This window comes from Zingiber officinale, chromosome 9A (assembly GCF_018446385.1).
Source record: "Zingiber officinale cultivar Zhangliang chromosome 9A, Zo_v1.1, whole genome shotgun sequence".
In the NCBI taxonomy this organism is placed as follows: domain Eukaryota; kingdom Viridiplantae; phylum Streptophyta; class Magnoliopsida; order Zingiberales; family Zingiberaceae; genus Zingiber; species Zingiber officinale.
In genome coordinates this window covers 54,803,386-54,875,474 of record NC_056002.1, presented here as the reverse complement: position 1 = coordinate 54,875,474, position 72,089 = coordinate 54,803,386, and the positions used below count along the sequence as shown (strand labels likewise).

General features: G+C 37.9%; 3 protein-coding genes and 1 non-coding gene across 4 annotated transcripts; 1 reads left to right on the top strand and 3 right to left on the bottom strand.

Moving 5' to 3' along the window:
• Positions 1-3,260: 3,260 nt before the first annotated feature.
• On the bottom strand, positions 3,261-3,366 carry LOC122022097. The gene has a single exon (XR_006122837.1). It is a non-coding gene; the product is annotated as a small nucleolar RNA R71 (small nucleolar RNA).
• A 12,430-nt stretch (positions 3,367-15,796) lies between these two features.
• Positions 15,797-16,589, bottom strand: LOC122021416 (probable histone H2A.4). The gene is made up of 2 exons (XM_042579537.1): positions 16,309-16,589; positions 15,797-16,226 (listed from the first exon to the last, which is right to left on the bottom strand). The coding sequence occupies exons 1-2, from the start codon at positions 16,519-16,521 to the stop codon at positions 15,990-15,992; spliced, it is 450 nt and encodes a 149-aa protein (XP_042435471.1). The 5' UTR covers positions 16,522-16,589; the 3' UTR covers positions 15,797-15,989.
• Positions 16,590-23,942: 7,353 nt separating this feature from the next.
• LOC122019217 (glycerol-3-phosphate acyltransferase 1-like) lies at positions 23,943-41,413 on the bottom strand. The gene is made up of 3 exons (XM_042576710.1): positions 41,063-41,413; positions 40,429-40,986; positions 23,943-23,993 (listed from the first exon to the last, which is right to left on the bottom strand). Exons 1-3 carry the CDS (start codon positions 41,411-41,413, stop codon positions 23,943-23,945), a joined length of 960 nt encoding a protein of 319 aa, XP_042432644.1.
• Positions 41,414-41,613: 200 nt separating this feature from the next.
• LOC122020353 (pyruvate dehydrogenase (acetyl-transferring) kinase, mitochondrial-like) lies at positions 41,614-42,918 on the top strand. The gene is made up of 2 exons (XM_042578253.1): positions 41,614-41,779; positions 42,570-42,918. Exons 1-2 carry the CDS (start codon positions 41,657-41,659, stop codon positions 42,837-42,839), a joined length of 393 nt encoding a protein of 130 aa, XP_042434187.1. The 5' UTR covers positions 41,614-41,656; the 3' UTR covers positions 42,840-42,918.
• The last annotated feature ends 29,171 nt before the right edge of the window (positions 42,919-72,089 follow it).

The following is a 72,089-nucleotide window of genomic DNA, read 5'->3' as shown; positions in this document are numbered from 1 at the left end:
GGAGCCAAGCAAGTGGGCATTGGAACCAATTGTATCGTTATCAAAACCAATCAATACAATTTCTAGGTCTTCCCCCTCAACAATTTTGGATTTAAATTTACCTAAGATTCCCTTTTCGGAGCCTGCGAAGCGTCCCAGTCTTGTTCTAAATCAACTGGACTACAATCGGCCAGTATTGCACTTGCTCCTAGTCATACTAAGCAGTCCTCTAAACTAATCGAGAAGTTCCCCCAAGCGTTCTTGCACTCTTTCCTTGAGGCCAACTTCTCCAACCAAATCCCAATATCTTTTCAAGTAATCCTATGGGTTACTATCCCAACAAGGACTCGATACCACTTCTTCTCCACCCTATAGGATATTTAAGTTGAAAGATTCATTAGTCGAATCATAAGTGCAAGCACATGGACAAATATAAAGGATCACAATATCAGAGTGTGTTGATGAGTGCATGATGTGCGTAGATTATATATACTTTTATACATACTTTGACGCACATCTACTTGTACTTCATGCGCATAATCTATGTTTATTGCATCCTATTTCATTATAATGTCATACTTCCATTATATTTTGTTCAAAGATCTACTCTTTGCTTGTTTTGATTGATAGGACATGACTTGGAGCAAAACGGAGTTTAAATGAAGTCGAGAGCTTCCATAGTGACACGTGTATGCAAAACTAAGTTTTCTTTATGTTCTGGCCGTGTGGCACCCACACGGCCGTGTGCAGGCCGTGTGAGATTTCTAACACTGCAGACCAAAAGTAAAATGGTCATAACTTTGTGCTCGGTTGGAGTTTTAGGCTGTTCTTTATACCAATTTGTAGATAACTTCAAGATATAAAACTTTGATGAAAACTTCAATTAGAGAAAACCCCATCTTGATGGTGTAAAAGATGCTGAAATGAAACATTGTCATTTAGAGCTATGACAAGGTCCATGACAAGGGGTGTGCAAGGCCCAAGACAAGGGGTGTACAAGGGCCATGCAAGGGGGTGTGAGCTCCACACAATCGTGTGAGCTACATGACCCATGGTCGTGTGAGCCACACGACCATGTAATGTTTCTAGAGGAGAAGAATGGCATGACCGTGTGAACCCACACGGTCGTGTAACCTTGACAGAGCTGGAGAAGAACATGGTCGTGTCCCAGACACACCCGTGTAAGCCATCCAGAGACTAAACCAGCCATGGTCGTGTCCCAGACACGGTCGTGCAGGAGTATCAGAACTGGAGGTAGTGTAGATTTACACGGTCGTGCAAGGGGGCAGTGGCAGAGCATGCCAAGGTCATGTGAGCTTCACACGACCGTGTCACCTTGGCAGAGAGGGGAGTAGTGTAGGTCGTGTGAGCCTAACACGACCGTGTCACAGGGTCGTGTGGCGCCCAAACCCCTTCTTTATAAAGGGTGTCTTCATCATTTGAAAGGGGATCTTCTCCCTTTTGGGGGGAATCAAGATTTGGGACGATTCTTCTTCATCTTGGAGGGATTCTGCAACAATTCAAGGGGAAATCTTCAAGGTTTCGACTCCAAGATTATGGATTGGATCCAAAAACGGTTCTTCATCGTAAATAAGCTTTCTTTCTTCCTTTTCTTGGATTTAGGATCAAGAATGCTTGTAATTCCCTTCAATTCGGATTTCTTTCCTCATTTCATGGAGTAGATTTCTTTGTTCTAAGATGGAGGGAGTAATTGTAAGGATGATTTGATGTAAAACTCTTGTGGATTTGTCAATTTCCTATTTCTATGATTTTACCCTGTTTGTATCAATTTGATCTTGTATGGATTGTTGTGATTGTGCCTAGTTACCATGCTTGATTGAATGTTTGAATATCTTGTAGATCTTGTATGGATTGTTTCCCATTCGATTTTCCGAGAGGCGTTCGTGACAAGAGCATACCCGTGTAAGGACGTTTGAAGGATGATCTTGATGGTGAAATAGGGTTATTCAAGGGGGTAGGATAGATTGTATGTGTTCATATATTATATCTTGATGCGGTTGAGGAGTGATGAATTCTATGTTGATTATCCGAGGGACGCACGTGACAGACAAGCTCGTATAAGGACAACATAGATTCATTCCTAATTGATCATGTTTAGGTATAGATTTCAGTCCTACGTCGGTTGTTTATTACAAGAGGGAGCCGGCAATCTTCTACAAATGATGGGCAATTAAGGAATAAGATTTAGTAGATCATTTACATTGAAGATCATTACAAAGAAACTAAAACTCCTAGAACATACCTTTATCATAGTTTTTTTTTCTTGATTCTTATTCTTTCATTTCTATATTTTTGTTTTCCATACTTGCACTTAGTTTGTGTAAATCAATTGATTAGTTGTTTAGCTAACTCGTGTTGAAACATCTTTAGTGGTTATTCCAGCCCATGTGGATACGATATCCTTTATTATTACTTACGACATTTCCATACACTTGCGAAACGTCAATAAGTTTTTAGCGTCGTTGCCGGGGACTACGCTATAACATTAGAGATTATCAATTGAGTTAGACTAAACATAACTTTGCTTTTCTTTTCAATAGCATAGTTGAAACTAATATTTAGAATTTTATTTTTCTTGTATATCTTTTACTTCTTGGCAATTCTTTTTGTTGCAATTCTAATTCTGCATTTTTAATTTCTAATATTCTAGTCTAATTTTTCTCTCTTTTGATTTAGTTTCTTTCTTCTTTTCTTTTGTAAACATATCTTGCAATCTTGTTCTTGGCATATGAATTATTCTAGATATTTTTCTTTTTCCTTTTGTCTTTTCTTTCTTGTTTTCATTATGCACTTTCTTTCTTCCAATTTAAATTTCGCATTTTCTTTCTTGCTTTTCATATTACATTTTATTTCTTGTTTTTTATTCTTGAATATCCATGAGCATTAACATGTCAAGCAGGCTCATGGTAAATTTTTCTACACCTTTTTTGTAAGATTTTTATCTCCCATTGTGCAACCTCAAATTGAAGCAGAAAGTTTCCAACTAGACTCAGAGTTAATTTTCATGATACAAGGTCACAAATTTGAAGGAGAAATATCAAAAAGTCCTTATCTGCCTCTTGAAATATTTTTAGAGATTTGTGATATGGTGAAATGTGAAGGAGTGTCATTAGATGCAGTTCGATTGATGGCATTTCCTTTCAGTATCAAGGATAAAGCAAGGACTTGGTTATATTCTCTCCGTCCTCAAAGCATCACAAGTTGGGAACAATTGGAGAAGCAATTTCTGAATCATTTTTTCCCTCCAAGCAGAACAGTGTATATGAGGAATTGTATAACAAATTTTGCTTAGACATACGGAGAATCATTATTTTAACCATGGGATAGATTTAAGAGTCTTCAAAGACAGTGTCCTCATCATGGTTTTGAAAAATGGTTGATTTTGTACATATTCTATCGGGGAATTTCTTTCTCGGACAAGAGTTTATTAGATTCATCAGCTGGAGGTTCTTTTATGGACAAAAGTGTAGATGAAGCATATATATTAATTGATTAAGTGACATTGAACCTCCATGAATGGTCAAACATAAGTTGGATGAAATCTCCCTCAAACATTCAAGAAGTGCAAGCCATAAATACTATAGAGCCTGCCAAACAAATTGTAACTCAACCATCTATGGGTTTTGAAAATCACAAGTCATAAAACGGAAAGTTCAAATATTTGGAGGCAAAGATTGAAAGTATTGTTTCAAAATGGTTTAAAAAAGATCTCCCCCCCCCCCCCCCCCCTTCGCAGACAAGATCTAATGAAAAGTGTGATGATGTTGGGTTGAGAATTGAAAAAAATCATGAAGAACTTCTGCAGAAAGACATGCTTAAAATTGAGGAGAAGAATAATAGAAGATCACAAGAACTCAGTTCCATTTCTCCAGAAAATTCCCAAAGGTCACAAGTATTTTTCCCTCAACGATTGATCACATCAACACTAGATAAGTAAGTTAGACCTCCTCCAAAAGCTCAAAAGGAATTTGGGAAAAAGGAAGTTCACTATAGTGATTTCTATCTTCACTTCACTATACTTGAACTTAGATTGTTGATATCATTGAAATAGTCATTATTCATCTTGTTTGTTTAGTACTTGATTTTCATGGTGATTTCTCAAACTTCATTTTAATTACTGGATGAGGCTCAAATCATGTAAGCTCATTTGGAAAAATCAAAATATTCCAACATTTGTACTAAAAGTACATTTATGAATAAAATTTACACAATGCAAATACTTATGAAAAAAATAGGGAAAAAAGTGAAAAAAAAAAATGAATAAGGGATATAAAAAATAGTTATCATGAGTGGAATCTAGCAAGTTACCCCTTTGAGATCGAGTTAGGTTACTGGGGAAATGACTGCTTAGTTTCTCTTAAGATTGAGCACGCCTTTGAAACCTTGGGTTGATTGAAAAATATGAACCAAGTGTATGGCATGTAAGTGTCTATCACCGGTTACGTGTCTATCACCGGAAACATTAGGAACTCAAATTTGATGACAACTTGACTAAGACGAAAATTGAAACTTGAAAAGTTTTGAGTTATTTATTACACTATGCACAAGATACTTATGCTTGAGTCATACTTAACTTGTTTCCATGATCATGCTTGTTAATGAAACTTTTTGATAGAGTTATGAAAATGCATTATGGATATGAGTACATTGTAGAACATATGAATTTATATTGCAGCATTTTGCTTAAGGACAAGCAAAGATTTAAGTATGGGGTGTGATGTAGGTAGATTGTATACACTTGTTTAACATGTTTTAACGCACATTCACATGTTTTGAGCATGTTTTACCTATGCATTTTCATACTTCCAGCTTTGCTTTTAGCATATTTACTCTTTTTGTTTGGAGATCTATTTTTTTATATTTTCTGTACACAGGAGTCATATTTGGTGAAGGATTTATGATCGTGGCTAGATTTACAAGCAAACCAAAAGAGAAAAGCACCATCCTTGTGTGTCACACGGCCCTGTCATGGGGGGTTGCCCAGGGCGTGTGAGCATCACCACCCGTGTGACTACAACAGGAAAGGGAGTGGCCATGATCGTGTGAGTTTCACACGACTGTGCCCAGTTTTGAAACCAACAGAGCCAGGTCGTGTACACCACACGGCCTTACAAGCCCTCCAAAGATGAAGCAGTGCACGGCCGTGTAGATTTACACGGCCATACAACATTTCCAGAGGCCAAGAACGTCCTGGTCGTGTGCACCACACGGTCGTGCAAGAGCTCCAGAGCCGAGGCAGTGCAGGCCATGTAGATCTACACGGTCGTGCAAGAGGAGCAGTGGCAGAGCAAGTCGCGACCGTGTTTCACACACGGCCATGTGAGACAGGCAGAGAAGGGAGTAGCACAGGCCGTGTGAGCTTTCACACGACCGTGTCTCGGGGTCGTGTGGCACCCAAACCCCTCCTCTATATAAAGCCTTTTTCAAGATTTGAAAGGGGATCTTCTCCCCTTTGGGAGAGAGGAAGATTTGGGGCGTTCCTCCACCTTCTTGAAGGGATTTTCCAGTGATTTAAGGGAAGATCTTCAACGTATTAACTTCGGAATCGAGGATTGGATCTGAAGACCGTTCTTCATCATAGATAAGCTTTTTTTCTCTCATTTTTTGGATTTGGGGATCAAGAATGCTTGTAATATTTATCTTTTCGGATTTCCTTCCTCGTTCTATGGATTAGATCTCTTTGTTTTAGGATGATGAGAGTATTTGTAATGTGAAATTGATGTAAAACTCTTATGGATTTGTCAATTTCCTATTTCTATGATTTTGTCTTATTTGTACCTATTCAATCTTGTGTGGATTGTTATGATTTGGACCTAATTCCTATTTTTGATTGAATGTTTAAATATCTTGTGGATCTTGCAGAGATAATCTCTCATTCGATTTTTCGAGGGGCGTTCGTGATAGACAAACCCGTGTAAGGACATTTGAGGGATGATCTTGAAGGTGAAATAGGGTCATTCAAGGAGGTAGGATAGATTGTATGCGTTCATATTTTATATCTTAATGCGGTTGAGGAGTGATGAATTCTTATATTGATTATCCGAGGAGCGCACGTGACAGGCAAGCCCGTGTAAGGACAACATAGATTTTAATTGATCACATTTAGATATAGATTTCCATCCTAGGCTGGTTGTCTATTACAAGAGAGACCCGACAACCTTCTACAAATGATAGGCAATCGAGAAATAAAATTTGGTAGATCATTTATATTGATTAACTTTACAAAGAAACCAAAACTCCTAGAATATTAATTTATCATAGCACTTATTCTTGTTTCTATTTCTTTTACATTGTTTGTTTTTCATTAGTTGCACTTAGTTTCTGAAAACCAATTGACAAGTTGTTTAGCTAATTCGCGCTAAGAAATCTTTAGTGGTTATTACAGTGTCTGTGGATACGATATCTTTTATTATTATTTACGATATTTTCGTACACTTGCGGAACGTCAATAATGACGGACCAAACTCCATAGATCGATCGAGCATTGGAGATATGCGGAGCATATGAGACCGGCAAACGGAGCCCGTTCGAATATATAAGACCGATCGAGTATATATGACCGATCGAGTATAAAGGATCGACTTAGTATAAAGAAAGTTTAACCTTAGGCGGTCCGAGACATGGTAGGGTCATTTGAACATAAGAGTTTGGTAAACAAAGATCGATCAAACATGAATGCTCGGTCGTGCATAAATAACCAACCGAGCATGAGAATCGGTCGAACATAGAAGTTCTTAACCTTGTGCACAACAGACAGAGATCGGACGAACATAATAGACCAACCAAACATATGAGTTTGGTAGGCAAAGACTGATCGAGTGTAAGGGACCGATCGAACGTAGAAGAACTTAGCATTAAGTTGTCCTGAAGGCCTATGCATAGGGATGGCAATGGGGCGGGGCAGGGGCGGGTTTGCCATTCCCATCCCCGCCCCGTTTTCATTTTTTCGGGTTCGGGGATTCCCCATCCCCGCCCCATCTCCATGATCTATCGGCAGCAACAATGTCAACCTGGAGATAATTTTTGTATGTCTCAAAGAAAAGGTAAGGCTTAAACAGTACATTCCAGCTAGTCTTATTCAGCTCGATTTCCTGCAAGGATGGCAAACATGGAAATACAGAAGACATGGTTCCGAATAATAGCTCAGGTAAATCATGAAGTACATACAGACCTCACAGATCTTGTTGCCTATTTGAAGCCAATAGATTAATGTTAACACTATTATTAATATTTTTTAAAAAAATCATATTATTATTTATTAATATTAATAATAATAATATTCGGGGCGGGTTCAGGGATGGGGATAGTATTCCCATACCCGCCCCAAACCCGCCCCATCCCCGAAAAATCGGGGATCCCCATCCCCATTTCGGGTTTTCCCCGCGGGGCCCCAAACCCGCGGGGAAAATTGCCATCCCTACCTATGCATGCTCGATTGGTTAATCTCGGTCGATAATCTAAAATCAGTCGTGCTCAATAGACCGGCCGAGCACAGAGGCATTTAATTACCTACGATCGACTGAAGAAAAGGTCATCGGGCAATAGTGTTTTTATACACCCAACTGGATAATCTTGGCTGATAAGGTGTACCCGGCCAGGCTCAGCAGACCGGTCGAGTATGAAAAGTAGATCAAGCATAAAGGTCTTCAATCTTTCATGATTTCTGACATATTTATAATAGTAAAGTCCTAATCGGGTATAAATAACCAATCGAGTATAGAGTACCGACCGAGACTAGTGCAAACAGAAGACATTCCTCATATATACAGAATGGATTTATGTGACTAACTAATTGTGTGTAACAGGTGAACCATAGCAAGATGTGATCATATGACAGTTTAATTAATTTGGCGACAAATAGCTTCTAGAAATCTCCACAGGTATGCTAAACGATAAAAAAGGTACATCTGGAGTAAGAAAAAGATTCCTTAAACTATTATTGCAGTTCTAGCTTACATTATCTCTTAACAAACTTTAACAAATCGAAATCCACCTCATGACTGTGGAGATTAAATGAGGTGGAATAAAAAGGGGAATCCTCTCCACTGACAAGGTACGCATACATACACATTGCATCAGAATCAAACTCTAATTTTCATCTTCTTCCACGCTACTTCTCGTCAGAGACTAACTTGAACATCGGAAGGCCTAGCCAGGGATTCCCACCCCGATCTTAGGTCACTAATGCTTTGTTGGTTGGTCTCATTGTGCGCAAAAAAAGGAGATCATCTATTAGGTTGCTAAGTCTCCACAGATTCACGAAGGCACCTTGCCGAAGTTCATTTTTGTGAGGGTCATTATTCGCCATCACTCATCGTCGCCCAACGCTTCATCCCGCAAGCTCTTAGATAGGATCAAATTTGGCGACATATGTGGAAACTCTCACTTAAAACTGAGACAGCATGATGGAGGACGTTGGAAAGCCTAACACTATTACTCTGGCCCAAGAAGACTTGGAGTTGCTCATCAACTCCAGGATTCAAAAGGCATTGCAACAGCAACAGCAAATAAACACTAGAGGTATTGAGGAGGATGATGTGGCTTATATAATTCCTGCTCTCGTTTATCCCACTCAACATCCTCGAATATTCTTTCGCACCCCTGCGGAACAAGGAGGGAGAAAATCGATGCTACAAGAATCCACTGATGAAACACCAATGAAAGAAAAAGGCAAAGGAAAAATAGTAACTAGTGATAATTCTCCTGAGAGAATTGTTACTTCATTCTCTCAGAGGGTTCTTGATGATCCCTTACCGAAGCATTATCAGAATCTAAATATCGGAGAATACTCTGGAACCACTGATCCAGAAGATCACCTCGCTAAATTTGAAAACGCTGCTCTATTACAGTAATTTTTTGATGGGGTTAAATGTCGAATGTTCCTTACTACCCTTGGGGGAGCAGCCCAAAGATGGTTTAAGCAATTACCAGAAGGCTCTATTCGGCGTTTCAAGGATTTTCGAAAAGTATTTCTGCATCATTTCTCTAGCAACTGAAGGTATCATAAAATTCCTTGGAGTCTTTTCTCTATCAAACAAGGACCCAAGACAAGCATCCGGGCATATATTAAAAGATTTAATCAGGTCTCTATTGATGTCCCTAATACTACTACAGAAATCCTGATAAGTGTCTTCTTTCAAGGACTCAACGATAACAATTTCTTCAAAGACTTAGTGCGTAATCCCCCAATCAATTTTGATTTATTGATTGAGCGAGCTACTAAATTCATTAATATTGAAGAAGCTCAAGCAACTCACAAGAAGGAAAATATAATGTCTGTCTCAACCACAGTTCACGATGGAGCTGTAGCTCCTATTCATCCGCCAAGGGGACCTTGCGGAACTCGCCCTCTACACCGTCAGCCTGAGCGAAGACCTCAAGCAATCCAACATGTGAAGATGCCACAAGAACCCCGAAAATGGTGTACCTATCATATGTCGGGTACTCATTACACTGAAGATTGCTTTACCTTAAGGAACCAAAGGACAAATAACAATCGTTATCGCCGGCAATCTCCGAACTGACAACCCTGCCAAAGGCAGAATAGTCCGCCCAAGCGGGAATATCAGACGACTGAGACACAACAAGGGACATTGCAATTACCGGGCGGGTCATCCCGGGCACACGAACCAGCACAGCCCGAGATAGCGATTGCTCAACAGGAAGAAAACCGGGGCAATGCCGCCCAAGGAAATATTAATATGATAACGGGCGGACCCACTGATGGTGATTTTAATCGGACAAGAAAGGCACACGCTATAGATTACTTCTCAAAATGGATGGAAGCTGAACCATTAGTAAGAATTATTGAGAATACAGTTATCAAATTCTTGTGGCAACACATTATTTGAAGATTCAATATTCCCCATAAGTTAATCTCTACTAATGTGAGACAATTCCAAGGACAGAGAATTAGAAAATAGTGTGCAGGATATGGCATTATACAGGCATTCACCTCTATGACATATCCACATAATAATAGGCAAGCAGAAGTGACCAATAGAGAAATCATCAAGGGACTTAAGACTAAGTTAGATCATGTTGGTGGTAGTTGGGTGGATGAGTTACCCAATGTGCTATGGGCTTACCATACCACCCCTCGAGAAGCTACAGGGATAACTCCATTTCAACTAGTATACAAGGAAGAAGCAATAATCCCCATTGAGGTTGGGATGGAGTCTGATCGGAGACGATTTTATGATGAAGACAATGACGATCGACGTCTTATGGAACTCGATCTTATCGAAGAAGCTCGGGACAAGGCATCAACTCGTCTTATATCTTATCGACAATGAATGAGATAGAACTACAACAAAAGAGTTATCCCTCGATTCTTTCAAGTAAGAGATTTAGTATGAAAGCGTGTTAAACTTGTGGGATATGTTACTAAATTAGCACTCCAATGGGGAGGACCATACAAAGTTATACAAAAGCTTGCTTCTGGTTCTTATTACCTCCAAGACTTGGAAGAGAGAAATCTCGAGAAGTCTTGGAGTACAAATCACATACAACCATACAAAACCTAACAAGTACGCCTATAATTCATCTATGTATTTCATTTAATTTTTTAGAATATAATGAAAAAATGCAAGCACCTACTCTCTAATCAATACATATATTCGCTAGAATAGACAGGTCAATTCTCTTTACGAGCGTGCTTCCTCCACTCGACAGCAGTCGATCGGGGACCTTAAAAATTAACCGATCTAACTTCCTTAAGGGGAGCCGAAGACTTTAAACCCTTGATAATCGAGTGTGCTTCCTCCGCTCGGCAACAGTCGATCGGGGACCTTAAGGAGTAATTGATCTGAGTTCCTTAAGGGGAACCAGAGATTTTAAACCCTTGATAATCGAGCGTGCCTCCTCCACTCATTGTCATTCGAACATGCTTCCTCCGCTCAGCAACAGTCGATCGAGGACCTTAAGGAGTGTCCAGTCTGGCTTCCTTAAGAGAATCGGAGACTTTAAACCTTTGATAATCGAGCGTGCCTCCTCCGCTCATTGCCATTCGAGTGTGCTTCCTCCGCTCGACAACAATCGATCGGAGACCTTAAGAAATGATCGACCTAACTTCCTTAAGGAGAACCAGAGACTCTAACCCCTCAAAGTTCGAGCAAACTTCCTCCGCTCGACGCCAATCAATCAAGAAATCCTAAGGATATGTCCGACCGAAATGTGACAATATCTTTGCCTTCTTATATTAATGCAAATTCATTTGGAAATGCATTCCCCACTGAAATGTGATAATACTCTAGCTTTCTCATATTAATATAAACTCGCTCAGAATTACATACCCGACTGAAATATATTAATACTTTGACCTCCTTATATCATTTCAGATTCACTCGAGAACATAGTCCCGACCAAAATATATCAGTCTTCAAAATTTCAAGTATTATGTCAAATTCGTTCGGGAGTATTTTCTCGATCAAAATATATTAATTCAGATTTGATTGGGAGGACTTGCCCGATCAAAATATATCAATTTTCTAACCTTCATATATTAATATAAACTCGCTCTGGATTACATGCTCGACCGAAATACATCGATACTTTGGCCTTCTTACATCAATACAAATTCATTCGAGAGTATATACCCGATCGAAATATATCAATTTTCTAACCTCCATATATTAATGTAAATTCATTCGAAGGTATATATGCCCAACTGAAATATATTGATATTCTAGCATTCTTACATCAATGTAAATTCATTCGGGAGTATATTCCTGATCAAAAAAGATCAATGTGATGGTTCTCTTACATCCGCCCAAGAGTACATTTACCGTTGAAACAACCCCAAGTTCTAGCAAAGTTCATCCTTGGGCATGAAACCTAACCAGAATACTAATGGCTTACTCTAAATGTAGGGGTAAAATAAGGATAGTTCCGAAGACAAGCTGGTATGTCTTAACTTTCGATTAGGCATTCATAATTCAGAAACATATTATGTGCATCAACTACTTCACAAGTTTTTCTTTTCATGCTTTAATTAACATATGTGCATTTTGAAAATTCATTTACAAGTATACTTGAAGTAGTAAGTAAGTTGCACAAATATAGTCTCAAAAGAATTCAACACAAATAGTTTCACCTATCCATCAGAGTTCTACTTAAAACTACTAATAAGGTTCTTAGGTAGCTCCTTGTTAAGTCGCCGACGGTCTATGAATCAAGGATGAAATTCTTGAGGTAAGAACCCTCCTCGTAATTATATCAAGACTCTATCGTCTGAATAAGTTAAGGTCCCCACAATACAACTGGCAAACTCATTCGTGAACTTAGGAAAAGTTAAGTACTCTCGACGATGATTTTCTTATTTTTCTTCTTCACCCGTCTTATATGTCTATAACTCTAACTAAAGGCATTCCGCTTTCTCTTGGAAACTGACCTTTTCAGTTTTGAGACGTTCTAACTCTTTAATGAGGCAATCTACTTCTGAGTCTTAAGCTTTTAATTTCTCCTGTAGATGTAATAGCTCGAAATTCTAAGAAGTCAATTCTTAAGCTAAATCTAGAGATCTAGGGATGGAGGTCTAAACCGTTCTAGGATAGAAGATCCAAGGACAGTATCTGAGATAGCTTTATCTTTCTTAGCTACTTCAACGCTTAACTGAGAAGATAGACTTTATATGTGCAGCTCTAGAGTCTTCTTCTCTTCTCCTGTAACCCCTAACATTTGATGATGCTGATGCAAATCCTTCTCTAAAAGGGGCATCTAATTGGCTTGAGAGTTTATCTTCTCTTGGAGTTGGGCAACCTCATTGCTTAGAGTAAAGGAGGCTACCTTTAGGGCCTTTAATTGATCTTTCAACTCCTTATTCTCCCTCTCTAAGTCAGTAGCCAAGTTACCCATGTAAAAGCTTGAGGCAAAAAACTGAATGAATATAATAACATAATTAAAATCTATAGACAAATTAGAGAGATATATCTAGAATACTTACGACGAAAGCTTGTCGATTGTAAGCATCAACTTGATCAGAAACATTTTTGCCTCTCAGACAGTTTTGACCTTGTACCCAAGATTCGGCCATGAAATCCTTTACTTGAAGGATGTCAATAGAAGAAGGAAAAAGGGCATGCCTCAACAAAGAGGGAAGACCTTAGGCCAGCTTGAAAAGCACTCAAGAGGAAGGCCGGAGGGCAGATCCTCTAGACTGTTTTTTGCGATCCAAGGGATGATCCCTAAACATCCATTGGTAAAATACATGACCCTCATTTATAAAATAAATAGAAACCATTCATCCTCACCAATGCATGTCTAAGGATCATCTCCTGGACCACAGAAAGCGGTCTAAAGGATCTGAGCTCGAGAGCCCGAAGCTGAAGGTCCCATAAAAGGAGCAGGTAGTGACCCCGAAAGAAAAAAAAAAAAGAATGCCTAATACTGGAAGCGGTAAAGGGGATTGGTACAGAGATAGAAATACTAGGTGATGTAATAAGAGGCAAAGAACCAATAGTGGGTTCATCATCAGCACTTTGTGAGGCAGAGTCCAAAGATCTTTTACAAAAGATCCTTCTAGCCCTCACTACTAGAAGAGAGGGGAAGAAAACCAAGGGAGACGAGGAGGACACCGGTGCGCCCAGACTTACCCCGGAAGCAAGAACGACTGGGAGAATGAGCGGAATCAATAAACCTAGTCACATCATGTTAAAAGCAATATTGGGACGGATACGAATATAAAACATAGGTTCCTTACCTCTCTCACGAGACATCTCAGAAGTAACGATGAGAATTTACTTCAATTCAATGATAGTGATCGAAGCCAAGTTATTATTTGGAACAAATGTGTTCTCTCACCGAGCAGTGAAGGGACTATCTTCCTCATAAGATTCAAGTACCTCAACAAGGACCTCTTGAGGGAAGGGGGAAGCAAGTCGAGAGACAACGATTCTCTAATAACTTTTCTCTTAGTCTAACCAAAACTAGTTTAGTTAACCCTATGTTCTTGTACATTAGAGTTGGAAGAATGGTATCAACTGAAAAGGACAACAACCATAGATTTTTAAACGAAAATAAATTAAAGATAGCAAATGAACACAACAAGAAATATGCAATTCATCAAAAGGAGACTCTAATTCTGTATCTGCAGAACTTATTACGAAGATAAAATGCAAAACAATTAGTACAAGTAAATAAAATTTAACCCCTTTCAATTTCGACATGGTCGCATAAAAGGTTAAGTCGATAGTATCATCTTGAGGATTTAGAAGAGTGAGAAGAATCCGTTGCCAGGTAATAGGATATGGAGGAGAAGAAGAAAGACGTAAAAAGAAAAACTTTTGTCTCCATTCTATTTATGTTAGAATTTTGTTGAATAAGATAATCTTGAGACGACTATGAAACTTTAAAAAACTATCTTCTACTTGACGAAGAAAAAAAAAGATTGAACAAACAAAGAGAAGGAAGAAAGTCAAGAAACTATGACTAACCAATTGTGTGTAACCAATGAACCATAATAATATATGATCATATGACAACTTAATTAATTTGACGACAAATAGCTATTAGAAGTCTCCACAAGTATATTAAACGATAAAAAAAATACATCTAGGATAAGAAAAAGATTCCTTAAATTATTATTACAGTTCTAACTTACATCATCTCTTAACAGACTTTAACAAACCAAAATCCACCTCATAACTGTGGAAGTTAAATGAGATGGAATAAAAAAGAAAATCTTCTCCACTGACAAAGTACACAAACATACACATTACATCAAAATCAAAACCTAATTTTCATCTTCTTCCACGCAACTTCTTCTTTTTGTCAAAAACTAACTTGAACATCAAAAAACCTAACCAAGAATTTTCACCCCGATCTTAAATCACTAACGCTTTATTGATTAATCTCATTATGCGTAGGAAAAGAAGACCATCTATTAGGTTGCAGAGTCTCCAGAAATTCACAGAGACACCTCACCAAAGTTCATTTTTGTGAAGATCATTATTCACCATCACTCATCGTCACCCAATGCTTTATCCCGCAAGCTCCCAAACAACATCAATAACCATATCACTTACCATTTCCCGCTTATAAACAAATTAATTAACTCATCAAATTAACTAATTTTATATTGAGTCACTCTATCCAATTTTAATAATAAAATCGATCAATTTGATTTGTTAAAAAAATTATTAATACTATTTAATCAGTTAAATTTTTAATTGAAAATTTACGCCATGTATACAGAAGACCACCTTCAACATATTTATCCAAATAAATCATAAATAAATAAATAAATAAATAAATAACTCCTCCCAGGCCCTAGCTGTCCACTTATATTTACCTCCCTCGTACCTCCCTTTACCTATCACGGGGGCAAACCTTCACATAACATACCACCCTTTACATATCGTGAGGGCAAACCGTGAGATGCGTATGTGAGCACAATCACCGTCACAGAACATAACACTGTTGGAATTCCAATATCTTTTAAATATAACCCAAAAATAAATGTATAAGAATTTAAGTTTAAAAGGACAATAACATACTACTAAAATGGTACCCTACACCCTGGCCCAACTCATTTGTTCTCTAAAGATTTTAGCTATCCACCCCACCCATTTCATTTAACTTCCAAAAAAACATAACATCAACTATAATCTATAATCTATAGTTTAAAAATATAAAATTCTAAAATAGAAATAAAATTTTTATTTCCAATTTTGCATCATTATCTAAAAGAGAGAATCACGGACAAACTCACCATTTCAAACAAGTGAAGAAACATTCAAACAATTCACAAACGCAAGCAATGTAGAGATTAGCATGAGTGTTGAAGATTCAACGCAAGTAACAGCAACTAGATTCATGCTAAATTCCCAGAAAATGAAGAAGATCACAGCAGGAATCCCTTGAATTCATCGATAACATCGGCGTTGCACTCCGCCACAATTCCATAAAAAAAAAAAGGAAGAGGCTAATTTTAGATAGAAATCACATACCGAGGAAGTAATTAAGACAAGTGGTGCTGCAGAAGAACCAAATTAAGGCTTTTTCGGTGACTTGGCGGCGGATTTAGCCGGCGATTTGGGCTCCTTGCCGGCGGCTTTCTTCGGCAACAGTACCGGGTTGATGTTGGGCAGCACCCCTCCGTGGGCGATCGTGACGCCGGCGAGGAGCTTCCCTAGCTCCTCGTCGTTCCTGATGGCCAACAGCACGTGCCGCGGTATGATCCGGTTCTTCTTGTTGTCCCTTGCGGCGTTCCCCGCCAGCTCCAACACCTGCAGATCAAGCAACAGCTGCCGTGAGCACTAAAAAGGGCGAATCGGACTGCAGATCTGGTGCGAGGAGAGGTCGCAGTGCCTCGGCGGCGAGGTACTCGAGCACGGCGGCGAGGTAGACCGGAGCGCCGGTGCCGACGCGCTTCGCGTAGCGGCCGTTCTTAAGATAGCGCCCGATGCGACCGACTGGGAACTGGAGCCCGGCCTTGACGGAGCGAGAGACCGGCTTCTTCTTAGGCCCGCCACCACCCCTCCGGCCGCCGGCGCCCTTCCTCGCCTTGCCACCTAGCTCCATCTCCGCCGTCGAGCGTAAAATGCGCACCGAGCTCTAACCGATCTGATAGTTGATAACTGGCGCCGATCCAGTTGAGAATTATGAGTTTATGTCCTTGTGTTTCGCGTAATTTGTTTGGACCGTTCGATACGTCTATATGACGGCTGGATTTTGCTAGGATGGCAATCCGTGGTATTCGCTGTTGGGCGAATTGGAAGAATTGGAAAATTGATTATTTTATTACCAACAATCAAAAGAGCCCTCTTTATTTTGGAATCATACATGAGTGCCTTTATTTTATTTTTTTAATGAAAAGAATACCTCATTCTCATTCCATGACTCACCTTAAAATGACATGACCTTGGTAAATTAAATGAATACTCAATCAATTTAGTATTTTTAAATTAACCATTTATTATAAAAAAAATTTATCTATTCATTCGTCAAAATTAAAATTTATCCATTAAGGATGATAAAAAAATAACTACTAACTTTTGAAATAGTGATTAACACATAAGAGATGTATTTATCTTGACTTTGCTAAGATTCGAACATCAGACCTCATGATGACAATACCTCATGTGTTAGTCACTATACCCATCTGAGGGGACAAAAATTTATCCATTGTGCACTCTAAGAACCCAACTAATTTCAAGTATATTATTCAAAATTAATATTTGTATCACACGTATTATATCTTAAATTAGTCGACCAATTATATGAATAGGATAAATATGTATTATAATAACAATGAAATTGCAGGACTATAAATATTATAGTAATTATGATTTTAGAATTACTACTATAATTATAATAGATATAGGTTTATAACTGCTACAGCATAAATATAATTGAACAAAATAAGTTTGTATTGTAACAGCTAGTAAATCATAACTATTAAACATGAATATTAGGTGAACATTAAAGGATTGTTGAGATCGCGCAGGGGGTACGCAACAGAATAAAAAGATAAGCAAAAAAGATAAGGTCATTTTTTATTTGGTTCGAAGCATTTGATAACTCCTACTATAAGACCTACGATTGTCAATCGCTTTCGTTGGATAATCCACTAAATGATATAGAAATATTATAGATGTGAATATAAAGTGTAGGTAATTAAATATACCGACAACATATAGAGTATTAAAAAAAGTTGTAGGTTGTCGGAGACTTCACGACGTCGTAGTAAGTCAAAGCTTGCACCAACACAAAAGAAGCATAGTCGTAAATCAGAAGACCGAAAGTTATCTCTGGCTTGGAGTTTGAGGACTTCTTTTATAGCTTTCGTTCCATCAACAGAATTGATCCATTGACAGAATCACCTCTCCTTCCTTGTTTGCTGAGATCCAATCCGTTTGATCCCGTAAATCTCACCGGTCGACTGATCGACTCCGCTCCATCAGCTGATTAACTTTTTTCCTTCTCTACTTTGATTCGAATCTCTATTAAATCTAGAAATAAGTTGATCTATTGACTGATTCCCTTGATCCGTCGATGGAATTAGATGTTCCCTTTTGCGCCCTGATCGAATCTCACTGCTCTGATCTTTCTTCGATCCATCAACTAAACAGTCTTGTTCCGTCGATGGAACATCAATTTCTGTAAAAACAATGTTAGTACAATAGTATAATATTTTTCACACAAATAGAGTTAGAATAGATATAATATGCAATATAAAGACAGTAAAGACTGTCTTGATCTCAACTTAGAAACCTCCATTGGTTTCTTCAGTTGGATCAGTACCTAAGGTTTATCCTTGTTGGGACCTGAGCTCACTGCACTCACTCCAGAAGCTTACCTCACTTACCATATGTCAAACTTTCATGTTTGATGTCCGATCTCCGACCCACTAGGTCTTTCTTTATCTCAATGTCTAGTTTACACTGACCCATCGAGTCCTTTTGCCAGATATCAGGTCCTTCTGACCTACTTGGACTTTCAGCCAATCCAGTTCTCCTAACCTATCTGGGCTTTTTACCTGGTGTCTGGTTCTCTAAATCGATCAAGGCATTTGAGTCTGCACAATTAATAAACATATCAAATACATGTGTTCTGATTTTAAACTCTTTGTCATATATTAAAATACAAGTTTGACTATCAGTACATTCTGTACTAACAATCTCCCCCTTTTTGATATATAATAATACTTATTTAAAGTCAAAAAAATATAGCTTTCTTTCTTACTTGTAATAAAATAAGATGAGCCATTAAATGATTGTTAGTTATTGAGTTTACTCCCCCTTTTTTATTTTAATATTTACACTTCCCCTTTGACATATATTAAAAAGTAAAGTAGGAGATAAGTAAACATAGTAATACAGTAGAGCAAGCATATTGATGTAATAAAAAATATAAGCATAGTGAAAGAAATACCATATACCTAAGTTTAAAGTTCAAACATAACAACTAGTGCATACATAGGGAATATGTGTAGTCCTCTACAGGAGGAGAAGTGGGAGGTTGACTATCTTACACAAATTGAATATACACCGATAACTCCTGCTGCTCCTATAAAGCACCTCATAGTGCATGGCGAGTGTATCATGTTGTTGCTGAAGACTGTCGAAGCGACTATCAACATGGTGTCGGCATGAGTTGACACGACTATCCAAATGCTACTAAAGTAAGTTGAATCGACCAAAAATGTCATCGCAAAGGCGAGTGTAAGCATAACTCGGCTCCGGTAGTGCAGAAGGTGCCGAAGAATCGCCTAGTAAAGGGGTCTGAGGCATTGAGTCACCTAGTAACTCAGTATCTGCAGGTGACATCTCCTATACAATAGGCTGTTGGGCTCGTGGATGTCGGGCCTATTGAATCGTTAAGACGCTAGAGGGGGTGAATAGCTTTTTCAAAAGTCGAGAATACGTAGTGGAAAGAAAAACATGAAAGTACAAACGCTAACACGAGTACTTTTTTACTTGGTTCGAAGCCTTCGACGACTCCTACTCCAAGGCTCATACTCGTTGAGTATTTTTGTTGGACAATCACTATCAGTTCGAAAATGAGTTACAAAGATTGAGTACAATAATTTAAATGTAAATGCTACTAACAAACACAAAGAAAATTGAAGAAGTCTTCGTTCTTCGAACTTCAGAGTAGCTTTTTGGTGTTATCAAAGCATTTTCGAAGCAGCACGCGAATATGAAAGTCATAGCAGATAATTATCTAAAACTATTGGTCGAACGCCTTTATATAGGCCCATTTCGGGTGCTTGGAACTCCTCCGGGAACCTTGACCATTGCTAACATGGTGATCTCTCATCGAAACTTGATTTGTCAAGTTTATCCATCTCTGGGCGCCCGGACTCCCTCCGGGTGCCTAGACCATTGACATGGGTTCGGCCAGTCATCGTGCTTCAACTCAGATTTTAGATGATTTTTCTGGTTCGGGCACCTGGACTTGCCAATTGAGCTAGTTGGATCGATCAACTGATCGATCCAAATGACTTCTATGCTCTCACAGAAGACCTAGAGATCAATTGGGCTCCTTCCTAATCGATTCAGCACAGTACTTATTGTGTTTCACAAAAACTCCTCTATAATCGATTAACTAATCAATTGGAGTAGCCCAATAGATCGGCTAATCAATTAGGGAGCACATTATCCTCTCACGAATGGTTGCCAATCGATCAACTGATCGATTGGGCTGCCATTGCTCACGGGACTCTCCCAATCGATCAACTGATTAATTAGGCTCTATTTCAATCAGTCATCTAATCGATTGACCAATCTAAACTTGCTTAACTCAAGTCTAGGGTTCTCAAACCCAACATCCGGTCAATCGTGACTTATAGGGACTTTTCATTGCCTAGCATCTGGTCAACCTTAACCTACTGAGACTTCATCATCAAGTGTCCAGTCAATTCTTTAACACACTTAGATTTTTCTCCTCGTGTCAAGTGTCGAGTCAACCTTGATCCATTTAGACTTACCATCTCGTGCCAAGTGTCCAGCCCTTGATGACCTACTTGGGCTTCCAAACACTAGGTGTTCGGTCAACCTTGATCCACCTAGATTTTCACATATTTGGCTTCACTCACCAAGGCTTTCTCACTACCTAGATTTACTCATTAGGATTTTTCACTTGGCTTCACTAACCAAGATTTTCATCTGAGTGCCCAGTTTTACCCACCAGGACTTTCACACGAAGTGTCTGGTCAATACAGACCCAGTTGGATTTTTTTTCTGTCAACCTTCCTATTAGTCTTACCCTTGCCTAACCTCTAGTTAGGTGTCCAGTAAACCTTGATCCACCTGGATTTCCACATGTCTGACTTCACTCACCAGGACTTCCTCACTACCTACCTTTACTCACTAGGATTTTTCACCTGGCTTCACTAACCAAGATTTCCATTTGAGTGCTCGGCTTCATCCACCAGGACTTTCACACCAAGTATCCAGTCAACCTTAACCTACTTAACTCTTTTTCATATCGAACTGGTCAAACTTTGACCAGAAGAGAATTACATCAACAATCTCCCTAAATGAATGATTGAGCCCACAATCTTTATATATTGTCAAACATCAAAATTCAAGCTTGAGTCAACTCAAGCTTAATCAAACTGACAACCTTGACCTAAGGAAATTACACCAATAATCTGTTGGTGCAATATTCCCTGGGCCAGGTTGACTAAGCTTGAGTTGGCTCAAGCTTAAGTCTTGATGTTTGGGTTTCGATGTTTGACAATACATGGAGATTGCATATGCAATCGTTCGATTGGGGAGATTATTGATGCAATTCCCCTTTGGTCAAGGACTGACCAGTTTGATGTGAAAAAGAGTCAAGCAGGTCAAGGTTGAGCAGATGTTAGACAGTTGGAAAATCCTGGTGAGTGAAGCTAGGTGAAAGACCTAGTGAGTGGAGCTAGGTAGGTGAAAGTCTCGGTGAGTGAAGCCGGGCAGTGGGAAAGTCCAGTGAGTGAAGCTGGGCAGTGGTGAAAACCCTAGTGAGTGAAGCTAGGTGAAAGTCCTGGTAAGTGAAGCCGAGCAGTGGGAAAATCCTAGTGAGTGAAGTCAGGTGAAAATCCTAGTGAGTGAAACTAGGCAGATGGAAAACCCTAGTGAGTGAAGCTAGGCAGAAGGAAATACCAAGTGAGTGAAGCTACGTGAAAGTCTTGGTGAGTGAAGTCAGGTAGATGGAAATACCTAGTGAGTGAAGCTACGTGAATGTCCTGGTGAGTGAAGTCAGGTAGATGAAAATACCTAGTGAGTGAAGCTACGTGAAAGTCCTGGTGAGTGAAGCCAGGTAGATAGAAATACCTAGTGAGTGAAGCTAGGCACGTGGAGATCCAGGTGGATCAAGGTTAACCAGACACCTGGTGTTGGGAAGCCCAAGTAGATCAAAGGATTGACCGGATACTTGGCACGAGGGAATCCAGATGGGTCAAGGGTGATCTGACATCTGGTGGAAGCTCAAGTGGGTCATGGAGGACCGGACATTTGGCACGAGACGGTAAGTCCAAGTGGATCAAGGTTGACCAAACACTTGGCACAAGGAGAAAAGTCCAAGTGGGTCAAAGGATTGATCGAACACTTAGTGAAAAAGTCCCAGCAGGTCAAGGTTGACCAGATGCTAGGCAGAACGAGCCCCAACAGGCCACGGTTGACCGGATGTTGGGTTTGAGAACCTTAGACTTGAGTTTAGGCAAGTCAAGGTTAGGGCAATCGATTAGCTAATCGATTGACCCAAGCCCAATCGATTAGCCGATCGATTGGGAGAGTGTTGCGACAAGCAGCGGCCTAATCGATCGGCCGATCGATTGGGAGCAAGTGTCAGGAGCACAAAGAGTTGCCTAATAGATCATCTGATTGATCGGGCATCGCCAATCGATCAGCCAATCGATTGGCAGCTGATTTTCTCGTGCAATCGTGAGAAAGCCTGAATTGATTGGTTGATTGATTTAGGCAGCTTCCAGCGAGCACAGAGGCACTCTGAATCGATCAACCGATCGATTCAAGCCTCCCCAATCGACCAACCCATCAATTGGGATGTGACTATTGCACAAGTAGCGAGTAATGGACGGTTGGGATAGCGCAGATCTGACGTGGCAATCGATTGGGAGCCCTAGAAGCACGAAGTATATAGCCGTTGGCGAGCTTCTTCTCCGCAACTCTCCTTCTCGATCTTCATGCGATTTCTCCGAGCACTCACTGCCAGTTCTTGGAAGCTCTTGGGAACAAGTGTTGTTGAACTTCTAAGGTTCAAGAGGTGTTCTTCAACAACAAGGTCAAGCAAGAAGAGGTTTTACTTTGTATTTTTGTATTTTTTCTTCTTGTGTATGTTGTATCTTGTTGTGTGGGTTTGTATAAGGCTTCTTCACCTTCGATAGTTACCGAAAATGAGTGTTTTTCTTAGTGGAGAGTGCATCGTATGTGGATCCTTGGATTAGTCATCTTTTCTTGAGGTGGACACCAAGTAAATCTTAGTGTTAGTAGTTGTGAGTGTGCTTTGTGTGTATTTCCTCCCCCACAACAACGAAGCAAGCAACCGGAGCGCGACGAACTATTCACCCCCCTCTAGCTACAACTCGACCTTAACAAGTGGTATCAGAGCAAGGTCGCTCTTCACTGGAATCATTGCCGGAAGGGGAAACGAGCTAGAGGGAGAAGAAGTTGAAGAAAATTTCAACAAGTCGAAGACTTCATCAAAACTTCAAATGGAATTCTAAGATGGGCTTGGATTCGACATGAGGGTGCCTCCACCATTCATATCAATGAGCTTCAATTCTTGTAAATCAAGGATAAAAATTTTTCTCATGATGAAGATAGAGCAATGGTTTGCTCTAATGGAAGGCTTTGAAGCTCCAAAAGATTCAAAGGGCAAAATTCTCAAGAGGAGCAAGTGGAGCCAAGAGCAAATCCAAATATGTGAGCCCAATGATAAAATGACCAAGATATTGGTCAATCTATTGCCTAGCAACATCTTGAAGTAAGTGGTAGAATTTAAAGATGCCAAGGAGCTTTGGAGCAAATTGGCTAAAGTCCATGAGGTTCCCTCCACTACATTAAACCAAGAGAAATTCAAAAAGGGCAACTCATTGGATCAAGACCAAAAGGAGGAGGACTCTAAAGTTGAGAGATGCTCAACATTTGAAGAAGAAGTCCAAGAAGCTTCATCTTCAAAAGAATGCAACGAAAAGGGCAAAGATGGAACATATTCTTTGTTCCATGTACAAGATGAAGATGAAGATGCCTCCACCTCTAGGATTGAGGGGGAGCAAAGTTCAATGACATCGGACCAAGAAGAAGGAGAAACTTCTACTTCCGGGTCAACTGAAGAAGAAGAAGATGGGGCATCCTCCAAAAATCAAGAGACATCAAATGGAGGATCAAGTGTCATCCCAACATGTGAAGGTATAAGTAGCTCAACTAAAAATAAAAATCATATTATATTCTTTAAGTGTAGGAAACATAGGCATTATAAGAGTAAATGCCCTAAATTGATCAAGAAGAAGGGTCAAATGGCACCACAGAGCAAGGAGAAGCCATAGGAGACTGCCCCCATAAGAGAAAAGAGCAAAGAGTACATTATGTGTTTTTCTTGCAACCAAAAAGGACATTACTGGAACTAATGCCCAAAAGGGAAGAAATCGGTCAAGCCTAAAGGAGGAAGCTCAAGTCAAGGGGGAGTTTGTAAGAGCAAACCCAAGGTATCATTTATTGAACCAGCTCCTTTAAATAATGATAACAAGCATGCTAGTTCTAACTTATATCATTTTAATGCAATTTACCATAAAAATAGAAGGCATGATAGAATTGATTAAAATCATGTGGCTCTTCATGCCAAGACTACCTCACCTAAGGTTAGGAAGGTAGATAAACTAGGCAAGAACACTAAGGACCTTAGTTATAAGCCTAGAAATAGAAATACTCAAGGATATAATGATAAACCAAAATCTAGGGATTTATGGAAAGAAATCAAGTCTTAAGGTCAAGGCTTGACAAAATTGAAAAGACCCTAAAAAGGATGAAAGGTATCCTTAAGGGGCAAAAAGAGAATAACATAGGTTTAGGAAACCAAAAGTCATCCAATGACCATAGAGGTTTGGGATACAAATCTAAGGCTAAGAAGGATGTAGCTTCATATCATAGGGTTCCATATACCTAAAGAATCAATCCTAGGTCTAGGGGTTAAGTCAAGGATATAAGGGAAGTTATCCCTAGGAGTATGTTTGCAACAACAAATGTGATTAGGACTTTTAAGGAGTCAAAGAAAGTCATCAAGAAGGTCACAAGGGAAGCTATCCCTAGAGTTGACCTAGAAAAAATGACCAAGGCTTCTAAGAAGCCTATAAAGGTCATTAGGAAGGTATCTATGGAAGTTATCCCTAGTGAGTACCTAGAATATCCAAGGAGAACCAATAGGTGTTCGGTTCCTAGGAGCATTTTCTCTACCCCTTAGATGGGTTAGAGAGTGTCAACTCCAATTAGAAGGGTATTTTCAAGGTTTTTGTTAATCTTTGAAAATGAAATGAATTAATTGTTTACTCTTTGGAAGAGTAAAATGTGTCAAACCTTGAGAAATTACACATAATTTAAATTGGCACAACTAAGGAAAGGCAAAAGAAATGCCAAGTTGGGGTTTGACATTTTCTTGAGAAAATATGGGCAAATCTAGGATCAATTTTAGTTTAGCTAAGGATTAAGAATACTTAGATAGAATATCTAGGTATATTTTATTTATGCTAAATTACCATATTTTGTTTGCTCATCGTATACCATGACATCATATTTTGCATTCATGTTTATTATGAAAAATACAACAAAAATATCATGTAATGTCATACATATATCATGTAGCAATAGTATATTTTCTTTTTGAAAATCATTTATTTTGATGTATGTCATAAATCATCATGCATTATTTTTATTTCCTTGTAATTAAGGATAATGATATTTACTAACAAGTGACATTCTAGGTAAATGTTCATAATTCAAAATGTCTAGATAGATATGCATGATCCCTAACTTAGGCAAAATCAAAATCTACATCTCACAAAAACTATAAGGTGACTTGTATGTGTTTTAGTACACATTAAATACAAGTGAGATGTTAGAATGATAAACAAGACTCAAGATGTTGATTTAGTGCATCTAGTTGAGTTTTGATTTCATCAAAACACATAGTTATGTGTACTCCAATCATTGGGAAAGCTAATGTATAAGTCATGTGCATTGAGCCAAAGAACATGGTTGGAAATTGGTTTTGAAAAATATTTTAAATATACTTTGAAAACCCTTGGTGAAGGCTATCTTTTGATAGTAATCATCATTGAAAAGTTAGACACAAAATTGAAAGAAACATTGAAGTTTTTACAAGTTTCCAAGTTTGTATCAATCTTTGAAAATAGGATGTATTTTCTTAGAAAACTATTTTTCCATGATAGTATATATCCTAAATAATATCTACAACAATTTTTATAATTTTTAGGGCATTTCTGAATTTCGTTGAAATTGAATTTCAGGAAATCAGAGCCCCAATCAATCGGTCGATCGATTGGAGGGCCCCAATCAATCAGTCGATCAATTGGGATGTGTTTCTTGTGAGCAGTAGCAGACGGAATCTATCAAGCAATCAATCTATTCAAGCCTAGATCGATCGGACAATCGATTCAGAGGCAGGTTCTGCAAACAGAACCTCTCTGAATCCATCAATAGAACCTAATCGATTGAAAAGATTGATTTTGGTTGGAAAAGTCTGATTTTAGCACTTTAATCCATTTTTATCCTCTTTAATCATTCCTAACCCCTTGAAATACACTTGTATACATTTAGGAATAGTTTTCATGATGAAAATAAGGAGAAATGGTTAAGGAACACTAGGTTAAAGTTTAAGATGATGTTAGTTTCAACATTGAATCTCTTAAACCTCAAAACTTTAAATTTTTGGGTTTCCTAAAGATTTAGGAACTCCAAGTCATTGTTGATGCAAATGATAGAAGTTTGAAGCATATTTTTAAAGGGAGCTATTCTTTAAAAATATGGAAATATTTTTCCGAAACCATTGGAGGTGGTAAATCCTTCGTTTGGAAAATTGCTCAAGGTTAAGCATTGGGGAACAATGGAAGATTGGATATCTTCATTGTAGAAAAGGAGTATGCTCAAGGATGAGCATTGGATATAATGAAGGGTATGATGTTGGGTTTTTCGGGCCACGAAAACCGCTTTTTCGCGTCGCGGAAACCCCGAAACCCCCGCCACCGGATCCGTGCGAAGATAAAACTTTCGAAAACTTACGAGTACGAGTTTCTAAACCTTGATCTATAGTAGATCTACAAAGGAGAACGAATATACTCTTGATGTGAAGCCCTTCGCAATCCCGCTTGTCCTCGGTTCGCCGGATCTCAAAAGTGTCAAAGTAGACACTTCTCTATGTGTATCCACACAAGAAAGAGATGGAGAAAAACCTCTAAGGATGTGCTAGCAATCTTAGAGATCAGTAAGGGAGGAGAGGGAGAACAAGAAGAAAAACTAGAGGAAGAAGAAGATGGAGTTACTCATTAAGAAAAAATAAAACTCCCTCCTTGAATAAAAGTGGCCGACCACTTTAGGTGGAGTTGTAACCTCCATGGAAGGCCAAGAGTCACAACTCTTGGTAACTCCCATGAGGTTGCATCCCACTTAAGCAACCATGATGATGTGGAGCATCATCATTGGCCCACTCAATGCCAACTCACCAATGAGGTGGCAAATGGTCAAGTCAAACTTGACCTTTCATCTTCCTCTCAAGTCAAGTCAAACTTGACCACTTCTCTCTCTTAGTTGATCTAATCTAACCATTGCTTCAAGTCAATTTTAATTTAATGAATCTCTATTCATTGAATTAAATTAATTCAATGAGTCTAAGTCCAAATTAGACTCATCTAATACATGAATCAAATTGAGTCCAACTCAATTAGCCTACTTTAGATTACTCTTAATCCAATTTGGTTCATCACATGAACCTAATCCTTTAGGTTCATCAAATGAACCTAATCTCCATCTAATTTCCCTTTGTGTGTGACCCTATAGGTTCTTATAATGTTGGCAATGCTCCTAAACCCTTTTAGAAGCATAAGTAATAAGCGGTATCTAGCAACACATCATTACTACCCAAGTTATAAGAATGTTGAGATCCAACATCACCTTGTGACTACTAATTGTGACTCCTTACAATATATGACAAGTGTCCTTCTATCCTAGACATCTAGATTGATCAATGTGAGGCATAGACCGTGTCATCCTCTGACCAATCTAATTCTGAACTCCAAGTAGACTCACTAAATCAAATGAGCTCAATATCTCATATTGACTCATTTGGGCATGGTCATGCACTTCGTGGTCTCACTCTATCAACAATATCGATGTCTCTCTCGTCATATAGGAGGGATAGATCTCATCTACATCACTCACATCCCTCTGCATAATGCGTTACATACCCAGTAATCGCCTTTATAGTCCACCCAATTACGGGTGACGTTTGACGAAACCAAAGTACATAACTCCTTATGTAGGGAACCATGGTGACTTCAGGTCTAAGGACTAGTAGTCATACTAATAGCCACATCAGAAAGTATATGACACTCATATAACGATCCATGATACTTTCTCATGGCGGGTCATTCAGTATACATTCTCCAATGCATACCCATGTGTCAACTTGATATCTCTATATCCATGACTTGTGAGATCAAGTCATCGAGTTGACCTACATGCTAGTCTTATTGCATTAACATTGTCCCTGAATGTTAATACTCAACTAGGAATGATTAAGAGTAGTGTTCCTTATATCATCTCACTATCGGTTCAACTAACCGATTGATATAGGTGAGAACCTTATACTCAAGGATGCTATTATACTTAGTTTATTTGGCACCAATACAAGTAAGTATAATAACCAAAACAAATGCCTTTATTTATATAAGAATATGATACAATAAGTCCATAATACAATCATCAAATGATTGGCTCTAGGGCTCTAACTAACATATGATACATTCACTGTTGGAATTAGATGAGCATGGTGAAGTGGTTAATGCTCAAGGGTGAGCATTAGATGCAATAAAGGGTATGAGACCTTCATTGTGGTGTTGCGAACAATATGGTAGGTTGTGAACAACGTTGAGTAACTCTTCAAGAGGAGAGTTTTTTATGTGTGCGAATAGGGAGAGAATATAGGGTTTAAGTTAGGCCTTCATTGCTTCTCTAGAAAAGTTTGGGGGAGAATGTAGGGTCTAAATTATTCCTTCATTACCTAAAGATTAAGTTTACCCTCTAAGAAGGGAGAGAATGAAGGAAACCCTCATTTATGCATTGGCATGAAGAAAAAGTTGAGGCTATGGGATTAGCCTAACTTAAAGGTATTGTCAAACATAAAAAAAGGGGAGATTGTTGGTGGAATATTCCCTGGGCCAGGTTGACTAAGCTTGAGTTGGCTCAAGCTTAAGTCTTGATGTTTGAGTTTCGATGTTTGACAATACATGGAGATTATAGATGCAATCGTCTGATTGGAGAGATTGTTAATACAATTCCTCTTTGGTCAAGGACTGACCAATTTGATGTGAAGAAGAGTCAAGTAGGTCAAGGTTGACCGGATACCTGACTAGGAAAGTCCTAACTGGATGTTAGACAGTTACAAAATCCTGGTGAGTGAAGCTAGGTGAAAGACCTAGTAGTGAAGCTAGGCAGGTGAAAGTCTCGATGAGTGAAGCCGGGCAGTGAGAAAGTCTCGGTGAATGAAGTCGGGCAGTGGTGAAAACCCTAGTGAGTGAAGCTAGGTGAAAGCCCCGGTGAGTGAAGTTGGGCAGTGGGAAAATCCTGGTGAGTGAAGCCATGTGAAAATCCTAGTGAGTGAAGCTAGATGAAATTCCTAGTGAGTGAAGCCAGGCAGATGGAAAGCCTTAGTGAGTGAAGCTAGGTAGAACGAAAGACCTAGTCAGTGAAGCTAGGTGAAAATCTTGGTGAGTGAAGTCAAGCAGATGGAAAGATTTGGTGAGTGAAGCCAGGCATATGGAGATCTGGGTGGGTCAAGATTGATTGGACACCTGGTGTTGGGAAGCCCAAGTAGGTCAAAGGATTGACCAGATACTTGGCATGAGGAAATCCAGATGGGTCAAGGGTGATCGAACATCTGGTGGAAGTCCAAGTGGGTCATGGAGGACCAGACACTTGACATGAGACAGTAAGTCCAAGTGGGTCAAGGTTGATCGGACACTTGACACAAGGATAAAAGTCAAAGTGGGTCAAAGGATTGACCGGACACTTGGTGAAGAAGTCCCAGCAGGTTAAGGTTGACCAGATGCTAGGCAGAAGGAGTCCCAATAGGTCACGGTTGACCAGATGCTAAGTAAAAGGAGTCCTAACAAGTCACGGTTGACTGGATGTTGGGTTTGGAAACCTTGGACTTGAGTTTAGATAAGTCAAGGTTGGGGTAATCGATCGACCACGATCAGACCGTAGTGTCTTGATACTTTTAACATGACGTTTCTCCACATCAGTCTTGTACTCTTTGAACTTATCAAAGCACTCAGACTTGCGGTGCATCAAGTAAATGTATCCGTATCTCGAATAATCGTATATAAAAGAGACAAAATATTTGTAACCATCTCTTGCCTGGATAGACATAGAACCACACAAATCAGAATGAACCAGTTCTAATGCATCTTTGACTCTATACCCCTTGGCCTTAAAAGGTCTCTTGGTCATTTTACCTTCCAAGCAAGATTCATAAGTTGGAAAGTTTTCCAACACTAATGAACCCAAGAGTCCATTGGCTATTAGCCTTTGAATCCTACTTAAGTTAATATGACCAAGTCTTAGATGCCAAAGATATGTTAGGTTCATTTCCGAAGGTTACTTTCTCTTATAAGAATTAGAAGATGTGTTATTAATTTCCATTTGTTGCTTTATGGGAGAAATTAGATTTAGAGTATACAAGTTGCCTACTAATGTACCAGAACAGATAATAACCTTATTCTTCTTGATAACTACTTTGTCATCAAAAGAAACAGAATATCCATCCACAAACAATTTAGAAACTGAAATTAAATTCTTTCTGAAAGTTGGTACATAAAGATAATTTCTCAAAATCAAATTTCTATTCCTATCAAATGATAAGTAGACGTCTCCCACTACAACAGCCGCCACTTTCGTAGCATTGCCCATGTAAACCGTTATCTCTCCCTCATATAGTCGTCGGGCTTCCTGGAACCCCTGCAATGTATTGCAGACATGATTAGTGGCTCATGTATCTACACACCAGGTACTGGTAAATAACACCGCTAAACATGTTTCAACTACAAGAGAATAAGATATACCTCTATTGTTCTGATTCCTACAAGGACAGTCCGCCTTCCAATGTCCCGACTGCTTGCAGATGAAGCACTTACCCTTTGGCTTCTTCACTCTAGCTTTAGGTCCAGTACCTAGAGATCTTTTCACCTTCTTTGCTGAGCCAGCCTGTTTCTTCTTCTTCTTGCGTTTCGACTTAGAAGTAGAAACATTTTCAGCAAAGTGAATCTGAGAACTATGATGAAATATACCTCTGCTGCTTGAAGTTCTGTTAGAAGTTGCATCAACATATAAGCCCTTTTGTTCATGTTATAGTGTTAGCTAGAGCCCTAGAGCCAATCATTTGATGATTGTATTTTGGACTTGTTGTATCATATTCTATATAAATAAAGGCATTTAGTTTTTGGTTATTATACTTACTTGTATTGGTGCTAAATAAACTAAGTATAATAACGTCCTTGAGTAGAAGGTTCTTACCTATATCAATCGATTGGTTGAATCGATAGTGAGATGATATAGGGAACACTACTCTTAATCATTCCTAGTCGAGTATTAACATTCAGGGACAATGTTAATGCAATAAGACTAGCATGTAGGTCAACTCGATGACTCGATCTCACAAGTCATGGATATGGAGATATCAAGTTGACACATGGGTATGCATTGGAGAATGTATACTGAATGACCCGCCATGAGAAAGTATCATGGATCGTTATATGAGTGTCATATACTTTCTCATGTGGCTATTAGTATGACTACTAGTCCTTAGACCTGAAGTCACCATGGTTCCCTACATAAGGAGTTATGTACTTTGGTTTCGTCAAATGTCACCCGTAACTGGGTGGACTATAAAGGCGATTACTGGGTATGTAACAAATTATGCGGAGGGATGTGAGTGATGTAGATGGGATCTATCCCTCCTATATGACGGGAGAGACATCGATATTCTTGATAGAGTGAGACCACGAAGTGCATGGCCATGCTCAAATGAGTCAATATAAGATATTGAGCTCATTTGATTTAGTGAGTCTACTCGGAGTTCAAGATTTAGATTGATCAGAGGATGACACGGTCTATGCCTCACATTGATCAATCTAGATGTCTAGGATAGAAGGACACTTGTCATATATTGTGAGGAGTCACAATTAGTAGTCACAAGGTGATGTTGGATCTCAACATTCTTGTAACTTGGGTAGTAATGATGTATTGCTAGATACCACTCATTACTTATGCTTCTAAATGAGTTTAGGGGCATTGCCAACGTTACAAGAACCTATTGGGTCACACACAAAGAACAAGTGGATGGAGATTAGGTTCATATGATGAACCAAGAGGATTAGATTCATGTGATGAATCAAATTGGATTAAGAGTAATCCTAATTGGGCTAATTGAGTTGGACTCAAGTTGATTCATGTGTTCATCAATTTAATTAAATAAATTAGATTCATTATATTAAATTGGCTTGAATTAAATGGTTGGATTAGATCAACCATGAGAGAGATTAAGTCAAGTTTGACTTGACTTGAGAGGAAGAGGAAGAGTCAAGTTTGACTTGACTTTATGCCATATCATTTGTGACTTGGCATTAGGAGAACTAATGATGATGTGCCACATCATCACATGTGCCACCTCATGGAGGTTACAACTATTCTCTTTAATGACCTTCACATTAATTGTGATTAATGTGAAGGGGGTTACACCTCTTGTAGTGGACGGCCAATTGATGAAAAAGAAGGTTTTTTTTTCATTTTGGTGAATAACTCTCATTCAAGTGATCTTCCTCCTCCCAAGCTCTCTTCTTGCTCCTTTCTCTACTGTTGCCGTGGGTTTCAAGCAAGGGAGAAGAAAGGAGAGTGAGTCTAATCCAAGAAGAAAGGTTAGTGAAAGTCACATAGAGTTTTTTGAGGAGTGTGTTCTCTTCTGTTTCCTTTCTTCATCTTCCAATCCTATCCGAGAGCATCAAGAAGTGCTAGCACACTTGTGGTATTCTCTTCTCCATCCTTGAGTGTTAGAGAACACTTCTTGTTCGTGTGGATACTACTAGAGGTGTGTACATTTGAACACACTCGAGATCCGGCGTACCTTGGACGAGCGGGATTTGTAAAGGGCACACAACAAGGGTAACTTTCTAAACATATAGATCTAAGTGTAGATCTAGTTAGTAAACTCATACATGTAAAGTTTTGTTCTATACTCTTCGCACGGATCAGGTGGCATGGGGGTTTCGGGGTTTCCGCGACGCGAAAAAGTGATTTTCGTAGCCCGAAAAACCCAACATATAGTTCAGGCGGAACTGCTCAAAACTTCTGGGTAGCGTTTAGAGAATAATATCGATCTGGGTTTCCCCATCGATTTCAGCTCCAAGGATCTGTATTTCATTTAAATAATCCATCATCTAGAGGATATGATCCCTTACGGGTGTCTCATCTAACATGGTGACTGTCATTAATTTTCTCATTATCTCTTGCCTAGCAGCCCGATTCTGCTGTCCAAAGGGTTTTTTGAGATTGTTCATCATATCATAAGCAGTTGGTAAGTCTTGATGCTGATGTTGCAGCACATTTGTCATTAAAGCCAAAATGTAACACCGCACCATCTCATATGCTTTTACTCATTTCTTATGATACTTAATCTCCTCTTCACTAGAATCACTATCAGGTGCATCAAGGAAGGTCTCTAATAGTACAAACTTATAGCCTTCAGCAGTTAGGACAATATCCAAGTTCCTTTTCCAATCTATATAGTTTAGACCAGTAAGTTTGTTCTCTTTCAGTATAATGACCAATGGGTTGAAAGTCATCCTAAGAATCACAAAGTAAACTTTGGTCAAGACTCTAAATTTAGAATAATATTAATTCCTCAAATAATATTATTTAAATTTACCAACACCTCAAACACCGTGTATTTTGCATGCCACGATAGTGTGGACGTATACAAAAATAAACATTTGTAAGAGGAGGTTTTACCCATTAATTTTATTCTTGTCAACCTAACTTTATAACAAATAAAATTAATAGTTGGTTTTTTTCTTCGGTCACACAAATAATAGCAGTGACTCCGATGGAGAGGATACTATTAAATGTGCCTAAGTGTCTACCATTACTTGATACTTAGTCCATTAAATAGGATTGTGCCCCTTCAGATGGAGAAGATCACACGCTCCTAAATAATTTCCTATAACCATCCATAAAGGAAGTTTGATCTAGTGATCTGCAAACAAACTCATCCGATGGGGAGGGAGGCACTCAGAGCCAACACACAAGTGTTGGTGCGGGAAGCATCAGACGATTGAACCCAAGTTTTGATAATGACAAAAGGTTCAAAGTTAAGTAGTGTTGTGATCTAACAAGTTCATGGAGCTTGCAGGAAAGTCCTAAGTGATACTTAGGAAAAGGTCCTAGCTGCGGTTAGGCAGGTGGAAAACCCTAGGGGGTGGTAACCCTAGGTCATAGGAGGCGGTAACCCTATGCGGAAAGTCTTGGCGGGTCGAGAGCTTCAGGCAAAAGTCCTAGGGGGGTAACCCTAGGTGGAAAGCCCTGGTGTCGCGAACCAGGTGAAAGACTAGATGGGCCAGGAAGCGGAAGTCCAGCAGAAAGTCCGAAAGCTTCGAACGTTGAGCAAAAGTCCAGTCGATCTGTAGGATCGCACTAGCAACAGGTAAATCTCCTGAGTGGAGTAGGTGAGGACGCGTTTGTTAGGATGTATACTAAAAGCCTAGCTTTTGGTATAAACATTTATCTAGAAATAAGAATCACATTGGTCAAATGTCTACATTTATGATAAATGTAGTTGTTAAGTTAATTTATATTGTAGATAACATGGTGTGTGGTGTCACACACAGAGGATCATGTTATCAGTACCTTATAAATTATAAACAGTAGCTCACGACCATGATGGAAAGGAACAAACCATTGGAAGGTCGTAGTGTAATTAGGTATTAGTTTATCTTAACTATATAATTACACTAGTGCACTTAGAGTGTATTGAGTAGGACCATTAGAGGTCGTTTCTTTTATACTGACTTAATAAAGGAACAATGACCTCAGTTATTATGGAAGTGTGTACTCTTAATCCTAATATAATAACAAGCACATATATTTGATATTTATTTCTTTAATTTATCAATGGGTGAGATTTAGTTCGATAAATCAATAAGCCCGATAAGTTGGGAAATGATATCACTTATAGTGTGTGTTGTTGATTATAGAAGGAAACTGTGTCCTAGTAATCTAGGTTGAGAATGTCCTCAAGAGGAGCTCATAAGGATTGTCATGTTAAACCCTGCAGGTGGACTTAGTCCGACATGACGATGAAGTTGAGTGGTACTACTTTTGGAGCTAGATATTAATTAAGTGAGTTGTCAGTAACTTACTTAATTAGTGGACATTTGTAATCTTAAACACAGGGAGACTAACACACTCATAATAAGAAGGAGCCCAAAAATGTAATTTGGAATTGGTGCGGTAGTTCAATAATAGTTCTCTAGTGGAATGAATTATTATTGATAAAATTAAGTTGTGTGTTCGGGGCGAACACGGGATGCTTAATTTTATCGGGAGACCAAAACCAATTCCTCCTCTCGGTCCCTATCGTAGCCTCTTAATTATAGAGTACTATACCCACCTGTACCCACCTTTTTACCCATCCCATAGGGGCCGACCAAGCTAGCTTGGAGACCAAGCTAGGGCCGGCCAAAGTTTAGTTCATGGGTGCTTCAAGGTGCCCGGCCCTAGCTTGGGTTCAAGCTTGGTATGGCCGGCCCAAATTAAAATAAAAATATTTTTATTTTTTAAAAATTTTTCTTATGTGATAACATGATTTAAAAGAGAGTTTAAAAATTTAAATCTTTCCTTTTATAAGATTCTACAAAAGATTAAGAGAAGAGCAAAATCTCTTTCCTTATTTGTAGATTAAAAGGTTGATTTTAATTTTGGTAAAAACTTTCCTTTTTAACCATGTTCATGATTTAAAAGAAAGTTTAAAAATTAATAATTCTCTTTTATTAGTTTCTACAAAAAATTAAGAAAAGATTTAATATCTTTCCTTATTTGTAGATTGAAAGGAGATTTTAATTTTTGAGATAACTTTCCGGAAATTATCCACATGTTTAAAGAAAGATTTAATTTATAAAATTTATTTTTTATTAACCAATCATGAAGGGAAAAATTATTGGACAAATTTTTTATAAATTTCCGAAAGCAAATAAGGAAGTTTTAATTTTTGTTTAAAATTTCATTTGCTTGGAGAATTTATGTAGTGGTCGGCCATTACAAATTGAAAAGAAAAATTGTTTTTAATTAAATAAATTTTCCTTTTCAATGGAAAAAGAATTAAGGAAGTTTTTATTAAATTTTCCTTATTTGCCAAGACCAAGGATTATAAAAGAGGGGGTAGAGGAGGCTTCAAGGCTAAGGACTCTATTTTATTTTTCTCCCTCTTTTCCTTGGTGTGGTGGCCACCCCTTCCCTTTCTCTTTTCTCCTCTTGTTGTGGCCGAAATATATCATCTCTTGGAGCTTGGAGGATGTGGCCGGATCAAGGAAGGAGAAGAAGGAGAGAAAGCATGCATCCCTTGGAGCTTGGTTGGTGGAAAATTCTTCATCCTTTGGAAGTTCTTGTGCTTGGCCGAAACTTGAAGGAAGAAGAAAGAAGGTGCCTAGGTGGTTCTCATCTCGGAAGATCGTTGCCCACACAACGTCCGAGGTTAGAAGAGGAATACGGTAGAAGATCAAGAGATCTTTCTAAAAGGTATAACTAGTAATTTTTCTTTCCGCATCATACTAGTTATTTTTGGAAATAATACTAAATACAAGAGGCATACGATTCTAGTGTTTCGAATTTGTTTTTGATATAGTGTTCTTTTGTTTTTATTTTCCTTGTGATTTGATTGTTCTTTTCGGTTGACCTAAAGTTATTTTAGGAAATTAAATATTAGCTTTCCTTAAAATGTTTTGTCTAGTCGGTGGTGGTTGCTCCCATATCCAAGAAGGTCATGTGCCTCGCCACGTCAGTACTAGGAACCAATTTTGGAAATTAATATTTAATGGAATTAATAACTTAGGTGATTTGGATCAAACGTGTTAAGTTCCGCAGGAGATCCAAGTCAAAACCTAAAAGAATAAATATATTAAGTTTTGGATCAAACGTGTTAAGTTCCGCAGGCGATCCAAAATTTAATTTAAAAGAACACATGGTAGGTAGGAAAAGGTTCAGACCTTTGTACAAAATTTTTGTACAGTGGAACCTCTTGGTTTTCCGAGTAGCAACCAACAATTGGTATCAGAGCTAGGGTTTTGCCTCTGTGTAATGGTATTAGTTTAATTATGCACATGTCATACATAATTTAGGCAGGATAATAGTAGGATGTGCTAACTTTGTGGATGCAGGATCCAACTATTATGGCTTATAGTTTTATGTGTGTGATTGGACCCTTGGACATGTCAACGGCATTTTATTGTGTGTGCATGATTGTATTATAAAATACAGCAGGAGCTGTATTTAGTTTTATTAGGATTTTATTTTTTGATCTAGTTACATGTACATTCCTTTTATGGAATATAGGATTGATGGATGTAAATTTTATTTTATGTTTGATCTAGTTTACATGTACATTCCTTCGAGGAATATAGGATCGAAAAATGTAAAATTCTATTTATGTCGCGGATCGAATCTTGCAAGGCGTGGAACCTTTTGAGGACCAGAGGCGCAGCGGAACAAGGAGCAAGATGGATGCGACAACTAGACCCGGTGGCGGTGGCCAAAGATGGCAGTAGCTAGGGTTGGCGACACACGGAGGACAACAATAGATAAAAGCCATAATAGTTGAAAATTAGTTTTTCTACTTATTGCTTTTTATGCTGTGTTGTGTGTGCTTGTTAGTATGCATGCTAAGTAGGCTAGCATAGTCAAAATTCCTCACTTTAAATAACTAAGTGGGAGAGGGATTTATTTTTTAAATAAATTCCACGGTCTCCATTACTGGTTTATAAGTGATGCAACAAGCTTGCGCGTTGGCTCTGAGTGCCTTCCTCCATATCAGATGAGCTTGTTTGCGGATTACTAGCTTAAACTTCCATTTTGGATGACTATAGGAAATTAATTAAGAGTGTGTGATCTTCCCCATCGGAAGGGGCACAATCTTATTAATGGACTTAGTGTCAAGTAATGGTATACACTTAGGCATGTCTAATAGTATCCTCCCCATCGGAGTCACTGCTATTATTTGTGTGATCGAAGAAAACCAACTATTAATTTGTCAAATAAATAGGTTGACAAGATAATAAAATTAAAAACCCCTCTTACAAATGTTTAATTTTGTATACGTCCACACTATCGTGGCATGCAAAATTCACGATATTTGAGGTAATTTTATTTGTCATCAAGATTTATTGACAAGATAATTAATGGGTAAACCCCTCCTCTTACAAATGTTTAATTTTGTATACGTCCACACTATCGTGGTATGCAAAATTCACGGTGTTTGAGGTGTTGGTGAATTTAAATAATATTGTTTGAGGAATCAATGTTATTTTAAATTCAAAAGTTTTGACCAAATATTTGATCAAAGACAGATCAACTATTAATTTTATTCGTCATAAAGTAAAGTTGACGAGATAATAAAATTAATGAATAAAATCTCCTCTTTGATTTTGTATACGTCCACACTATCGTGGCATACAAAATTCATGGGGATTTTAAGGAATTGATCTTGACCAAATATTTTTGTAATTCTTAGAATTTAAAATGTTTGTCAATTCCCTAGTTGTTATACTATAGAAAAGACTTAGTAGTCCCAATAGTAATGATTGGAAATAGGACTTGGACATTAAGTAGACTGTCTTCTTAGAACTAAGAACAATTTAGGTATATTTAATTCATTAGTTGAAACATGACTAGTGGTGTTATCTACCAGAACCTGAAGTGTAGATACAGATGCCATTAATCATGTCTGCAATTCATTGCAGGGTTCCAGGAAACCCGACAACTAAAATAAAAACACCGTCCACATGGGCATTACTGCAAAAGTAGCAGCTGTTGCAGTGGGAGAGGTTTATTCTCTAATAGGAATAAAATTTGGATTATTAGAAATTGTCTTTACATACTAAGTTTAGAAAGAACCTGATTTCAGTTCCTAAACTATTATAGAATAGATATTGTGTCTATTTTGATAACAAAGTTGTTATCAAGAAAAATAAGGAAGTTATCTATTATGGTATGTTGGTTGACAATTTATAATCCAATAACTCCCACGATGCAACAAATGGAAATTAGTAACACATCTTCTAACTTTAAGAGAAAGCAACATTCAGAAATGAACCAATTATATCTTTGGCATCTAAGTCTAGGTTATATTAACTTAAGTAAGATTCATTGGTAGCTAATGAACTTTTGGGTTCATTAGTAGTGGAAATCTTTCCAACCTGTGAGTCTTACTTGGAAGGAAAAATAACCAAGAAGCTTTTAAGTCTAAGGGGTATGGAGCCAAAGATATGTTGGAATTGGTTCATTCTGATTTGTGTGATCCTATGACTATCCAGACAAGAGGTAGTATCGAATATTTCGTCTATTTTATAGACAACTATTCAAGATACAAATACATTTACTTGATGTACCGCAAGACTAAGTGTTTTGATTAGTTCAAAGAGTACAAGGCTGATGCGGAGAAATGTTAAAGTAAAAGTATTAAGTCACTATGGTAAGATCGTAGTGGCAAGTACCTCTTGGGAGAATTTAGGAGTCACTTATCAGAAGTAGGGATTCAATCCCAACTAACTGCACCTGGTACACCCTACAGAATGGTGTAGAAAAAGGAAGGTATAAGACTCTTATGGAAATAAGTAGATTAATGATGAGTTATTTGGAAAATTACCAAATTCATTTTAAGGATATACTCTGGAAACGGAAGTGAATATAGTACCTTCCAAAGTCAAATCTCTCTACTCATATAGAATTGCTAAATAGGCATAAGCCTATTTTGAAGCATATTTGGATTCAGGTAGTCCAGCACATATGCTGAAGAGTGACAATGATAAGTTGGACAGGAATTCACTTGTTTGTAAGTTATCCTAGAGAAATAAAAGTAGGTTTATAGTCTTAAAAATCAGAAGGTTATTCACTACAACAAAATCGCTCATAGACATCAGTGGAACAACAACGGTTTTAGGCTAAAACCGATGTCTTTGAGTATTTTACACCGGTTTTTCTAAAAACCGGTGTCTATGAGCGTAGATTTTAGCTCATAGACATCGGTTTTTTAGGTGATGTCTATGAACGCCCTTTTTTTGGTTAATAGACACCGATTTTAACATCGGTTTTTAAAATTCGATGTTAATGAACCCAAATAATATTTTAATTTTTCCCCACAAGCCAAAATCTGCACACTGTGAATTCCCTCCAAACCTAAATCTTTATCCCGCCCTTCCTCCGCGCGACATCTCTCTCGCGATAACCTAAACCTCCGACCATCCGACCATCCGACCATCTCTCTCAGCCTAAACCTAAACCTCCGACCATCTCTCTCAACCTCATCTCCCTCTTCCCCCCTTCCTAGATCCTCTCCCGATCAGGATCAAGACACGACGAACTTGCTTCTCCGTCCAACCACACCGCATCTCCTCCAACTCCTCCATTTGGTTGAGAAGAGGAGGCCTTGGTAGCGTACAACATTCCCACCCGTGTCCAGAGCCACCGACACCACCTCCTCCGCCACCTCCGCGAACAGCGGGCTGAACCGCAGCAGGTACGGCTCCCGGCACGTCGTCCCCTCCGGGCACACCGCCAGGCCCCCCTCCACCGCCAGCAGCCGCCGCATCGGCGCCAACGCCTCCGACACCCGGCTCAGGCTGTACGTCACGGCCGGCACCATCCTCTCCAGTGCCGAGCACAGCATCACCGGGTCCAACAGCGTCCGGTGCGTGCACACGTACACCACCCCCTTCTTCTCCCCGTTCGCTTTCCCATCTCCAGCCCTCCGGAATCGGATTCCGGTGACGGCAGCAATGAAGATGGATATTTTATAAGGGAAAATGATCCCCATCGCGATCCTGAACACGGCCAAAGGGATTGCCACGGGTATCCACATGAAGAACGCCATCATCTCGCATGGCGTCGGGAGAAAAGCTAGTCTTCCGTCATGGAACACAAGTGGCTTCGGGTACTTGTTTCTCGGCATTTTGCTGCTCTCACTCCTTGATTCCTCCTCTCTCACGACATAAATTTCCTGAAAAATAAAACAATCACTTTTAACTCATATCTTTGATCGACTAACGTGGAATCGAAAGAAATGCAAGTCTAACCTTGGCCGAGAGTTGGTGGTGGTGGACGTTGGAGAGGTTCACAATGGCCGCACCGGCCTTGACCATGTCCCTGAGAGCTCTCTGTTTGTCAGGCCAAGAGATGACCCCCGTGAAGTAGCAGCCCTTCACCACCTGCAGCTCCGCCCCCACCACCTCCCCCACCTCTAAGTACTCCTTCAAGAATCCCTCCACCATGAGCCTCGGCAAGGTGGTGAGCACAACAGCTCGCCTCCCTTTCAGCACCTCGCATGCATGCAGATGGAGGTTCTCCAAGAAAATTTTCGGCAGCACAGTCCTAGTGATCAGCCGCAGGTCCCCCGTCCTCAGCCCGCAGAAGGTCACGAAGGCCATGATCCTCATCCCAAACTCGTGCTTCCCCAAGAGACACAAGGCAGGGGAGAGCGCGAGGAGGAGGAATTAGTATAACCAATCCTCTCGTTTCAGAGTAATATGATTATAACTTTCTTTTTGTTTGAGGTTCACATCCTTACTATATAAATAATTTTTTGATGATATTGTATATTTATGACTTATCTGATTATTTCTTTCAACTTGCTACTGTGGACCAGGTATGTTCCTTCTCATTTGCACCTTATGGTCTTTGAGTTGGTAAAAAACTCTCTGCGTGCGGTTCAAGAATGTTTTATGAATTCTGATAAGAATGCCCCTCCTGTTAGAATTATTGTCGCTGATGGGATTGAAGATGTTACAATAAAGGTACGATACCAATAAATACTTAATCTTCAATTATTGTTATTCTGCTTGGTAAGCAAGATTGCAATACTTCAAGAATAAGAAAGGATTAGTTAAAAATTCATGCTGTCTTGGCAAGTTGCAGAATTTGAATTTAACACAGAATACTAGGTACTCTAGAAAATAGAAACTAGATGTAGTGAAGATGAAAAATATGAATTTAAATTATATTTTCTTTGGGAATTCTTGATAGTTACTGATGTCTTGCAGGCATTTTTTATTTCTTAAAAAGTGTTGATACTGCAGAACCACCAGATGTAGATTTGCAAGACAGAGAACAATTATACATTGAAGAACATAATTGGACTAACTCCTCACTCTTTAAAGTGGTTAATCAGATTTATCAGAAAACTATTACAAATGAAAGTTAGGGAAATTCTCAAATATTTCATGAATTTGGGGCTCATTGCTACTGGTTATTTTTAAACCAGACAATGATTATGTGAAATCCAAGAGTCTTCCACTTTGTCTATATCTGACTATATGCATACAAGAATACGTCAGAGCCTGTTGAAAATCTTTTACTGCCAACATGTATATCAGCATCTGCTGTTGATACAAGTATAACACCCGGATAAATGCAAAAATTTTCTAATTTTTGTAATTTATCTTCTTCTTAATATCATTAAATTATATCTTATGGCATTTCTCTGTTTGTTAATACTCATGGTTCGAGGAATTTCTTATTACATATCAATCATCTAGTTTTTCTAGCTTTGGAATACTGATCTTGATATGCTATCAATTATTTCAGATATCAGATGAAGGGGGTGGCATACCAAGAAGTGGTCTTCCAAAGATTTTCACATATCTCTATAGCACTGCTAAAAATCCACTCGAGGAAAACGATGAAGGAAGCTCAGATGGAGTAATTATGGCTGGTTATGGTTATGGGCTTCCAATTAGTCGTCTCTATGCTCGCTATTTTGGTGGTGATTTACAAATTATCTCTATGGAAGGATATGGTAAATCCAATTCTTTCTTTATGCAATACTTAATCTCAAGTTCAATTTGTCCTGCTTGAATTCCAATATGGCTCATTCATTGCCTATTATGTTGCCAATACTTATTCGTGATTTACAAACTCGTGCTTGCTATGATTTTTTGATACAAACTGGATGCTATGCTTTTGTTACAATGATTTTTTTTATACAAACTGAATGTTATGCTTTTGTTACAAACCATATACTAGTTGGAGACTAAATGATTGCCTAAGAAGAAAGGAATTAGAGATTAGGAGATGCAGTGAGTAGAGTGGCTGGATAAGCTATCTTAAATGGTAACCTTAGGATTAAAGGATTGATACTCGAATTTAACCTAACCTATTAAGATAAATGGGTAATCAATACTAATCCTTATTTTGATTGTTTAAATGTTGGGCTCCTGTTTCATAGCAAAAGGTTCATTTTGTGACTCTAAACTAAGTTTTTTTTATTTTATTGTTTAAGTGTATTTTCTGAATTTTGAGAACCAATTTTTTTTTGTACATCTACCATCAAGTATGACCCTACTTAACCAGATATACACTTTTAGACCCCCATCTTCATGCACATGGCTACCTGTAACCCGCGAGGTCTTCTGACTTTGTGTTTTTCAGTTCAGGGTCTACTAGTTTACTTATCTCTTCTGGGTTTTAAAGATACTTTGTGGCCTGTATAACATAGAAGAACAATGAGCCGTGGATATATAGCATGAATCTACTAATATGAATCACAAACTGTTGGATCAAGAAGGATATATCTTGAGACTAGCGAACCCAAAGGGCAAACAATGTTATGTCTTTTCCAACTAATGAATCTCCAAAGGGAAGATAATGTTGAAAGAAACTTGTGATTTGCAGCGAGGCTATGGTTTCCTCAGTTGGGATGTGATAAGGTAGCTAAATAGAGGTAATACAACCTTTAACTTACCCTGACTATTGTATGAACTGATTAGAGGGCTTGTTGAGAATTAAGCTTCTAAACTACATGGAACAAATGATTATTGGAAGTTTGTAGGAAATAAGAACAAATTTGGGTTTATGCCCTCAGTATCTGTTACAAGAAGCTGATGCTGTTTTTGAGTATCAAATATTTTCAAATATGCATCTTGCCCAATTTATCAGACACCCTCTTTCCTTGCAATATGGAGGTCTTCCACTGATTATTTCCAGTAAAACTACTCCAAAAGCAAAGATGTTAGCTTGAATTTCCATTTCTTGTTGCTCTCGAGGAACATTATATTCTGGAAGAGAGACTCTGCTGAAGTAACCAGCACTTTTCTTAGATTCTGAGAAAATAATTTTCCAGCTCTCAAAATCAACCAACTGCAAAAGAAATGTAAGAGGGTTTTATAATCTTAATCCATTCCGCTAATACAAAGATGTGAAAAAACAGAAACCAAGTTAGCAGCAAAAATCACTGAAGGAATTATCTGGGAAAGATGAAAGCCGCAAAAAAGGGCACAGTTGCCTTTTGATTCACTGCATATCAACCCACCTTGTGTTTGCCTGCTTCATTGATTGCGTGGTGATGGTGAATTTTATAGCCTTTGCTCCTTATTGTATTATGTCTATTAGCCATGTGTATACAAAGGGCACAGTTGCATTCTTGCTTATGAGATTTGGAAGATGGCATCAGAGGTAGTACAATAAATAGTATATCTCTTCATTTGCTTGTTAACTATGAACATTTTCTTTGTTCTTCTATGCTTCCTTCACTGTTATATTCGTTATCTTCCACAGCAGCCTTTAAAAACTCAGTATTCTATTTTATTTGATACATGCACACATTTGTTTTAGTTATTTGACATATGGTGGATTTATGTATTTTTACAGTTTACAAATCTCAAGTACTCCAGAGTTGAAATTGATGAAGTGCGGTTCGAGTGGGCTGAATGCATGCTAGATTACATTTGAGACAGTTGTAACTTGATGTGTTAACAGAATGTTATACTTTGATTTTGATATCTATTAGCTAGCTTTTGATGTAAAAAGAATGTTTGGGTATTTTATGGATATTGTTGTAAGAAGATTATTTATATAATTTGTGAATATTTGTGTATTTTATGGATATTATTGAATGAAGAATATTTGTACAATTTGTGAATATTTGTGTATTTTTTTTTGTTATTATCGGTTTTAAAATCAAATCTGTGCTGTTAAAAAATATACATATTACATCGGTTTTCCACCGATGTAAAACCGGTGTTATAAAGTAATATTACATCGGTCATTTACCGTTGCCAAAACTGGTGTTATTAACATACAATATTATATCGGTTTTACACTGTTGATGAAACGGTGTCGTTAAGTGATACTACACCGGTTAATAACCGATTCAAAGACCGCTGTCGTTAAGTGATACTACACCGGTTTTAACCCGATGTCTAAAATGGCAGACTTTTAACATCGGCTTCATAGACATCGGTCGAAAATCAAATAGACACCGGTGGGAAACCGATGTCTATGAGCGATTTTGTTGTAGTGTATTGTTAGCATCAATGCCCGATTTTTAGAAAAGGACTATATAATCAACCACGTGCCCATAAGAAAATTTGTTCTTAAGGAAATAAGAAAAGACATGTCTAAACTAGTACCAACTGTATAAGATGAGATAGCACAAGGAAACTGCAACACGTATCACAAATGATACACAATTGCAGAAAGTGCCTCGTCGTAGTGGGAGGGTTGTTAGGCAACCTAAAAGATTCATGTTTTGGGAGAGTTTTTGGACTCGATCTCTGAAGGACATGAACCTGATCTCCGGACATATGACGAAGCACTCCAAGATAAAGATGTAGCATCTTGGCAAAGAGTAATGAATAAAAAGAATTAGAATATATGTATTCTAATAAAATCTGGAAACTTGTAGAACCACCAAATGGTGTAAAAGACTTTGGGTGTAAAAAGGTTTATAATAGGAAAAGAGGGATAGAAAGGAAGGTAGTAACTTTCAAAGCAAGGCTTGATGAAAAAGGAAACTTTTTCACTGGTAGCCATGCTTAAGTCTATCCGAATTCTTTTATCTATTTGGCAAGTGGATGTCAAGATAGCATTCCTTAATGGAAGTCTTGAAGAAAGCATCCATATAAAGCAACCAGAAGGGTTCATTGCAAAGGGCTAAGAGCATCTTGTGTGCAAGCTCAATCAGTCTATGGACTGAGGCAAAGCTTAAAGGTCTTGGAACATCCGACTTATCAAAGTAATCCAGACCTATGGATTTATTTAGTAACCAGATAAGTCTTGTGTATACAAAAGGTGTGATGGAAACGTGGTGGTATTTCTTGTACTATACATAGATAATATTTTTGGTAGTTGGAAACAATATCAAAGTGTTGTCAGAAGTAAGAGTATGGTTGTCCAAATAATTTGATATGAAGGACTTGAGAGAATGTATATATTCTTGGGATCAAATGGATTGCAAGAAAAGAATATTTTCCTTATCCTAAGCTTCATATATCGAAAAAAAATCCTTGCTCATTTTAAGCATGCAAAACTCCAAGAAAGGTTTCTTACCTTTTTAGCATGGAGTAACTTTATCTAAAGAAATGTCTCCGTAGACATCAAAGGAGATAAAGGACATGAAGGCAGTTCCTTATGCTTCGACTGTGGGAAGCCTAATGTATGCAATGCTGTGTATGAGACTGGATATCTATTTTGTCGTGGGCATAGTTAGCAGATATCAAAGTAACCCTGGACAAGGACAGTGGACTGCAGTAAAGCATATATTGAAGTACCTTAGAGGCAATAGAGATTATATGCTAGCTTACAAGGCAGTTAATTTGGTCCCTGTGGGCTGCATGGATTTTGACTTCCAATCGGATAAGGACAATAATAAGTCAACCTCAGGGTTTTGTGTTTACTTTAGGAGGTAAAGTCATAACTATGGAAGAGTGATAAGCATAGGTGTTTTTCTGGACTCCACCATAGAAGCTTAGTATATGGCAAGCCTCTGAGGTAGCCGTAAAAGCTGAATGACTCAATAACCTCAAGATAGACATAGATATGATTTCTGGTTTGTCCAAAGATTATTACAATTTATTGTAATAATATTGGTGCAGTAGCAAACTCGAAGAAACCATAAGTCTATAAGGCAGTAAACACAATAGAGTGCAAGTACCACCCAATACGAGAAATCGTATAAATGAGGAGAAGTTGTTGCCGCCTAGATTGCATCAGGTGATGACCTATAGATCCTTTCACTAAGGTCCTTAAGGCAAGAGCTTTTTGATAGGCATGTTGAAGGGTTAGGAATCGGATGTATGGCAGCAGATATAGCAGCTTAGTCTTTTAGTATAAGTAGGAGATTATTAGGATGTATACTAAAAGTCTAGCTTTTGGTATAAACATTTATCTAGAAATAAGAATCACATTGGTCAAATGTCTACATTTATGATAAATGTAGTTGTTCAGTTAATTTATATTGTAGATAACATGGTGTGTGGTGTCACACACAGAGGATCATGTTATCAGTACCTTATAAATTATAAACAGTAGCTCACGACCATGATGGAAAGGAACAAACCATTGGAAGGTCGTAGTGTAATTAGGTATTAGTTTATCTTAACTATATAATTACATTAGTGCACTTAGAGTGTATTGAGTAGGACCATTAGAGGTCGTTTCTTTTATACTGACTTTATAAAGGAACAATGACCTCAGTTATTATGGAAATGTGTACTCTTAATCCTAATATAATAACAAGCACATATATTTGATATTTATTTCTTTAATTTATCAATGGGTGAGATTTAGTTCGATAAATCAATAAGCCCGATAAGTTGGGAAATGATATCACTTATAGTGTGTGTTGTTGATTATAGAAGGAAACTGTGTCCTAGTAATCTAGGTTGAGAATGTCCTCAAGAGGAGCTCATAAGGATTGTCATGTTAAACCCTGCAGGTGGACTTAGTCCGACATGACGATGAAGTTGAGTGGTACTACTTTTGGAGCTAGATATTAATTAAGTGAGTTGTCAGTAACTTACTTAATTAGTGGGCATTTGTAATCTTAAACACAGGGAGACTAACACACTCATAATAAGAAGGAGCCCAAAAATGTAATTTGGGATTGGTGTGGTAGTTCAATAATAGTTCTCTAGTGGAATGAATTATTATTGATAAAATTAAGTTGTGTGTTCGGGGCGAACACGGGATGCTTAATTTTATCGGGAGACCAAAACCAATTCCTCCTCTCGGTCCCTATCGTAGCCTCTTAATTATAGAGTACTATACCCACCTGTACCCACCTTTTTACCCATCCCATAGGGGTCAGCCAAGCTAGCTTGGAGACCAAGCTAGGGCCGGCCAAAGTTTAGTTCATGGGTGCTTCAAGGTGGCCGGCCCTAGCTTGGGTTCAAGCTTGGTGTGACCGGCCCAAATTAAAATAAAAAGATTTTTATTTTTTAAAAAATTTTCTTATGTGATAACATGATTTAAAAGAGAGTTTAAAAATTTAAATCTTTCCTTTTATAAGATTCTACAAAAGATTAAGAGAAGAGCAAAATCTCTTTCCTTATTTGTAGATTAAAATGTTGATTTTAATTTTGGTAAAAACTTTCCTTTTTAACCATGTTTATGATTTAAAAGAAAGTTTAAAAATTAATAATTCTCTTTTATTAGTTTCTACAAAAGATTAAGAAAAGATTTGATATCTTTCCTTATTTGTAGATTGAAAGGAGATTTTAATTTTTGAGATAACTTTCCGGAAATTATCCACATGTTTAAAGAAAGATTTAATTTATAAAATTTATTTTTTATTAACCAATCATGAAGGGAAAAATTATTGGACAAATTTTTTATAAATTTCCGAAAGCAAATAAGGAAGTTTTAATTTTTGTTTAAAATTTTATTTGCTTGGAGAATTTATGTGGTGGCCGGCCATTACAAATTGAAAAGAAAAATTGTTTTTAATTAAATAAATTTTCCTTTTCAATGGCAAAAGAATTAAGGAAGTTTTTATTAAATTTTCCTTATTTGCCAAGACCAAGGATTATAAAAGAGGGGGTAGAGGAGGCTTCGAGGCTAAGGACTCTATTTTATTTTTCTCCCTCTTTTCCTTGGTGTGGTGGTTGGCCCTTCCCTTTCTCTTCTCTCCTCTTGTTGTGGACGAAATCTATCATCTCTTGGAGCTTGGAGGATGTGGCCGGATCAAGGAAGGAGAAGAAGGAGAGAAAGCATGCATCCCTTGGAGCTTGGTTGGTGGAAAATTCTTCATCCTTTGGAAGTTCTTGTGCTTGGCCGATACTTGAAGGAAGAAGAAAGAAGGTGCCTAGGTGGTTCTCATCTCGGAAGATCATTGCCCACACAACGTCCGAGGTTAGAAGAGGAATACGGTAGAAGATCAAGAGGTCTTTCTAAAAGGTATAACTAGTAATTTTTCTTTCCGCATCATACTAATTATTTTTGGAAATAATACTAAATACAAGAGGCATAAGATTCTAGTGTTTCGAATTTGTTTTCGATATAGTGTTCTTTTGTTTTTCTTTTCCTTGTGATTTGATTGTTCTTTTCGGTTGACCTAAAGTTATTTTAGGAAATTAAATATTAGCTTTCCTTAAAAGGTTTTGTCTAGTCGGTGGTGGTTGCTCCCATATCCAAGAAGGCCATGTGCCTCGCCACGTCAATACTGGGAACCAATTTTGGAAATTAATATTTAATGGAATTAATAACTTAGGTGATTTGGATCAAACGTGTTAAGTTCCGCAGGAGATCCAAGTCAAAACCTAAAAGAACAAATAGATTAAGTTTTGGATCAAACGTGTTAAGTTCCACAGGCGATTCAAAATTTAATTTAAAAGAACACATGGTAGGTAGGAAAAGGTTCTGACCTTTGTACAAAATTTTTGTACAGTGGAACCTCTAGGTTTTCCGAGTAGCAACCAACAGCGTTCCCCGTAGAGGGAACAGTAGGCGTCGGGTCGACCTAGGGTTTCTGGTTGGAAATTCGAAGTCAGACCCGGACAGTCTGATGACTGTCGATATCATTTATCATATTTCTGTGCTAACTTTGTTTTGCAGGGTTTGTGTTTGGGACTAAAACATTTTACAGGAACAAATGAGCACTTTTAACCTCGGATAAATAGTGTCCAAGGCGCTTCCATGGGGCTTGGAGGCGCCTTAGGTGCTAGCCGAAGCCAGTTGTATAGCGACTCTGGAGGCGCCTCGGAGGAAGCTGAAGGCGCCTTGGACCAGGTGTTGGAGGCGCCTTGGAGCAGCTTGGAGGCGCCTTCAATGGGATAAGGTGCGACCAGATCAGAGCTGATCCACGCGTGCGACTCGGTGGCCTGGAGGCGCCTCGGACAGGCTTGGAGGCGCCTCCAACACTGTTTAAAAGGGGGTTCGAGGCAGAGGCTCAGTACAACTATTTCTAAGTGATCAAGCTACAACACGCTGCCTCAAAAACACCCAGAAGTGCTGCTACAAGTTTCCGATGACCCGGAGCTCCGCTACTTTAAGATTTTGTCGTTGGTATAAGTTTTCTTTAATTATTGCACTTATTGTAACTTACACTTGTACAAACTTTGCTCGATATAGTTGTTGCCCACAATAAGCGATCAACGATCGCGGGCCTTGGAGTAGGAGTCTCCACAGGCTCCGAACCAAGTAAACAACCCGTGTCTTCTATGTTTGTGTGTTTCTTTTTATTCCGCTGCTTTACTACTCGAACGATTTACGATTCTGAAATGCGAAATAGCCACGAGCGCTATTCACCCACTCTAGCGCTTCTCGATCCAACAATTGATATCAGAGCGGGGTCGCGTTGATATGGCGCAACCACCAATCACGCAAATTTTTTCGTGGTATTTTCAATTTTTACGGGGTCAATTAGAATCTAGCTTAATAGCTACATGCTAATTATTTTTTCGAATCAGTTTTAGCTCGAAGTTGGTGCAACACCACTCGAGCTCGTAATCTTAACATTTTATTTCCCACACTGCTAATCCAAGACCTAGTCTTGGGACACTTCTATCTTTTTTCTTTTTGCATATTATAAATGGCCCAACAAGAGGGATTCAGCACCATTCGTCCCCCACTCTTCACCGGAGAAGACTTCGGATATTAGAAGGGATGAATGGAAACCTTCCTCAAGATCCAGTTCTATACCTGGATGATTATTAAGACTGGAATACAACTGTCAACCGACGAAGACGGCAAGCTGACACCCTGCGAAAAATGGGAACCGACCCTAATTAAGAAGGTGGAAGATGATGCCAGAGCGACCTGCACCCTCCAATGTGGACTGACTAAGGAGGATCTCAACAGAGTTGGACTATTCTCCAGCGCAAAAGAGCTTTGGGAGAAGCTGATCGAACTCCACGAGGGCACCTTCGACACCAAGGTTAGTAAAAGAGATCTTTTATTTAATAAATTATATAATTTGAAAATGCAGGATGGAGAGACAACAAGTCAACTCCACGCTCGCATACAAGACATTCTCAACTCCCTCCATGCGATCGGGCAAAGAGTCGAGAATCGGGACATCATAAGGTACGCTCTAAACGCTTTTTCGAGGAGCACATTGTGGGCATCGATGGTAGATGACTACAAAGTCTCTAAGGACTTATCTTCCATTAGATTAGATGAATTGTTTTCAGAATTCGAACAGCATGAACAGACTAATACACTGCCAACCAAGAAGGGTATTGCTTTGGTTGTAGGTACAAGTCGAACACGCGAACCAAGATCCCGACAAAGAACTGAACCGGAGGAGGAAGACGAACCCGACTCAAATGATGAAGACGACGAATTAACCTCCGAGCTCGTGAACCTAGTAAAGAAGCTTTACAAGAAAAAGAAAGGTTTCAACAAGAGAGATCTAAATAAGGCAGTATAATCCAAGGAGGTTCAATCCAGTTCAAAAGTCAAACTCGAAGTGATCTACTACGGATGCAACCAGAAAGGGCACATCAAGGCCAACTGCCCAAATCAGAAGGATGCAAAGAAGCAGAGAAAAAAGAAAGTGCTAAAGGCAACATGGGACAAATCTTCCTCAGAGGAAGATGAAGACGAACTCGATCAGACGAGTCTACTTACACTAATGGCCCGGGACCAGATCAATCTGTCCGAGAGCGAAAGCGAGTCGGAAGCCGAGTCCGAACGAAGCCACGGATCCGTATTCATTTCCGAAGGGCCAGACCCCGCTGTAAGTGTTCCTCGACTTAATAATTTAGTTAATTACTTACTACGCAAATTAGCTAAATCAAACCTAAAGGTCAAGTCACTTCTAAAGGAAGTAGCAGTCCTTAAAGAAGTGACTAATGTCACGCCCCCAAAGGAGTCCCTGTCAGACAAAAATCCGACAGCATCTCCCCTGTACCGGTGACAATATGAAGCATCACTACAAACAAAATATACATCAGCCACATGCGGCTGGAATATTTATATACACAACCACGCAGTTATAATAACAGCCCACATGGCTGGAATGAAACAATCACAACCACGCAGTTATATATAAAACAGCCCACACGGCTGTACAAAACAAACCAACACAGCGGAAAAACGAAAACGGAAAGCCCAATACAACGCAATCAACACACTGCTAGCCGGCTAGGCTTTACACAACAACCACACAACACAAATAAATACAATGCATGCCGGCACAGCTTAAACACAAATACAACACCAGAACCATAAGATAGCCACATGGCCATACATAAATACAATGCCAAAAATAAGAAAAGAATATACCAAACGAAAAATGACCTTTGGATGTGACGTAGGACCCGACAGACAGGATACTCCGAGCGACACTCCAACCATCTACCTGAAAACATAAAGATATACATGCGGTGGTGAGTATAGGTAACTCAGCGGGTGATAGAAAAGATAGTGCATGGACTATACATAAACATGGAGATCACAAGTATACAGTCTCAGTAGGGAATAAGAACATGATCATACTATCATAATCAATGCATCTGAACATACCTGACATAATAACCTGACATAAACTGTACAAACCACAACTAACATAATGACAGATACATACCCAATCCGGAATCGACCCATGGTACAATGATCAGTAAACTCACCGGATCTGCAACAGATATACCCGTGACACCTGTGCAATATAAGTACGACTGCATATACATGTAAAATAAATTACATGTATGCAGTATGACAATCAAATGCAACAACCATATCTCAATCAAATGCAACAACGACAATCACATGCAACTAGTATCTACTAGGCATGTATGCAAATGCAGATGCACCGCGCATCAAATGCAAGAATAATAACTGCGTATGCATGCTCCATGGTCACCCCCGCCACCTCTCCAGACACCACGACCCCTGTATGGCCGAGAGGCTTGGGTCTGTGACGACTGTACTACCCTCCAGCCCACTATATAGTGGTCGAGGCGGACAGTCCGCTAGTAGCTATCTAACTACATAGCATCAGGGTCCCTGACTGCTCACAACGCCGGATCTCACTAAACCTCGTGACCGGGTGGCACGACAGGACTAGCAGCAACTGCTCCAACTACCACTACCCATGAGTGGCCGAGTGTGCGGTGCTAAACCAAACCGATGACTCTCTCAACCACAAGGGAGACAATGGTCATCAGATGCAATGAATGATGAACATGATATATATATATATAATCATCATCCATGCAATAACTCCAAACCTCAAAAAATACCTCCAACAAGAGTATAATCGTCATGATACCACCACGTATCCCACCAAACACATATACACAACTATACGCGTATAATCAACCAAAAATCTCCAATAATCCACTAGACACATATGCACCGAACGTAAGTACAATCAACATGTATCCTCCAATAATAACCACATCAGACACGTGTATAAACCATAAACATACAATCAACACAACTCCTCCAAAAATACATAACCAAACACGTGTGTACATACAACATGCAAATGTAGGGTCAACATGATGACTCCTAAAATACATACCAAGCTACATACAATCAACATTATATGCATAAATCAGCATGATAAACCCAACAACTCGACAATCCCCACTATACATACTCTACACGCGTAATCCCAGCAGAGTAGAAATCAAGAGTAGAGACTGCATATGATATAACTAGGACATCTCAAAGATCAAGCATAAGGATCAAGCAGGAAGGCAACCAACAAATACGATATAAGGAAAAGTAGCCTAATCCATCACATAAAACCATGCACTAAGCTCAATAAAATCTACATAGAGTCAAGGAAGAAATACCCGCCTTAAATCTGTCGATCGTGATCCGAAAATCCCACGTCGAGACGCTTGTCCCGAATCCAAGTCCTGCAGAAATCACTATATTTATATTTTATTTAGCTAAATTCATATGAATTAAATAGCTAAATAAAATCTCTAACCCAATAGGAGCACTCCAATCAAATCTGATCTCCGACTAATCCTCCAAATCAACACATCATTTAATCCAATAACAAATCTCCACATAATGATATCAAACCACAATAACCTATCATAAAAATCAAATCTCCATCATAAGTCCACAACAACCTAACATCATCATCAACAACTAATCAAATCCATCCATTAATCCTTCTAAATCCGCTAATCAATCCAATACAACTTGATTTAAATTTCTACAATCCATCACTACTAATCCAAACCAATGTAGACATGAAATTAATCTTCAAAACTCACCTAAATCAACATATCACAATACTTCCAAATACGAGAATCATCCAATCATTTAAACCATTAAATCAACCACTAAACATCATGAATCCAACATGTATAATTCGTCCACATAATCAATCCAATGATCCTAAGAATGATCACATAATAATCTACATCAACCTATCATCATATCCACAAATTCCAACCCAATACAAACCCTAATCAATCCATAGTTTCCAATCCAAAATCCCTAATCTAATATCAATATGGGATACAACAATACCTACCAATAAACCTAAGCAAGAACAAAACCCTACAACTCGCTAGCAACGCTAATCAAATAGCTTACTGCTCAGAAATCAAAAGTATACACTAGAAAAAAAATGTTTACCTTGAGATAAAGCAGTCAATCCAGTAGCTCACAACACCCTGATCCCGGTCCATAAGCTACAAGAGCACACACACGCCTATCCTTCCAAGAATCAATCCATAATCCATTCATATAGCAAGCGATTTGCTGAAACCCCAATTCACAATACAAAACTCACCTCAATAGTCCCTTACCTCCTCACCCGTGACCTCCACAACTTCAAGAAGTGGAGAAGCAGTGATCGGCAGTAGAGAAATCCACCAATACCTTGATCCGATGCCTTCCTCCCATCCAGAACAGGAACAACATCACAAAACAGCAAAACCCTTGAATCTATTAGAGTCCAGCTCAAGAAGAACATCACCAAGAGGTAAGGTCTTTGAAATCACACAATTTCGGATGAAGCTTACCTTGATTCGGTCACTTCCAGGTGGCGTCGCCTACTTCAATCCGGTTGATGAAGAGCAACCGATCACTCTCCAGCAAACGAATTGAAGAGGATGAATGAGAAGTTCAATTGGCTTGAGACGATGCGGATCCATGCCCCTCATTGAACCCTAATTGGATCTCCTGGACGGGGAAAAGAACCAACCGAGGAAGCGATCACACCTCCAGAGATGGCTTGGACATCTTTAGTACCTTCAAGATTCCGGCGACGGTCGTCAGGCGGCGCGGTGAGGCTGAGACTATCGGGGAAACAAGTTGCCCTCCATCGCCGTCGGGTGCGTCGGATCGCCCGTGAGAGAGAAATCGAGAGGGAGAGGAAGCAATCGAGAGAGAGGAAACCGAGAGGTGAGGAAGAAAAACCAACCACTCGTTTCCCTTTCAAAGCTCCGGTCGTTGCTTGCGCCGGCGACACCAAGAGGCGGAGAGGAGAAATCGCCGGAGAGGGGAAAGCTCGGGTAGTGGGGTTATCGGGGGAGAAAGAATGAGAATCGGGGAAAAGAAATTAGGGAAATTAGATTTAAACCTAGGTTAGACTAATTAATGTCTAAGTTTATTCCCAAATCAATTCCCACTTAAATGAGTATTCCAAACAGGCTTTCACTGTACCCCAAATTCATCCCCTCAAAACGGGTCATACGGACTCCGTTTAAATCCCGAAAAATTTCTAAAAATTCCAGAAAAATCTAATAAGATTTTTCATCCAATAATAATTATTATTTAATTTTATGGTATTTTACAACTAATCCCAAAACCTTGCCTGACCCAAGTCAGACTGGAAATTCAACTCAAATTCAAAAACTTGAGGAAGAAAACTCCAGTTTGAAAACTCAGGTTAAGGATTTAAAAAAGACATTAGAACGGTTCTCTTTGGGCTCCAGGAAACTTGATCTAATTCTTGGGACATAAAGAGCCGTTTACAACAAAACTAGGCTAGGTTATAAAACTAAATGAAAATATAGATCTTACCTGTCCTTAGTTAATAGACAAAATAATAAATCAGTCCAAGCATGGGTACCCAAGTCCAACTTGGTTAATCAAGTTGGACTTTGTCAATATTGGGTCCCTAAGGATCAAATACATTACCTCGATATACCATATCGAGGCTATGATCCAGGGGGAGCTAGAAGAAAAACAATAAAAATAAAATAAAATTAAAATTAAAATTAAAATTAAAATTAAATAAAATTAAAATTCAAATTAAATAAAATTAAATTAAAATCCAAATTAAATCAAATTAAATAAAATTCAAATTCAAATTAATTAAAATTAAATTAAAAATTCTAATCAAATAAAATTAAATTAAGATCCAAATTAAATCAAATTAAATTCAAATTAAATCAAATTAAAATCCAAGGGAAGGCTCCAGAATAACTGGCACCTCCGAACTTAATCCACCCGATAAGGGTAACCAAGAGTAGACTACCCGGCAGGGTAATTAAGGTTAGATTAAAATGTGTTAGGTTTAACTTGATCCACAGTACTGGTGAAGTATTGGATGATAGTACGTTGGGGAAGTTTAGTTATCGCATGTCTAGGAAGATATGGCTTCGACCTGGTGTATTTGGCTAAGTGGAATTGATCGAAACTACCCTTTATGGATCCTAACCAGTTAAACCAAGGTTTTGTACTAAGTTCAATGGGTAGGACTATTTGGAAAACCTCGAAGGCATGGTTACTTTAATGATGTCCTTGTGACTCACCATAGTCCAGAAGTTTATCCAAAGAATGCCTACTTGTTGAACCCAAAGCTAAACCTGAATCTAACACAAAATTAACCAAACCCTAAAATTGAACTTAATTCATCTCACAAAAATTATATGATTATCTGATTGAAAATTTAGATCGGGTGAGATGACTAAGGAATAGAAATTAAAAGAAAATCAAATTTAAAATTCAAATACAAACTCGAAATTCAAAATTTGAAATTCGAAATTAAAATTCATAATTATTTCTAATTCAAGATTCAAAATTCGAAATTCAAATTAAAATTTAAAATTCGAAATTAAAATTCGTAATTATAATTAAATTATTTCTAATTCAAGATTCAAATTTGAAATTCGAATTAAAATTCGAAATTAAAATTCGTAATTAAGAATTAAACTGCTCAAATTTCATTAACTTAATTATTTCTCAAAATTAACTTAATTATTTTGTTTCAAATTTAATTAACTTAATTATTTTCCAGATTTAATTAACTATTTTTATCTTATATTAAATTAATTTAATTATTTTTCCAAAATTTAATTAACTTAAAATATTTTTCAAAAATTTAATTAACTTAAAATATTTTTTAAAAATTTAATTAACTTAAAATATTCTTCAAAAATTTAATTAACTTAAAATATTTTTTTAAAAAAAATTTAATTAACTTAAAATATTTTTCAAAAATTTAATTAACTTAAAATATTTTCCAAAAATTTAATCAACTTAAAATATTTTTTTAACTTAAAATATTCTTCAAAAATTAATTAACTTAAAATATCCTTCAAAAATTAATTAACTTAAAATATTTTTCAAAAATTTAATCAACTTAAAATATTTTTCAAAAATTAATTAAATTAAAATATTTTTAAAAAATTTAATCAACTTAAAATATTTTTCAAAAATTTAATCAACTTGAAATATTTTTTCAAAAATTTAATCAACTTGAAATATTTTTTCAAAACTTTAATTAACTTAAAATATTTTTCAAAAATTAATTAACTTAAAATATTTTTCAAAAATTTAATCAACTTAAAATATTCTTCAAAAAATAATTAACTTAAAATATGTTTCAAAATTTTAATTAACTTAAAATATTAACATAAAATAGTTTTCAAAAATTTAATCGACTTAAAATATTTTCAAATATTTAATCAACTTAAAATATTTTTCAAAAATTTAATCAACTTAAAATATTTTTCAAAAAATTAATGAACCTAATATTTTTTGAAACTCAATTAACTTATTTTTTTCTTTTTCTTAATTAACCTAACCTTTAAAACAAATCAACTTAATAAAAAAAAAATTGTGGGACACGTAGGCGCACAGCGGAGGTGCCTCCCACACGAGGGAGGCGCCCTTAATCACGGCGGGAAATTTCCCGCCACCTTAACCAAAGGCGCCTCGGATGGTCTCTGAGGCGCCTCTAATTGCCCCATGGAGGTGCCCTAAGCACCGTATAAGGCGCCTCCAACCCGAGCTTTCAGAAACGAACAGAACCTTTTCTGTTCGTTCTCGACTCGTTTCTCTCCGCGATTCCCTCTCCAAAAACGTGTGATTTCTTTTCCTAAGGCGCCTTCAAACCATCCACTCTCCTTCATACACCTACAATGCCTCCTAGGTATATCTCAAACCTCCCTATTGTCCTTATTTGTAGTTATTCTACATCTTTTTATATATATTGTCAAAAATAGGAAACGTCGCATTGTTGATCCTACACCGGCTAGGGCCCCTTCTATGGACCCTAGATTCCCCTCGGAGAAGCATAGGGTAGATTTTGCTAGGTTTACATTTGAGTCCATTAAACCTAGGTATATAGGTAGGGCATTTTTTGCCCAATTTTGTCTCCCCGTAGTCCAGATGATAGATTACTATCACCTAGGGAAACTGGTTGACTGCAACAACACAATAAACCAGGATTTGTGTGCCCAATTCTATCACAACCTTGAAAAGGTTGATGATACTACATATTCCACCAGAGTGGGTGGAACTGACATCCAGCTTACCCCCTCCCTGATTCGTACGAGTCTAGAGCTTAGGGAGTCCACATGTACCTTCCTGTGCTATTCGGTTAGGGATCTATCATTCGGTGATCCCTATTCCCATATCACCCTAGAAGACATCTATCTGCATTTTTTTGGGGAGGAGAGATCCTTTAGCCTGACTGAGTTCAGGTCGACTCTTCTTAGGGTTCAGGACTATGTTATGTACAGAGTCCTGACAGCATGCATTTTGCCCATCACATCTCAAGACGTCTCGAAGATGCGATCATTCCACTCATTCTTTTTGTACGCTCTTAGTCAGCGCCTAGATATAGACATTGTACTGCATATGTTTCATAACATCATTCATGCATCTAGTACAGTCACGTCTGGAGTGATTCATATGCCCTACTATCATATCTTGACCCAGATTTTCTCCACATCTAGGATAGACACGTCCATAGGGACACTCATCCACTTACCATATACGATGAGTTAGGGCAGCGGAGTCTTCGATTAGCCGATATAGAGGTCACCGCCGATGGGATTCTGCCCTAGAAGGGCCGGCCGCCACCAGTCGCTGCTCCTATCGCTCCAGAGGCCGAGGATGAACCAAGAGAGGGAGAGGAGTGGCCCGATTTCTTAGCATATGAGTTTTTTCGCAGATCCTTCCATCTCTGCCGGACCCTCCACATAAGCCGGGCCTTCAACTTCGGCATCACTCTCCGTCGAGGACAGACTTGCCCGTCTTGAGGTTCAGTCCATTGAGACTCGACGCACTGTTCGAGAGAGCCATCGCTTCCTCCGATCTCTACGATCCGAGATAGCTGCAGGGTTTGCCTCTCTCCGAGGCAAGATACGTCACTAGGGACAGCCTCAGCCTGCACCCGAGCATCCCCTCGCACCACCTCCAGCTGACGATCCTCCAGTTGATGATCCTGCTTTCGATGATCTTGCTTTATGATACTATCATATGATGTATGTTGGATAAAGACCTATATTGTCTAGTTTGACTGTACTGGTTCTTAGTTGAACTATACTTATTTATGCTTACTAGTTTTATCTGTTTAAATTCTGCACAAATAGGAATGTGTTGGGTAGAATAGGTATTGATTTTCAAATCAGTTTCCTACCTTCACTCTTAAATGTTTTACTTGTTTTCAAAATAATATTTCTAAATACTAGGCAATTTTTTTTTTTAAAATTCCAGTTTTACTATATTTTCAAAATATAGACTTAGCTTAGGCTCTACCCTAGAAATCATGTTCCCCTAGAATTGAGCCAGAGCATCTCACAAACACCTAGGCTTACCTTGATTGTGCTTGAAAAACATAGAATGGTGTGAGATGCATAGGGTACAGCCTGGACTCAAGAATGATTATATCTATACATCAATATGAGTCTGGGCATTAAATACCTAATATACAGTAATCAAGTCAAGTCATTCAGCCCTAGTCAAATCTAACTGGATATATTGACTGTTGTCCTCTAGACAATCAGCTAGTAGCTAGATGGTTAGACATGTGGCCAAGAAATTAAGTATTTGATGTTTTTAGGGTTACTTAACTTGCACATTAGGGCTCTGATACCTTATCAAAAGAACCTACTTAAATTGCAATTAACTCAACTCATGCTTGGACATTAAGGTTTAACCTTATTTTGCTCCTCCTTGGTCGCTAAGTATTTTGGAATTCATTATTCATTTAAATATTTTTTCAAACCTTCTTTTCAAAATCCTTTGAAAATTTAGTGAAGTTCATTTTGTACATTTCAAGCTATTATTTCAAAAACGTGTTCAAAACTAAAAGAATATTTTCCTATAAGGCTTTGAAAACATAGAGTTTGAAAAGTTATTTTCCCCAAAGATTTTAGTTAAAAGATAATTATCTCTTTAAACATTTAGCTAAGAGTTTTACATTGAATATTTGAAAAGTGCTTTAAATATCTTTTCTTTAAAGCTAAGTGTTCTCTTTAAATTTTATTTTTCGAACTTCATTCAAATTTTTTTTAAAGAATTTTAAGTTTAATGAAAATCTTTAAATAAAGTCTTTAAAACTTAAGTTCTCAAATTTTTGGCTAAACAGAGTTGTTTTAAACTATTTTTACTTAGCCAAATTTTACTAAGTTTTTTCCTACAAAATTTTAAAAGCCAGGTATTTTAAATGTTATTTTTGGGCTTCAACATTTTTTTCAAAGTTTTCCTACAAAGTTTTTGATATATGGCAAAGGGGGAGAGTAGGCAAAAAAAATTCAAATTAAGAATAAGAGTTCTCTTATTAAGGGGGAGCCTTAACCTTGGAAACTTTAAGTTTACCTTAAATTTTAAATCCTTTTTGCTTGTACTTAACCGGTTACTTAAGTATGCTTATGCTTATGCTTGTGCTTTAACTCCTTATTTAAAAGCATGCTTATGTTTATTTATGTTTTTTACTCAACTTTGAATTTGAGTTGCCATAATCAAAAAGGGGGAGATTGTTGGTGCGGGAAGCATCAAACGATCGAACCCAAGTTTTGATAATGGAAAAAGTTTCAAAGTTAAGTAGTGTTGTGATATAACAAGTTCATGGAGCTTGCAAGAAAGTCCTAAGTAATACTTAGGAAAAAGTCCTAACTGCGGTTAGGCAGGTGAAAAACCCTAAGGGGTGGTAACCCTAGGTCATAGGGGGTGGTAACCCTATGCGGAAAGTCTTGGCGGGTCGAGAGCTTCAGGCAAAAGTCCTAGGCGGGGGTAACCCTAGGTGGAAAGTCCTGGTGTTGCGAACTAGGTGAAAGACTGGATGGGCCGGGAAGCGGAAGTCCAGCAGAAAGTCTGGAAGCTTCGAACGCTGAGCAAAAGTCCAGTCGATCTGGAGGATCGCACTGGCAACAGGTAAATCTCCTGAGTGGAGTAGGTGAGGACGCGTTCCCCGTAGAGGGAACAGTAGGCGTCGGGTCGACTTAGGGTTTCCGATTGGAAATCCAAAATCAGACCCGGACATTCCGATGACTGTCGATATCATTTATCATATTTCTGTGCTAACTTTGTTTTGCAAGGTTTGTGTTTGGGACTAACACATTTTGCAGGAACAAAGGAGCACTTTTAACCTCGGATGAACAGTGTCCGAGGCACCTCCATGGGGCTTGGAGGCACCTCGAGTGCTAGCCGAAGCCAGCTGTCTAGAGACGCTGGAGGCACCTCGGAGGAAGCTGAAGGAGCCTTGGACCAGGCGTTAGAGGCGCCTTGGAGCAGCTTGGAGGCGCCTTCAATGGGATAAGGTGCGACCAGATCAGAGCTAATCCACGCGTGTGACTCGGCGGCCTGGAGGTGCCTCGGGCAGGCTTGGAGGCACCTCTAGCACTGTTTAAAAGGGGGTTCGAGGCAGAGGCTCAGTACAACTATTTCTAAGTGATCAAGCTACAACGCGCTGCCTCAAAAACACCTTGAAGTGCTGCTACAAGTTTCTGATGACTCGGAGCTCTGCTACTTTAAGATTCTGTCGTCGGTATAAGTTTTCTTTAATTATTGCACTTATTGTAACTTACACTTGTACAGACTTTGCGCGATATAGTTGTTGCCCATAGTAAGCGATCAACGCTCGCGGGTCTTGGAGTAGGAGTCACCACAGGCTCCGAACCAAGTAAACGACCCATGTCTTCTGTGTTTGTGTGTTTCTTTTTATTCCGCTGCTTTACTACTCGAACAATTTACGATTCCGAAATGCAAAATAGCCACGAGCACTATTCACCCCCCTCTAGCGCTTCTCGATCCAACAACAAGTTTGTCGCATCACTTACAAACCAGTAATGAAGACCGTGGAATTTATTTACTAATCCCTCTCCCACTTAGTTATTTAAGGTGAGGAACTTTAACTATGCAAGCACACATCACAACAATTAAAGCAACAAATATGGAAAAAATAATTTTCCAACTATTATGACCTTTTCCATCATTGTCCTCCGTGTGCTGCCAACTCTAGCTGCTGCCATCTTTAGCCACCGCATTCGGATCTAGTCGCTGCATCTATCTTGCTTCATTTTCTACTGTGCCTCTGGACCATAAAAAGTACCACGCCTTGCAAGGATATGATCCGCGACAAAAATAGAATTTCACATATATCGATCATATATTCCTCAAAAGAATGTACATATAATCTAGATCAAAACAAAATGTAAAATCCTAAAACTAATATAGCTCCTGCTGTATTTAATACATACAATCATGCACACACAAAAATAACCTTGACATGTCCAAGGGTCCAATCACACACAATATCTATAAGCCATAATAGTTGGAGCCTGCAACCATAGAGTTAGTACATCCTACTATTATTCTGCCTAAATTATGTATGACATGTGCATAATTAAACTGAAAACCATACACATAGAGGCAAACCCTAGCTCTGATACTAATTGTTGGTTGATACTCGTAATATCATACCGGTTCCCCTGTATAAAAATTTTGTACAAGTCCTGAACCATTCCTAATAACTTATTGTGTTCTTTTGAAATTAAATTAGGAATCACAAACGGAACTTAACATTATTGATTCCAAATTTAACTTATCTGTTCTGAGAGGTTTAGACTTGGATCGCAAACGATACTTAACATTATTGATCCAAATCCACCCAGGTTACAAATTCAATTAAATATTAATTTCAGAGATCAGCTTCCAGGTTAAACATGGCGAGGCACTAGACCTTCTTGGGTATGGGAGCATCCACCATTTCCTAGACAAAACTTTTCAATGAAATTTAATATTTAATTTCCTTATAGTAACTCTAGGTTTAACCAGAAAGAACAATCGAATCACAAGTTCGAAAAAACAAAAAAAAAACACAAACTTGAATCATAAATTTGAAACCTAGAATCATATGCCTCTTGTGTTTGGTATTTCAAAATCTATACAAAGAAAACTAGTATGATGCTGAATAGAATTACTAGTTATACCTTTCTTTGTAAGCAACAACCTCTTGATCTTCTATTGTATTCCTCTTCTTATCTTGGACGTCGTGTGGGTGACGATCTACCAAGACGAGAACCACCACCACCTTCCTCCTTGCAAGTTTTGGCCACCAACCTTCAAGCTCCAAGGGATGCTAGAACAAAGCCTCCTTTCTCTCCTTCTTCTCCAAGCAAAATCCGACCACCACAAGAGCTCCAAGAGAGGGTGCCACCAGCCACTAAAGAAGAAGAGAAAAGGAGACTAGGGGCCGACCACACCAAGGAAGAGAAGAGAGGGAATAATGGATGTTAGGTTATGAGGTGAGGTACCTCTACCCTCTCTTTTATATTCCTTGGTCTTGGCATATAAGGAAAGTTTTAATAAAAACTTCCTTATTCTCCTTGCCAACAAAAGGAAAACTTAAACAACAATTTCCTTTTTAAACTTCAATGGCCGGCCACCACCTTGCACTCCAAATAAGGAAAGTTTTTAATACAAAATTAAAACTTCCTAATTTGTTTCCGGAAATTTTTAAAATAAAATTTCTCTTTAAAAATTCCCTTCATGGTTGGTTATAAAAGGAAACTTTTATAAATTAAAATCTTCCTATTAAAACATGTGGATGATTACAAAAAGGAAAGTTTTCTCCAAAATTAAAATCTTTCTTTCAATCTGCAAATAAGAAAAGGTATCAAATCTTTCTCTTAATCTTTTGTAGAAAACTATAAAAGGAAAAATTTATAATTTTTAAAACTCTCTTTTAAATCATGAGCATGGTAAAAAAAGGAAAGTTTTATCAAAAATTCATTTTTTTTAAACTACAAATAAGGAAAGATATCAAACTTTTCTCTTAATCTTTTATAGAAAACTATAAAAGGACAGATTTAAATTTTAAACTCTCTTTTAAAACATGCTTCCACATAAGAAAAGATTTTAAAAATAAAATCCTTTTATTTTTTATTTTGGTCGGCCACCACCTTAGCTTGGGTTCAAGCTAGGGCCGACCACCTAAGCAAACCAACTCACCTTGGTTTGCCCGACCCTAGCTTGGGCTCCAAGCTAGGCTTGGCCGACCACCTTAAGGTGGGTAAGAAAGTGGGTATAGGTGGGTATAATACTTTATAAATAAGAGGCTACGATAGAGACCGAGAGGAGGAATTGGTTTTAGTCTCCCGATGAAATTAAGCTTCCCGTGTTCGCCCTGAACACCCAACTTAATTTCATCAATAATAATTCATACCACTAAAGAATTATTATTGAACTACCGCACCAATCCCAAATTATATTTTGGGCTCCTTCTTATCATGAGTGTGTTAGTCTCCCTGTGTTTAAGATATAGAATGTCTATTAATTAAATGAGTTACTAACAACTCACTTAATTAATATCTGGCTCCAAGAGTAGTACCACTCAACCTTATTGTCATGTCGGACTAAGTCCACCTGCAGGGTTTACATGACAATCCTTATGAGCTCCTCTTGGCGACATCATCAACCTAGATTACTAGGACACAATTTCCTTCTACAATCAACAACACACGCTATAAATAATATCATATCCCAACTTATTGGGCATATTGATTTATCGAACTAAATCACACCCTTTGATAAGTCAAAGAAACAAATACTAGATATATGTGCTTGTTATTATATCAGGATTAAGAGCACGCACTTCCATAATAACAAAGGTCTTGTTCTTTTATGCAGTCAGTATAAAAAGAACTTACCTTTAAATGGTCCAGCTCAATACACTCTGAGTGTACTAGTGTAATTTTATAGTCAAGATAAACTATTACCAAATTACACTACGACTATTCTAATGGTTTGTTCCTATCCATCTTAGTCGTGAGCAACTATTTATAACTTATAAAGAACTGATAACATTATCTTCTATGTGTAACACAATACACCATGTTATTGTTGGATCGAAAGCGCTAGAGGGGGTGGGGTGAATAACACTCGTGACTTTCACTCTTTTCAAATTCATAAATCGTACGAGTTTAAGCAGCGGAATAAAGAAAAGGGAACAAAAACAATACACAAGGACACGAGGAGTTACTTGGTTCGGAGCCTGTGGTGACTCCTACTCCAAGGCCCGCGATCGTTGATCACTTTCGGTGGGCAACAACTATAGGCTCGAAAAATATTACAACTGAAGTACAATAAGGATTATGACAAAAATACACTGAAATATAATACCGACAACAACAGATTGAAGAATCGCAGTGCCGGGTCATCGGTAACTTGTCGTAGCACTTCTGGGTCGTCTTGTTAGCAACACACAGGAGAAAGGTCACTTGAGAATTGTTATTCAAAGCTACTGCTCGAACCCTCCTTATAAATAGTGCTGGAGGCACCTCCAAGCCTGTCCGAGGCGCCTCCAGGCCGCCGAGTCGCACGCGTGGATCAGCTCTGATCTGGTCGCGCCTTATCCCACTGAAGGCGCCTCTAAGTTGCTCCAAGGTACCTCCAACGCCTGGTCCAAGGCACCTCCAGTGACCTCCGAGGCACCTCTAGCATCTCTGGACAGCTGGCTTCGGCTAGCACCCGAGGCGCCTCCAAGCCCCATGGAGGCGCCTCAGACACTGTTCATCCGAGGCCTAAGTTGCTTCTTTATTCCTGCAAAATGTGTTAGTCCCAAACACAAACCCTGTAAAACAAAGTTAGCACAGAAACAATATGATAGATATAATTGACAGTCATCGGACTGTCCGGGTTTGACTTCAGATTTCCAACCGGAAACCCTAGGTCGACCCGACGCCTACTGCTCCCTTTATGGGGAACGCGCCCTCACCTACTCAACTCAGGAGATTTACCTGTTGCCAGTGCGATCCTCCATATCGACTGGACTTTTTCTCAGCGTTCGAAGCTTCTGGACTTTCTGCTAGACTTCCGCTTCCCGGCTGGTCCAGTCTTTCACCTGGTTTGCGACACCAGGACTTTCCACCTAGGGTTACCCCCCTAGGACTTTTGCCTGAAGCTCTCGACCCGCCAAGACTTTCCGCATAGGATTACCACCCCCTATGACCTAGGGTTACCACCCCCTAGGGTTTTCTACCTGCCTAACCGCAGCTAGGACTTTCCTGAAACACTCAATTAAGTACCTTAGATCACAAAACAGCTTAACTTTGAATTCCTTTGCCATTATCAAAACAACGGTCGATCGTCGGATGCTTCCCGTACCAATAATCTCCCCCTTTTTTTATTATGGCAACTAAAATTCAAAGCTAAGTAAAATAGATACATAAAGTTTAAGTAAGCACGCTTAATAAATTTTGAATGCACGCATAGTTAAGCTAAAACTTAAACTTTGTCAGGCTCCCCCTTAATAAAGACATTCTTTATAAATTTTTGCTTTTGAATTTTGAATTTCTCTACTCTCTCCCTTTGCCATTTATCAAAAAGAATGAACACGTTTGAAAAAATCTTAAATTTTCACAAAGATTTTAGGACAAAGGTAAGAGGAAAAAGACTAAGTAAGGAATCTTTAAGACACTTTGTAAATCAAATCGCTAAGTAAAATAGTTTGAGCTCGAAGTTAGTTTTCTAAAACTTTATCAATTAATTTTGCTAGAGAAAGATTTTTCTTTTGTAGCATAGCAAAAGCAACTTTAGTTTTAAACAACTTAGCAAAAGAAAATTTTGAAACCTTAGGCTTTTAAAGAGGAAAAAATATTTTGGTAACACTTAGCTTTTTATAATGAATATTCTTAGCTAAGTGAAATATAGCTAATAAAAAGAGCAATAATAACTTTAGGTCTAAAGAGAAATTTTTCTTTCAACTGAGTTTAAAAGGCTAATAAAAAGTTGACTTTGAAATATAGCATTAGCCAATTTTGAAACCTAGTTGAATTCTTTGAAAAACATGTTTTTAGCTAAATTTTGTGAATCTGTTAGAAAATACTTAGCTAAATTTTCAAAATACTTAGTTAAGGGAAAGTGTGTTTTGAAGAGATTTTAAAGACTTAGATAAATTTGAAAAGCTTTGTTAATAAAAAAGACTTTTAAGAACGGCTAAGGCTAAAAAAGAACAAAATAATTTTTGAAAAGATTTTGCAGTTCCTTTTTTTTTTCACTTGGCCAGAATTTTGAAAGCTTAGTACAAAAATGACTTTTAAAAGTTAGAGTTTTGAAAACTTAGCTAAACTTGAAAGGATTTTTCTTTTAGACGAATAACCAATTTAAAACTTTTGAGGGCAAGGGAGGAGCTTAAATCCTTAATGTCCAAGCATGAGTTGAGTTAGATTAATTGTAAATTAGTTCATTTCTCTTTAAGTAAGGTATCAGAGCCCTAATGTTCATGCCTGAGTGAACTCAAAAATTTAAAAGTCAATCACTTACATTTTTGGCCACATGTCTAACCATCTAGCTACTAGCTGATTACCTAGAGGGCAACAACTTTCATTTGGTTAGTCAAGTTAAGTCAATAGATCCAGTTAGATTTGACTATGGCTGGATGACTTGACTTGATTACTGTTAATTAGGTGTTTAACGCCCAGACTCATATTGATGTATAGATATAAGCATTCTTGAGTCTAGGTTGTACCCTATGCGTCTCATGTCATTCTATGTTTTTCAAATACAAGCAAGGTAAGCCTAGGTGTTTGTGAGATGCTCTGGCTGAATTCTAGAGGAGCATGATTTCTAGGGTAGAGCCTAAGTTAATTCCATATTTTGAAAATCTAATAGAGTTGGGATTTTGAAAATAACAATTTTTCCTAGAATTTTAAAAGATGATTATGAAAAAATATAGGAAACTGATATGAAAATCAGGACCTATTCTACCCAACACATTCCTATTTGCCTTCTAAGTGCACTGAACTCAAGTTCAGGTAAGAGTTTTGTGAAAATGGCAGCTAGGTTTGATTTGGACTCAACATAGCTGAGTACAATTTCACCCTTAGCTACATGATCCCTTACAAAATGATGTTTTACCTCTATGTGTTTGGTCCTAGAGTGGTGAATTGGATTTTTGGTTAAGTTAATTGAACTCACATTATCAATTAAAATTTTTGTATTTTTGTATTCTAGCTAATAATCTTTTAGTGTATGCATTATCCATAAAAGTTGGGAAGCACATTCTCCTAAGGTTATGTATTCAGCTTCAGTAGTGGATAGAGCAACACAGTGTTGCTTTCTGCTTGACCAACTTACTAGGCACTGACCTAGAATTTGGCAGCTACCACTTGTGCTTTTTCTATCTAATTTGCACTCGGCATAGTCTGAATCAGAATAGCCAAAAAGGTCAAGGGTGCAAGTTCTAGGGTACCAAAGTCCTACATTTAGGGTGCCCTTAATGTACCTAAGTATCCTTTTAACATATGTTAGGTGTGACTCTTTTGCACAGGATTGGTATCTTGCGCACATACCTACTGCAAATAAAATATTGGGCTGACTTGCAGTTAGGTAGAGTAGGCTACCTATCATACTTCTATAGTACTTGGGTCAACTGGTTTTTCTTCTGGGTCAGAATCAATGTTGCTATTTGTTGCCATTGGAGTGTTTATAATTTTTGAGTTTTCCATGCCAAATTTTTTAATTAGTTCTTTAGCATATTTGGTTTGATAAATATAGATTCCATCTTTGGTTTGTTTAATTTGTAAGCCTAAGGAAAAATTGAGTTCCCCCACCAAACTCATCTCAAATTCGTTTTCCATTAAATTAACAAATTCTTTTAAAAGTTTAGTGTTGGTTGAGCCAAAAATTATGTCGTCAACATAGATTTGGGCAATAAAAATATCTTTTTATATGGTTTTGACAAATAGGGTCTGATCTATTTGACCTTGGTTAAAGCCCTTGGATATTAGGTAATTAGATAACCGTTCATACCATGCCCTAGGTGCTTGTTTTAGTCCATATGAGGCCTTTTTTAGTCTAAATACATGGTTTGGATAATCTAAGTCCTCAAAACCTTGGGGTTGACCTACATATACCTCTTCCTTAATAAATCCATTAAAAAAGGATGTCTTGACATCCATTTGGTATAATCTAAATCTTTTATGTGCTGCATAAGCCAGCAGCATCCTAATGGATTCGAGTTTAGCTACTGTGCATAGGTTTCATCATATAATCTAAACCTTCAACCTGACTGAAACCTTTGGCTACTAGTCTGACCTTGTTTCTAACTATTTCACCCTGATCATCCAATTTGTTCCTAAATACCCATTTGGTGTCAATTATGGACTTATCTACAGGTTTAGGTACAAGTTCCCAGACTTGGTTTATATCAAATTGGGCTAACTCTTCCTGCATAGCAATGATCCAATCTGGGTCAAGTAGGGCTTCTTCTATAGTCTTAGGCTCAATTTTAGAAATAAGGGCAATCTGGCTCAAGTTTCTATAAGAAGACCTAGTTCTAACTCCTAGGTTTGGGTCACCCAAAATTTGGTCAGGTGGGTGAGTAGTACTTATTCTTGTTGGTGTTATATTTGTGTTAGGAGTTAGTTCCTCTGGTTTACTAATGTTAGGTTGAATTTCATCATCTTCTGTAATTTTTGGATTGATGTCAGCGTTTTCATTTACATTAGGTAGGTTATTGTCTTCATCAAAGATTACATTAGTTGTCTCTTCAACTTTTAAAGTATTTTGATTATATACCCTAAAGGCCCTACTAGTTGAGGAGTATCCTAAAAAGATTCCTTGGTTTGATTTGGGTGTAAATTTTCCTAAGTAATCTTTAGTGTTTAAAATATGAACCTTACATCCAAATACTTTTAAATAGTTTAAGTTGGGAATTTTATTATAATATATTTCATAAGGGGTTTTATTGTGAAGTTTGTTAATTAGAATTCGATTTTGAATGTAGTTTGCCGTATTTATTGCTTCCGCCCAAAATTGATGACTTAAGTTATACTCGCTTAACATGGTTCTAGCGGCCTCTTGTAGGGTTCTATTTTTCCGTTCCACTAGACCATTCTGTTGAGGGGTTCTAGGGCATGAAAATTCATGTTTGTATCCATTAATCTTACAAAATTGGGTAAACCTTTGATTTTCAAATTCACCTCCATGATCACTTCTTATTCTTTTAATTTTGGTGTCTTTTTCATTTTCTATTAACTTGCAGAAATTATTAAAAATTTCAAAGGTTTCATCCTTTGTCTTTAGAAATTTTACCCAAGTGAACCTAGAGTAATCATCAATTATGACTAAGCAGTACTAGTTCTTACTTAGTGATTTGGCTCCATGTGAATCAAATAGGTCTAAATGTAGGAGCTCAAGTAAGGAATCAGTTCTATCTAGGTTGGTTGACTTGTGGGTTGATTTGGTTTGCTTACCTTGTTGGCAAGCTTGGCAAACTATATTTTCTAGGTTTCTTAATTTGGGTAGCCCTCTAACTAAGCCATTTTGACTCATTTTTTAAATGAGTTTGACATGAGTGTGACCTAGTCTTCTGTGCCACAGGGTGGTTTTCTTTTATTGTGTCAAGAGGCACTTTATTGATAATTTGGGTAGATTAATTGTGTAGATGTTATTCTTCCTAAATCTCTTAAGTATGACTTCGGGGTTATCAATATTTTTAACTAAACACCTAGATTTATTAAAACTAACTAGGTAGCCACTATCACACAATTGACTTATACTTAGTAAATTAAAGTTAAAATTTTCAATTAACAAAACATTTTGAATAATGAAATCGGAATCAAATTCGATATTACATTTTCTGATTACCTTAAGTTTATCGTCGTTGTCGAATGCAACTGATCCTAGGTTCTTGTATTTGAGCTTAGTAAACTTTAATCTATCTCCAATCATATGTCTAGAGCATCCACTATCCAACATCCATTGATCCAATTCCTACACATAAGGTATTTGAACTGGATTAATTTCGATGGATCAACAGATAGTTTGATTGATATAAGCTCTCTAATTCTATATTAACAATCAGTTATGCCTATGAGTGATTGTGAGATGGTTGAGTTTATTCATTTTTATTTGGAGTTGATTTAATTTTGAAAATATTTAAGTTAATTTAATTTTAAAAAAAATTAAGTTAATTAAATTTTTGGAAAATATTTTAAGTTAATTAAATTTTGAAAATATTTAAGTTAATTAAATTACGAATTTTAATTTCAGATTTCGAATTTTAATTCGAATTTGAATCTTGAGTTAGAATTAATTTAATTATAATTACGAATTTAAATTTCAAATTTTGAATTTTAATTTGAATCTTAATTTAATTACGAATTTTAATTTCGAATTTCGAATTTTAATTTGAATCTTAATTTAATTACGAATTTTAATTTCAATTTTCGAATT

What these genes read in the sequence shown, in the direction of transcription:
- LOC122021416 (XM_042579537.1), bottom strand. Translation starts at nt 16,521, where the DNA reads ATGGAGCTAGGTGGCAAGGCGAGGAAGGGCGCCGGCGGCCGGAGGGGT. An exon ending in TCGAGTACCTCGCCGCCGAG is followed by an intron (nt 16,227 to 16,308) that starts GCACTGCGACCT and finishes CTTGATCTGCAG; the next exon opens with GTGTTGGAGCTGGCGGGGAA.
- LOC122019217 (XM_042576710.1), bottom strand. Translation starts at nt 41,413, where the DNA reads ATGGCCTTCGTGACCTTCTGCGGGCTGAGGACGGGGGACCTGCGGCTG. An exon ending in ACCACCAACTCTCGGCCAAG is followed by an intron (nt 40,987 to 41,062) that starts GTTAGACTTGCA and finishes TTTATTTTTCAG; the next exon opens with GAAATTTATGTCGTGAGAGA. An exon ending in TGGACACGGGTGGGAATGTT is followed by an intron (nt 23,994 to 40,428) that starts GTACGCTACCAA and finishes TTATGGGGGCAG; the next exon opens with TCTCCTATGGCTTCTCCTTG.
- LOC122020353 (XM_042578253.1), top strand. Translation starts at nt 41,657, where the DNA reads ATGGTCTTTGAGTTGGTAAAAAACTCTCTGCGTGCGGTTCAAGAATGT. An exon ending in TTGAAGATGTTACAATAAAG is followed by an intron (nt 41,780 to 42,569) that starts GTACGATACCAA and finishes CAATTATTTCAG; the next exon opens with ATATCAGATGAAGGGGGTGG.